General features: G+C 44.9%; 4 protein-coding genes across 4 annotated transcripts in view; 2 read left to right on the top strand and 2 right to left on the bottom strand.

The window, feature by feature from the left end:
- stap2a (signal transducing adaptor family member 2a) overlaps positions 1-8,028 on the top strand; it is an 8,109-nt gene extending 81 nt beyond the window's left edge. The window contains exons 1-12 of the mRNA XM_036554798.1: positions 1-152; positions 3,070-3,141; positions 3,479-3,598; positions 3,769-3,825; positions 4,168-4,319; positions 4,445-4,576; positions 4,975-5,044; positions 6,587-6,689; positions 6,908-7,003; positions 7,158-7,235; positions 7,530-7,640; positions 7,893-8,028. The exon at positions 1-152 is cut by the window's left edge and continues 81 nt beyond it. Coding sequence (XP_036410691.1) covers positions 51-152; positions 3,070-3,141; positions 3,479-3,598; positions 3,769-3,825; positions 4,168-4,319; positions 4,445-4,576; positions 4,975-5,044; positions 6,587-6,689; positions 6,908-7,003; positions 7,158-7,235; positions 7,530-7,640; positions 7,893-7,948 — 1,149 coding nt within the window. The 5' untranslated portion in view covers positions 1-50 and the 3' untranslated portion in view covers positions 7,949-8,028. The remainder of the gene's footprint in view (positions 153-3,069; positions 3,142-3,478; positions 3,599-3,768; positions 3,826-4,167; positions 4,320-4,444; positions 4,577-4,974; positions 5,045-6,586; positions 6,690-6,907; positions 7,004-7,157; positions 7,236-7,529; positions 7,641-7,892) is intronic.
- Positions 8,029-8,862: 834 nt separating this feature from the next.
- LOC118795746 (fibronectin type III and SPRY domain-containing protein 1-like) lies at positions 8,863-19,051 on the bottom strand. The gene is made up of 13 exons (XM_036554452.1): positions 18,904-19,051; positions 17,420-17,515; positions 16,644-16,775; positions 16,062-16,163; positions 15,578-15,600; positions 14,556-14,677; positions 13,720-13,929; positions 13,354-13,452; positions 12,454-12,601; positions 11,540-11,622; positions 11,117-11,368; positions 10,281-10,369; positions 8,863-9,953 (listed from the first exon to the last, which is right to left on the bottom strand). The coding sequence occupies exons 1-13, from the start codon at positions 18,916-18,918 to the stop codon at positions 9,843-9,845; spliced, it is 1,482 nt and encodes a 493-aa protein (XP_036410345.1). The 5' UTR covers positions 18,919-19,051; the 3' UTR covers positions 8,863-9,842.
- Positions 19,052-31,337: 12,286 nt separating this feature from the next.
- Positions 31,338-44,094, top strand: LOC118795546 (semaphorin-4E-like). Its single transcript, XM_036554113.1, has 15 exons — positions 31,338-31,487; positions 36,148-36,503; positions 36,873-37,018; positions 37,545-37,607; positions 37,792-37,887; positions 38,121-38,220; positions 38,908-39,018; positions 39,393-39,544; positions 40,091-40,263; positions 40,641-40,797; positions 41,039-41,261; positions 41,564-41,679; positions 42,411-42,580; positions 43,149-43,207; positions 43,484-44,094. Exons 2-15 carry the CDS (start codon positions 36,398-36,400, stop codon positions 44,083-44,085), a joined length of 2,274 nt encoding a protein of 757 aa, XP_036410006.1. The 5' UTR covers positions 31,338-31,487; positions 36,148-36,397; the 3' UTR covers positions 44,086-44,094.
- A 1,816-nt stretch (positions 44,095-45,910) lies between these two features.
- cactin lies at positions 45,911-52,688 on the bottom strand. The gene is made up of 10 exons (XM_036554112.1): positions 52,341-52,688; positions 51,411-52,113; positions 51,173-51,268; positions 49,645-49,790; positions 49,281-49,443; positions 48,986-49,100; positions 48,281-48,473; positions 47,405-47,527; positions 46,686-47,041; positions 45,911-46,409 (listed from the first exon to the last, which is right to left on the bottom strand). Exons 1-10 carry the CDS (start codon positions 52,661-52,663, stop codon positions 45,919-45,921), a joined length of 2,709 nt encoding a protein of 902 aa, XP_036410005.1. The 5' UTR covers positions 52,664-52,688; the 3' UTR covers positions 45,911-45,918.
- Between the last annotated feature and the right edge of the window lie 1,735 nt (positions 52,689-54,423).

The following is a 54,423-nucleotide window of genomic DNA, read 5'->3' as shown; positions in this document are numbered from 1 at the left end:
GCATTTTCCGAAATACTCTACCAGAGATCCCCTTTGTCCCGCTGCCCCTCATGGCGGCTACAGCGACCACAAAACGAGCCGGTCGACCGAGGGCGCAGCTACCGCCCTGCTACTACGAGGGATATCTGGAGAAGAGAGCGCCGAAGGAAAAGGTATCCTGTGTGTTTCTCGGTTTTCTGCATCAATAACTTGTATGTTGCATTTTGTGAATCGTAAAGTGGCTTTGGTTATTGTAAATGGAACAGACCGGCACCGTGACAGCTCCACCGCCTCCTAATCTTGCGACTTGCACGGTGTGCTGGAGATCGTCGAGAATGAAAACCATGGCAGTAATTGCATTGATTTTAGTCACGGTGTCATAATGCATTAAATACGACTAATGCATTTGCATTAAATTGTGAATATTGGTAAGTGAACTGAAATATTTTGCATGGGTTGATTGCTGGCTGCCCTGCACCCAATAAATTCCTAAGGGGTGACAGTTTTCCGCAAGACAGAGACCTCAATTCCCTCTCCAGGTGATCTAGATTTCATTGTGAATATTGTTTTCATGTCTCTTTTCATTCTGATCTTTGTTAATGGTAACAATAGCTATCATACATATGGAATCATACATAAAAGTAAGTTAAAATATTTAATATTTTAAAATATTAAATATTTAATTAATGTCCAAACATTCTGAAAGAACTGAAATTGCTGAAAGAATTTTTTTTTTTTTTTTTTGGGAATAGGGGCATTCATGTGTTAAATTAGTGCCATGTTTGCCAGATTCACAATAACAAAACTGAGTTAAACCACTCACTGGGTCATCTCTAATAACACTAGACCCCTGAATACAGAAATGAACTGTTCAGGACCGTTCACACCTTGTTTCAACATTTAGTTCTGTCTGCACACTGAAGCCCCAGCTTCCTGTTCCTATGTGGAGAGCAATGAGAACATCAGGATGTGCATTTTAACATTTATGTGTAGGTGAGATATCTGTACTGAATGGCAGGGAGGTCTGTGAAGATGCTTGGAAACTGTATCCCTACCTCTCCCCAACTGTTGTGGACTGTTGTGGTGGGTCAGATCCCAGGTTACTGTGGAAAATGTCTCCAGCAGTATACATTAATACTGTGTGAAGTGCCTGAATAAGGCATAAGGGTATGTGTTCACATAAAATGTGACTTCATAATGTAAGAGCACCTGTCCCACCTCTGCCTATACCTGTTCTTACCTGTAACAATCCAAGCTTCTGCTCCAGGCCTGTGTGTATTGTAATGTAAATCACATGACCACATTTACATTCAGGTAGCAATGTTAGCAATGTCTCTCTCTCTCTCTCTCTCTATATATATATATATATATATATATATATATATATATATATATATATATATATATATATATATATATATATATAATGTATATGTGTGTGTGTGTGATATGTGTGTATGGTGGTGTTCATTCTGCTGTCTGTGGACACAGTGGTGCAGCCGTCTGTGAGGAGGAGGGGTGCATGTGGCATGTCAGGATCAGGGTGGGGGAAGGACCCCATATGGGAGGTGACAACAAAAAGAACAAAAAAAGGGGGGGGCAGCAGACACATTCACAAAATAAGGGGTGGGGGGCAGGTGCTCTTGGTAATGAGGGGTGACCCCACATCAGAGGCACAGCATCTGGGACCCAGAGGATCTCATTATGTTACCCCTGCTGTTAGAGTGTGCTACTCTGAGAGCTGAGGACGCTGTCATAAAGCAGTTACTGCAGGGAAGTTACAAAATACAAATGAATTCAGTATACAATGCTATAGCAAGGCGTATGCACCTTGCCATTGTAATCAGAGTTCAGGTAACTTTGTCCTTATTTATAGTTTATGCAGTGCTTTGCAAAGCGGTTATAAAACACCGCAAGCAAAAACAAGTCATTGAAGTGCACATCCTTCTGGCACTTGCTCTAAAGCCATTGTGTCGTTGTACTTATGCCCAGAGGTCTAGGTACAGAACCAGTCCCTCTTGTCCTTGTGCCACCCTTGGTGATTACTGCTGACTCTCTCAAGGTGCACCAGCCCGGTATAACCCAGACACAATGGAGGTGTCAAAGGTTTGGGCAGCAGTTACTGTAAACAGCCAGCTTTATCAGTTATACTTCCAGCTCCTGGAAAAGGGACAGTTCTTGTGAAATTCTCATTCTTGTCTTATTGAGATCAGACCTAGAACAGGTTTGGCAGCTTCTGTTCTAATTTGAAAATAAAGCTGTCTGAGTAGAGCTGCCATTGCCTTCGGTGGAGCTGCCAGGGGTACAGCTGATGTGTGAGGGCTTGTCATTGCATTACATTACATTATTGTCATTTAGCAAACTTTCCTGTCCAGAGTGACTTACAGTTTTATCCCTTTATACAGCTGGATATTTTCTGAGTTAAGTTCCTTGCCCAAGGGTACAGCAGCAGTGACCCAGCAAGCAATCAAACCGGCAACCTTTCAGTTACAAGCCCTGCTCCTTACCACAATGCCGCATTGCTGCCCATCCCTTGACAGCATGGCTTCTGTAAAAGGAACCAAACTTGTGAGCAGTCAGTAAATGTTGGTCCGTTTGAGTCATGTGACCCTGCGGATTAGGGTTAGTTGGGGGTCATTCACACCGCGGTGAGCAGGGAAAGTCGTGATGGGTGGTGTGTATGTCAGCACACGGTTAACCGTAGGGAGGAATTCTGGAAGAGAAACGGAGGAACAGACCTTCTCCTGATGATGAATTGTGGGACATTGCCGCGTTTGATGTTAAGTGCAGTTTGCACAGTGGCCATTCATCAGACGAGTCCCTCAGGCCCTGGGTAATAGTAACTCTCTGAGCACCGGCCATGGCAGAGCGTGGCTGCAGCTGGTCTCAGTCTCACCGTTAATCAGACCCTTTGTGCTGTCTGTACCTCTTTCTCTCAGCATCACTGCCTCCTCAAGGTTCAGAGTGCTGAAGAGTGTGGCATTCATTTATTCATTCATTCATTCATTCAGTTTCATGCAATATTTTTGCTTGACCTTTACTTTTATCTTTTGTTAACTGATATTAATCCATTAACCCCCGCCCTTGCAGGTGTTTCGGAGGCTGTGGACGTGTCTGTGTGGAAACACACTCTATTTCTTCAACAACAGCAAGGACAGTGATGTGAGTAGTGTGCTAGCACATTAAGGAGCAGGGGCAGAGAGAGCATGCTGGAGAACTTTGAAGTGGGCGGAGTGAGGCATTATTTTAGCTTTACCTTTTAGCCTCCGTACACATCTTTGTTCATATCCATTTGTGTATCCATGTGTACTCTTCTGTAGTTGCTCTTGCAGGTACAGTGAGGCACAGTTGATCTCAACAAAATTTAATTGTAATGAAGTGCTACAGTATTGACATATAGAAGCGTAGAAATTGTGACAGTTTGTGCGTGTGTGTGTGTGTGCGTGTGTGTGTGTGTGTGTGTGTGGATATGACCCTGTGCCTATGCCTGTGTCTGCAGTATATGGAGAGGCTGGAGCTCAGTGGTTTCATCTCCCTGGTGGATGATGGGAGCAGAGACAAGAACCTGGAGGCGGCACGACTCAGTCTTCGCCTCAAGGACGGGGAGGTCAAACTGACGGTAAGGTTAGCCAGCAGTATACTCCAGGACACAGTACTTTACTCCAACACATACTGCTGAACCCAAAAACTAACTACTGTACCCCAGACTACTTCATTCCAACACACACTTTTTTCAACTGCCCCTCTTTCTCTCCTTCCTGTCTCTCCCCCTCTGTCTGTCTGTCTCAGGCTCCCAGTCTAGAAACTCGCGAGCTGTGGAAAGGCTTCATCTACGCTGTGGTGGAGGTCAGTAACTGTATCTGAACGTCTGCTTCCCAGCCTGTCCATCTGTCTGTCTTTCTGCCTGCCTGTCTGTCTGACTATCAGACTGTCTATCTGACTGCTGTCTGTTTGTCAGTGACTTTGCTTGACTCTCTGTCTGTCTTTCTTGCCAAAAGTTTAGTGGCATGGCATAACGCTGCCTGTGTGAAGCTCGTACTAAAACCAAAATCCCATTATAAACTCTTGCTCTCTCGTGACATTGTGGCACTGCTACCCCCTTTTCCCTTTGATTTTCTGCTTATTTAGAATGCTGTCCTGATGCATGCATTAAGATAATCGCCTGTGTTAATATGCTTTCTCTCCCAGCTGTCTGTGCCCAGCTTCCTGAATCTGCTCCCAGGTCAGCTCCACCTTCTGGGGGAGGTGGTGGAGAAGGAGCGGAGGAGGCGCAGACCCGACCCCCCACCAGCTGCACCCACCACCCCCCTGCACCTCCCCCTACTTGGGGAAATACCAGCGTGAGTGTCCCCCACACATCTGCAATGAACAGTACCAAACATACTGTGGGTTTTTACAGGTGTGTACAGGTGTGTTCGGGTGTGTGGGTCTGTGTAGATGTGTTCAGGTGTGTGGCTGTTTACAGGTGTTTCCAGCCAGTTTCTCGGAGGGAGGCAGAGGTGCTGCTGGAGAGGTATCCCGACTGCGGGAACCTGCTGCTCCGCCCAGGCCGCGACGGCGCCTCATTGGCTGTCACCACCCGCCAGGACCTCAATGGGTAACACCACCTGCCAGATTCACACAAAACATTACACACGTCACAACATAATCCACGCCAATCAAGGTCAAACTGCCTGCTGTTGTGTACAATAAAGAACACTGCACTCTAATCTAAACTCTGCACTCTTGACTCATTATGTGGCTTTTTGCTTGTGTTGTACTCTGCCTCACTTGTAAGTCGCTTTAGATAAAAGTGTCTGCCAAATGAACAAATGTAAATGTAATCATCACCACCAATCACCACACTCTGTAACAGTAATAGTATGACACTGAGTAACCTTACAGCCCCTTTTCTCTACCTGCAGTCCTTTACCCTTTGGTCCTCCTTCTATCCAGGTGTCATCTCCAGGTAAACCAAGTGATAACGATAATAAAACTGCCTCCTTCTCTCCCCAGGTCAGTATTCAGACACTATCGTGTAACTCAGAGACAACATGGAGGATATGTGATTGATGTGGAGAACCCAGTAAGTGGAACCCGCACTAATTCTGTGTCCTCAAACACATACACATAGATACATGTACAAGCCAAATCATAGCTCTGCACATTCTACAGATCCCTTACTGTTTTGAGTGCATCTCTAGCTTCTCTTTGGGTATTTTTCCTGTTGTCTCCTTGTGTGGTGAATTTCATTGTCTACCTGAAAAGTGCTCTACAGGTGTGGACAGGTAAGAAAGAGAACAATGTGGTGGGAGCAAGAGAAGTGCAGTATTTCCATGTTTAAAACATGATACTCGGCGGTCTGCTTTTTTTTGTGTCAGTAGCCTACATTGTTTGTTGTTCATTGTGTCAGACGTGTGGAATTTATTTCATTGGTGTTTACACGCCAGGATGGTTGCGTGAGTGAGACTGTAGTGCTTCCCCTCATACAGCATTTATGATTCTGCACATGATTCCTGTAAGACTGTGACGCACATCTCGCTGATAAGGAGAAAAGAGGAAAGTCCATCTTCTCAACGCAGAATTACACTGGATTTATGATAAACAGCGTTTCCAGTAGTACTCTCTTCCTTGTATCTGAGCCAGTTTGCTTGTTTTCCACACAAAGGTTGTCCTCTTAGTCTGCAAGATTATTTTAATGAAACAGAAGGCAAGTGGTCTGTGAGAAACGGTCAGTTTGCATTGCAGTTGTCATTCAACAGCAGGTTGAAGCTTGAAGGATATTTTGTGTTCAAGTAGGCATTGACTTTTCACATGAGCTTTCATAAGCTTTGTGTTTTTTTACATAAGCTTTCAGTCATGCAAGAAGCATACACCAAATCACTTCCCCTGCATTGTCCTGTCTCATAGAGCAGATCCATGTGAATAATAATACAAGTCCAATTTTAAAATAGAAGTATCGTGGAAATGTTCATTTAAATCATCATTTTAAAAAAACTTCCTGATTAGTGTAGCACTGGTTCCTCCTGGCTCAGATCTAATGTTAATGCGTGTGTTGGTGTGTGTGTGTCCATGTGTGTCCTGCAGTGAATTCATTCTCATACAAGTACATAGATACACACATACACACACTCACACACTCACACACACATATATATCTACTCTAAAACATGGTTTGGCATAAACAGTAATATTACTTCAGTTATGGGCAAGCTCCATTTCTGCCCCCCAGCTGAGAGGACTGTAGTAGCTGCAGGTGGGTAAAGTTATGCTGCCTGTGATGTCTGTATTGCAATTCAAAGAGCCTTTGAATTGAACCTTCCTGTGGGGGAAAAAGGCACCCAGACTGAAGTGTCATGGCTGGCTTACTTCTTAAAATCGACCTGAGAAGATTTCATTTCACAAAGCAGTAGGGAGGCATGGAGGTGAAGTTAGTAACAGCTACGGATCCCTTGCTGGGACAAACTGAACTGCATTTAGCACAGAGATGGTACTGGAGCTCACTGCTCAGAGCAACACCACCACCAGCCAACTTCAGAACAGCACACCTGTATATAGAATAAACAAATTTATAAAACATTTTTGAACATTCTCGTTATCTCTCTCTGTCTCTCTCTCTATTGCACAGATTCCGTGTGCCACGCTTCATGACGTCATCAATTGCCTGCTGGAGAAAACGTCCGGAACCCTGCAGCCCTTCATACTGGAGGAGCCTTATGAGGAGAACATCAGTGAGTCACACACACATGCTCACATACACCAGCTGATGCTATAGTGAGTTTGGCTGTCAGTGGGACAAGAGTGATTTCAAAAGAATGGGAAATAAGTGTTTTATATTTGCATTGGAGTTACCTGAATGTTTTGAGAAGTATTTTAAAGTATTTTAGGGTAGGCCATCATTGATAACTCCATGTCAGTGTCACAGTGTAACGCCTCTGTCTCACCCCAGCGTTTGTGAAGTCCAATGATGAGAATGGAGAGAGGAGTCTACAGTGTGCCCCAAACAGTCCCTCCTACAGAGCCCCAGCATTACCCCCCAGACCAGGTAAGCACACACACGCGCACACACACACACACACACACACACACACAGACAGGGAGAGGAAAGCAGAGCAGTGCTGGAGGTGTGCTTGTACCGTGTCGGAGCGGGAGTCATGCATTATTATGGAGCGCTCACCCTCTGCTCTCATGCTCTGCAGGGAGGAGCACCCAGTCGCCCTGCAGATCCTCGCTGTCCCCGAAGCTCGGCTCGCAAAGGCAGTACAGCAGCTCACCTGGTGAGTGGGAATCCCGTTTTCCCATCATGCCACGCAGCTTGCGGGTGTTTGGTTCTCTGTCGTTCATTCCTCATTCAGTTCATGGATTCGGTTCAAGACACTCAAATGAGACAGGCAAAGACAGCAAAACAAAAAACATAAAATAATGCTCCACCTTTGGCTCTTATTCAGGGAGAATAATTAGACTTTCTCATCACCTCAAAACTTGGGCTAAACTCCTGACCATGAAATCTAGCTCTTCTCCGCTCCTCTTGACCCTTGACCCCTGAACTATGCTAACTGCTTCCACCACAGAAATTGACAGATGGACTGTGAAGCCTCTGCCGACGCCCCCAGCGTCCCACTTGGAGATGACCAGTGACACGCTGAAACGCCTCAACCTGTCACCATCCCCCCTGGCAGACAGTAAGTGACTTTGTCCTCCATTGACAGCTCTACCATAGTCCATCCACCATGACAACAGTCTATATCGGCGACCTCGTAGCGTTGCGGCCACAGAGTTTTCAGTTAACAGTCAGGCCCGGGTTTATTAAGGCTTGTTTCCAGTGCAGGATTAAGGAACAGAGGAGAGGGGAGGGGGGTGGAGAAAGTCAGATTGTCTGAGTGCAGTATTGAACAGCATTAATATATCCCATATCCATGTGCACATTTGTACAGCCATATCGGAGGAGCTTAAACTCAAGCTGGAGAAGAGACGAGCCAATCTGGAGTGACCTCTCCAGACCTGTCAGCCAATAAGCAGAAGAGTCTCTCAGAATCCATCCAGTCAGCGGTGACCTCCTTCTAGCTGTATTTCCGGCCTTCGTCAATGTTTCAGGACTGTGAGGACTGTCTTCTTTTCACAGCCAGACTGTAACCATGTCAACTGACAGAAGGCCAGGTGAATGACTATGTCTTTGCGCAGACTTCCATTCAGGGAGGGTGAGGGCTGATTCCTTTTGGAGGGATCTTTTTGCCCTTTGCTCCTGGATGCTGCAGATGTACAACACACTGGCCAGCTGCCCAGCCCTGCTGCTCCTCTTATTGGGCTGGCCGGACTCGCGACAGTACGCTGAGGAGATTGATGATGAATCGATGCTGATGAGGCCTACAGCGAGAAACTACAGCCATTAAGCAATTGTGGGCATGTAAGATGTGGCATTCTCTACGCTACAATGATTTGTGTACTTACACACTGAGTGGTGAGGATGTGTTTGTGTGTGTGTTCGTGCCTCCGCTCAGTTTGGTAGTTCCGTTTCTCTCTCCAAGTGCCACGAGAGAGAGGAGAGTTAATTAGAGTCAGACTGTAAGTGTCATGTCTGTTCTGTACTGTATGCTAATGTGATGCTGTTAATGTCAATGTGCTATTTATGAATGTACTCCTTAGATGAAATTAAAGGAATCATTTTGCATGTTGATCATTGTGGGAGAAAGAGTTGCCCATAATTAGACATCCTATGTTGGGGTAGAATGGTTTTATCTGGGCTGTATATGTTTTCCCCTGCAGTGTAACAAATGCTGCTAAAAGTCTCTACAGGAAAGCAAATGGGGCCTAAACACCCGTAAGTACCAATTACCATGGTTCTGAAGGGTAACATTTCCCTGTGGTGGGCAGAAGTATTGCAGCTCTGATAACGACAGGAAACCATTGAGGTCATGTCCTTTATTGACACGGAGGGATAGAGACAGAGTGGAAAATTAAAGCATTTACAAGGTTATACAAGTTTTTTTTTTCACCATAATACAAATTCAGTTTGAAATTCTCAGCTGGAAGCATTGTGAAATATATTATTAAAATACTGAATAATGCACTAACCCTCGCTGGCCATTCAACCCAGTTATGTGTGTAGCTCAACACAATGGCACGCTAACACTGAATTCTAAACGGATAGCAAAGCGGAACTGGTGTGCTCGCAGGTGAAAGCTTATGTGAACAAACAGATTTCGACCCCAGCCCCCGCCATCGGTGTGTTACAGTGTACTGAAGCTGTGACCTCGCCTTACAAGAGCAATACTCTAGCACCTCTAACACTGGACTTCTACTTTGCATGCAGTGCAGTGCAGAATCCTGCCCAGCTCCACCAAAACCATCGTGTCACAGCGGTATCCCCAGACTCAAACGGCTGATCTGAAATCAGTCTCCTGTGTAGTGTCACTGATGCTGACAATGCTATATGATGCACCATCTGTCAAAAGCGAAGCGCGGCTGCTGGTTCAGAGACTAATATACTTCTACTCTCTTAATTACTGTTTCCTCTGGATCTGGATAAAATTCAAGCAGGCTTTTGTGCTTAGCGTTTAATTTATGAAGTTTAAACATGTAAATCTGTAGTAACCAGTACAACAGCACCCTGGTATATAATTTGAACATGGAAACTGGTTCCTATTTACAGATGCATTAGCATTGTGAGGTTCTGATGAGGTTCTGATGGAGGTTCTTGGACTGCGGTCCGGGCAGAGGAGGGGGGAATGGAGACAGGGGTGTGTTAAAGTGTCCTGGATCAGTGGAAGACGTGGAGAGACTACAGCCCGGACCAGGTCGGGCTGAACTGGGATCAGCGCGTGCTTCTGACAGCACCAGGCCTAGTCAGGTATCGACGCTGCAGTGGCCCTGGCAGGGGCCCGGTTCTAAGTGAGGCTGGCGCTGGAGCTGCTGGTCCCACTGTTTCTCTTCTGGCCACACTGAACCAGGCTGGGAACCTGCAGACCCGTCTGCACTGAGAAGCTACCATTCCACACCTGCAGGGGGCGACAGAGAGCAGAGAGTTCTGAGAGCCAGAATGTGGTGAGTGTGGGAGTGAGTATATAAAAGAGACTGCTGAGGCGAATGTGTGTGTGTGTGTGTGTGTATACTGTTATATAAGTGTGCATGTATAAGTGTGCATGTGAGGGTGCATGCAAAAGATAAAAGCCACACTTGCGCTATGAACGACCAAATAAGGAAGTCAGTTTTCATCTGCAGGAGCCCACAGTCACTGACTCTGTGCATGTGAACCTGCGGGCTTTATGTGTTGGTTTTCTCTGCTGGTCCTGAGTGTCTCTCTGCCTCGATCTCTCCACTCTCACCATGAAAGCAGGCAGGACTGGCTGTGTAAACTTGGCCCTGAAGGTGTGGATCAGCTGCTTGGTTCTGGCGTTGTAGAAGGACAAAACTCCTGCGCAACCAACGAGGAAAGACAGACCCTCAATCAGACTCAGGGCATGCAGGAGAAGAGGACACTTCAACAAACATGCAGATATCGTATACATAAATAGTCATATGTATATCTATATCATATGCACACATAAGCGCACGCTACATTCTGCATATATACTCTTCTATATATACATACAGTATGTATATATATATTCTGTATATATGAAATCATTTTGGTTAACACATCAATATATACTGACTAACTGAAGAGGGATTTCTTAGAAATACATAAGAAGTGTCTGTCACTTCTTTAGAGAGCATTAGTCCAGGGATTGAGTACTTAATTAGTAAAGAGGCTTTGAAACAGATTGTATGGATGGCTCATCTGATGAGGAATCCTTTATTACACAAGAAAGTAGACACAGGGTCCCCCCAGCACCATGTCCTGCTGCCCTGTGTGGATTCCCCCGCCCTGTGCGGGTCTCTCTCCCCGCCCCTCGCCCTGTGCGGGTCTCTTTCCCCGCCTCTCGCCTCTCGCCCTGTGCGGGTCTCTCTCCCCGCCTCTCGCCCTGTGCGGGTCTCCTTCCCCGCCTCTCGCCCTGTGCGGGTCTCTCTCCCCGCCTCTCGCCCTGTGCGGGTCTCTCTCCCCGCCTCTCACCCTGTGCGGGTCTCCTTCCCCGCCTCTCGCCCTGTGCGGGTCTCCTTCCCCGCCTCTCGCCCTGTGCGGGTCTCTCTCCACGCCTCTCGCCCTGTGCGGGTGTCTCACCCTCCTCGTAGTTGCAGTACACCCCGATGCGGTCGGGGATGGCGCAGTCCAGCGAGCGGGCCTTGTTGTTGTGCTTGGCGCTGAAGCTCTGCTGTAGCCAGTTGTTCAGGTGGATGCACCAGGAGGAGGCGCTCTTCCCCAGCTGGTCGAAGCGGCCCAGGGAGCGCAGGGCCACGCCCGCCCCGAACGCTTTGCTCTCTTTGTCGAACCACACCTCCCAGTAGTGCTGACCCGCGTCGATCACCGTGTCACCTGGGTGGGGGGCAGACATGGTAAATACAGGGAAGACAGACGTGCATGGTGTCTACAACACTGTGTCTATTTGAGGTGCATTTCCCCACTGTGGCTCCCTTGATGGTGGCTATGACACAGAGTCCCGATGACCCTTCACTCCACCCCAACACCCTTCACTGCCTCGCTCACCCAGCACGGTGTAGGACTCGGCTGCAAAGCGGTCACGCCCAACTCGACCTGAGGGCATTCTCTTCGGGGACATCATTGCGCTTCTGAGGGAGATGGGAGGGAATAACACATGTCACAAAGAGGAAAAGTGTGGTCTCACAGGCACAAAGAGCAGGGAGAGCTGCCTTACAGGGCAGCATCATTAAGAATGTTTCCACAGGAGTACTGATGTCTGACGACTGCATAAATAAACAGGAAGTTATGACGTGATGAGGAACTGACAAATGACTTGCTACTTGCAAGGGTGTGGTCTTTCCCTCTGCAGCATCAGATTGGTTTGCTACACCGCAGACTAGCCTGGGTGTTGGCCTACCGCTGGATTAAATAACTGTGGTTTAACACTTATGGCAATGTGCTTTTTCCTGTCTTTATGGAACCTTTTTGGACGAGTCATTTCTATACTAGGCTCATCTCGCCATGACAACCACAGGGACACTGATGTAAGACGAATGCAGTCCTCTGGTTCACTCTCATACAGCCATTTGGTATATTTTGCACTACCACTAATGCACTACGCTCCACTGGGCACTCATGCTCCTCTAATGCCATCTAATGTCATCAAGTAACTCATGGGCATCAGACGAATCGTGCAATGCCTGAGAGCAGGGAGATAAGCAACTCCTGCTATCCCCAGCAGAACAAAGCCAATATCTTCCCTGGGCTCCCAGTCAGTGTTGGTTGATGACATGGTTAAGGATCAAATTGCCTAGAGCTCAGCTTGCTTTCAAGGTGAGCAACCAAATCGCTGAACTACTCGGGGAGCGTACTAAGCTATACGCTTTTTGATCTCCTGTTTTAACTGAGAACCAGGCCAAGGCAGATGAGGCCGCTGTCTGCGTGCCAGTGTGAAGTGTGCTTTATGTGTTGAACCGGACCTTGCTGGGGAGTGCAGGGGCGAGTTGGTTCTGTTCTTGTCCCTGCGAATTTCCTGCACCTTCCCCCCAGTGCCGTCCCACTCCACGCTGGTGTCCTCCACGCGCAAGTTCTGGTGGGCGGAACCCGAGTCCAGTTTGAAGACAAAGGCTGGGGAAGAGATGAGGGTGGGTGTGTTTGGCACCACGCTACAGCGTGACCGTTATCCATAATCACATTCACATCCTTATTATTATTTTAGGCGCTGAGTGGATTACAGGAGGGAATTAAGTATAATGCTCTGGTGATTTGTCTGACACGGGAAGAATTCAGGTGAACTGAAAGATTGTCTTTGAGTTCTAATAGTGTAAGTGTGGCAACAACAAATTTCTGTGTGTTTGAGCAAAAAACGTTTTGCTAATTCTATATTAAATTACTTTTAGTTTTTGAAAGTAATCAGAACAATTAAGCATTTGAAAAAGTGAAATAATACATTTTAAAATTCATATAATATCTAGATAGACAATGATACCTCCATTTGTTGAGCTAACTACCACGGCTGTATCTGAAGCAAATTACCAAGTGTAACTTTTGCGATAACATTTTATGTGATTATTGAGGTATTTCCTGATGTGTGCATTATTACTGTAAGCATTAAGGATTATACTGCTAGTTTCCCACTTCATGTCCACAAAATATTCTGCCTTGAGTGCTGTTTTAAAGCATAAAGCTGTTTTAAATTTTGGAAAAGTTTTTCCCTTCAAACTCCTGCAGAAGGAACTTGTATCTGATTGGCTGAGATGAAAGAAGGGGTGATTCGAACTGCTGACCTCAACATCCTGTTCAGGCAAAAATCTCCCTCAGTGGTGTGAAGGGTCTTGCACAAAGCTCATGCATCGCTGGCAACCTCCCACTGCACTCACCGTTTGTTTCCAGGGTTACGGGTTCAGAGAACTCTCCCGCCACAGCCTTGTTGCATGCCTTCACGCGAAACGTCATGTAGCGTGTGTCAAAGCGAAGCCCTGCGAACAATACCATGACAGTTACGAATGGCTGTACGCCCTGGACATCACCTCTCACAAGGCCAGCACAGCCACCGCACTATTTCACTCCACCAGCTCCATAAGCCTTTACCATCACCACTGTCCTGTATATATTGCACAGCAAAATCATCATTATGTTGGTGCAAAAGCTGAGGGGAAAACAGTTATGCATAACAGATTATTTTCAGTTAGTGTTGATGTCAGAGAGCAGAGACACTGTGTCTTACTGATCACAGGTGGTTTTACCTGTGAGAGTGTACTCCGTCTGGCGAACGCCTTCCACTACCATCCAGGGGTGCTCCTCCCGCACCCGGGGCGGGCCCTCGTGGTTCGAGCGGCGGTACTCCAGGATGTAGTGGTCGATTTTGCTGTCGGGTTCCAGCAGCGTCCACACCACTGTCACAGTGTTGTCACACACCTGGCATTCTGACTCCAGAATATCCGGAGTGGCAGGGACTAGGAAGAGATAGAGAGGAGGGGGTTTTAAAACAATGCCAGTGTTGTGTAGCTTTATCGGTACTTGGCCTCCCTTACTCCAGTTAAAGTGGTACAGTAGTGGTATTCATTCAAAAAAACATTCTTGTACGGTCATGCCCTCACCAATGAGCTGTTATTGGGGCAGAAATAATTTGAAAGAAATCACTTTTGACAACATGAATGACATCTCTGTGCAAGAAACAAAGCAATGTGTAACACTTGACTGCCAAAATTAAAGAGTGATGAAACTGTTACGTTTTATTTACAGGCAGACTACAGAAAAAAGGAAAACAGAAAGAGAGAGAAAAAGAGAGAGATGGAGGGGCAGAGGTAAGGCAAACAATTGTAGTACATTCTTTTAATTATTTCTTGGGTAAGGGAGAGACCGAGTTTCTGTTTTAAAGGGTAACAAGGGGGAGCTTTATATTTAAAGCTATTTAGAGGTAAACTAATGCACTATTACAGTTTGTAGAGTTTTATCACTTCTGTTTAGTGTTAATGTATTCTGTGTATGGATGTCTGTTCCCCTTTGGCAACATGGGTAAATATTTTTCATGCCAATTAAGAAATGCTGAACTGGACTGTTCAGCAGAACGCTGCCTGACCTGGCAGGAACTTGAGAGCCAGCAGCATGTTCCTCTCCTGGGTGAAGTCTACCATCATGTGACTCATGTTGTCGCTGACCTTGGCCTTGAGGGACAGGCGGAATGCGGGGGCCATCGTCACACTGTACACACACACACACACACACACACACGCACAGTTAGAGAAAACAGCAGCAGGACATTAGAATGTCACTAAGGTATGGTACTCATGTAACAAACTTGTATTTTACCACATAAACTGACATACATAGATGCAATCATCAGCCACAGTCAAACATACAGGCATACAGGCAAACTGTCAAAAGGCAAACATGCACACACGCGCATACACACATACACACGGAGAGGAAACAGGAGGGATGGAAGGATGAGGCGTGGTGAATGCAGGCAGAATTTCTGTTCTGTTCTGTTTCTATGCTCTTTCTAAAAAGACAGATTATGCATCATCTTGGCAGGCTGGCAAAAACACTAATCAGCAAACTCTAGAAGTATTCAGGTACTTCTTTAAAAATTATGTATAAACAAGTAGTTCTCTGCTTCACTACCAGTTTCAGAGGATCATGACTACATAAATGAACTTTGAAGTTTGCTCTTGCCATAACTACTAAGTTGACAATCAAAATCATTTGCAAGATATTTTTCCACAATGACTGTGCTTATGTGTGTGTGCATGTGTGTGCATGCTTATGGAGGTGAGATTATGGCGGAGATTGTGTGTATTGATACATGAGATCATAGGTGGAGATTGTGCGTGTTGATAGATGACATCATGGGTGGAGATTGTGTGCATTGATAGATGAGATCATGGGTGGAGATTGTGTGTGGTGATAGGTGAGATCAAGGGTGGAGACTGTGTGTGCTGATAGGTGAGATCAAGGGTGGAGATTGTGTGTGTTGGGAGATGAGGTTAGGGATGGAGATGATGTGTGTTGGGAGATGGGGTTATGGTGTCGATTGTGTGTTTGCAGATGAGGTTATGGATGGAGACTGAATGTTGGTAGATGATGTTAACACTACTGTACCTATGCTTTATCTCTTTGGCCGCCTGGGGGCAGGGAAGGGGAAGGAATGGAGAGAAGGGGGGGAAAAAGAGTGAGGGAGAGAGACAGAGAGATGCTGAGTGCTGTTCATCCACAGCACAAACAGTGACCATATTACAGAGATTCTGTCTCTGCATATTTCAACAAAAATGCAGGATGGACTGTATGCAGAGAGTGACAAAAACACTGCAACACTAACAATATCACATTCTTAACCTTTTTTACATATCAGCCAAGCTCACACTGATGGAACAGACCTGAACAGCACCGTTAAGAAAGAAAAGCTAACTTGGTTTGTTTCACTGGTATGGAGATACTAGCACTTAATGGGAACATTCAATTTTGAGCTTATCTTTTTCATAATTTGATCTCTTCTTCATGCTAATAAAAGTTTAATCGTGCATATATGGTCAGAGTTAACCGTGCCAAACATCTTTTGTGGAGGGAAAATGTGGAAGGGCCCTACTTGATTGAAGCCATCTGGCTCTGAGGAGCACAGCGTCTGATTGGCCAGCTCCAGCAGCTCTTCTGAACTCTCCAGGGCTTTGGTGCACGCGCTCAGTTGATTCTAAGAGGGTTTGAGCAGGAAGAGGAGCACTGTAAACATCCATGAGCTTAATATATAGTTATAGTCTTAAACTTTGAGTTGAACCTGAGACAGCCATTTTAGATTAACAGATGTGAGTGGCTGTGGGGGTGGAGACAAACACACGCATCTATACCTGTGCACATGCACATGCACACACACACACACACACACACACACACAAAGCTACACTACAGTCCAATCAGAGCACACAGCCGCATCCCAAAAACTCAACAACAAACCTCCCTAAAATTGTCTAAAAAATTCTGAGCTGCCTGACTCAGTCATACATATTTTAAAGTCCCATTTACACTCTTACAAATACATATATGGTTAGTATGTGTTACTTATTTTTTTAAACTACTCACTGTAGATGGAAGATAGTGAGCAGGCAGACAGACACAGATGTAGCAGGACAGACAGATGTGCAATAGGACAGACAGACGCTCAGGGCGGCCAGACCTGCAGCTCATATGTGCGGCTGGCTCTCTCCTGCTTGATCCGTGTGACCATGTCCTCCTTCAGCTCATCCAGCACTGAGTACAGAGAGCTAAACTCTGCCTCCAGATCCTCCAGCACACGGCTGGAGTTGGACTGCAGTACACAGGAGAAAGGCGGAGTCAGCCACCATGTGTAGAGGAAGCCACTGTGACTGTACATCAGGCAGTGTACAATTAGTGCTACTATGCCCACATGGGTTCAGTGTGACAGTTTGATTACAGCACACCCGAGTTGATTTACAAACCTAGCACAAGACAAAGCGGTGGTTTAGACATCTACCCACATTACATTACATTGCATTACGTGCATTAAGCAGATGTTCTTATCCAGAGCAACTTCCAGCACAACAGAACGTAAGTGCATCCATTCAAGTTATGTGAGCAACAGTATCAGACCAGGCTAACAACACTCCCAGAGCAGTGAGTGTGAGCATAACACCATTCAATCCCTATCGCAAGTAGCAATCTAAGCAACAGAAGCCAAGTATACTATGATACATCTCTCTAACACAGAATCCAGAATACATCACAATACTACATGTAAAATAAACAGCAAATACTAGAAGTAGCAGGTGGGTGGGGATTGAGGTGGAACTGAGATGCAGTCTGAAGAGATAGGTCTTCAGACCCATCAGATCCTGGCTGAGACTAAAAATTTTACACTGGACAGTTTGGGGTCAGGATTTGGGTCGGGGAGGCTGATCTCAGACCTGTGGGTGTCCTGCACTATCTCTGTACCTCCAGGTTTTGCAGGCTCTGTTTGAGGCAGCAGATAAAGTCCTGGATTTCCTCATTCTTCAGCGCCAGCGTGGTGCAGATCTTACGCAGAGACTCCTGAGACAGTGGCACCGGTCACACAGCAGAGGTCAGAGGTCAGTGACTGAGCGCAGTCCCACAGCCCTGAACAGACTGCCACCCTCAGCACCAAAAGCTCAACGTTCTTAATAACCCTGATTATTAATCGAACAAATCTAGAAGTTACAATATCCTAATTTACCATGTTTGCTGATGAGAAGAAATATACAAGAATTGTAGGAGACATTGTGTGTTTGTTTCTTTGTCTTACTGATAACTTTTATTCAGTTAAGATATTTAAGGTCAACACACAGTTTCATTCAAGAGGGCAGTTATATCAAAAAGCTTTTACCCTTGAACCATTAGTTTCAATTTATTCCCCAGTAATTATGACATCTGGACATGTTCCTTTGCATAAATTTTCATTTTATAAGTGCATACTTAATAAATATTTCATTTGTTCTGACTGGATGCTCTATTGAAACACACTTGCTACAAAACAGGGAGATCTGGTGGGTGTAGATATCTGATAGGGGATTAGTCCCTGCACACCTGGCGTTTATTTTGATAGTTTGAGAACTCGAGATAGCGCTTACATATAAGAGTTCTTATATGAACTGATTTCATTAATGGTTTCTGACGGTCTCAGTGGTCTCATGCTGGCAGCGTACCTGCACCGTGGCTCCGGTTGTTTGAGAGCCAGGATGCTTGGTCGGTTGTAAGCGGTACAGTACATTCATAATGCAATAACGGGTGTAATCTGCAGTGGAGCGTTTAACCCATCAGAGACCGGCAGTGTTTGGCGCACTAGTGTGTTAAATCAACTCGGCATAAGTCTGTACAAGACCGTTGTGATTTAAGGGACAAATGACCATGCAGTACTCTTGTCCTCTTTTCTGATAGCCACTATCACATGTAACCAGGGGATGTACTGCCAATGAGTAGTTTTCACATTGGCAGATTTGTTGGCCTAGAAATGGTACTACTGTAGTTGCCAAGGTCGTATGCATTGTTGCCGCGACATTGCGGACAGTTCGCTTCGTCTTTCTTCAGGAGAGTATTGCAGATGGATCAATGTCGCGCCCAAAAGCTTGCCAGTGTCAGGTGTGGTGTGTTGCCACACATAGTCATTGGAAATGCTCTGTGGTGGAAGAGGCAGTACCCGCAACATCAGAGCTAATTATCCGGAGATAGTAGCATACGTTCACAAACGAAAATGCATTAAAAATCCTGCAGTCGAATGAAACACTGTAGTGGCTAATTGCAAGCAGATTTACTCGCAGAACTGCATGCTACAAGATCGTTTGTGGTGACAAAATCTCAGCAACTAACACTGTCCTTTCTCAGTTCCTCTCTCCCTTTGTCTATGCTGTAACCAAGAAAACCAAGCGTCGCTTTATGCAGCTGCCCAAACAGCCCTAGCCTACCTTCTGATCCCCCATAACGCCGGACCGCAGATCCGGATGATCGAATGGGTTTTGTCGTTTCTTCCGTCCGCCCGGGCTATCCACCACACGATCAGGCCAACTGGTACTGATGCTGTCGCCGGCGAGAGCAGCATCCCTCCTGTAGAGATTCGGGCCGTTACACCCAGTGCACTGATGTTGTGTAGCATGCTGGGAAATGTAGTTCATGATTATGGATACGAACTAGACTAGAATTTCCCTGGTGCCCAGAGCAAAGGTGTCTCCTAAGGTGACAAGAATGAATATTTGACTGGGTTTGAAAGGTGGCTAAATGTTTTACATGGTGATGTGTTTTACTTTACCTGTTTTGCAACTGCCACATCACATGAAGAAATTAAATTACTCGCAACTTGTAACAATTGCAAACATCGGCTTTTGACTGTTTCATGTGACATCGGGTGCGGTCAAATTCAGCGCAAATCTAAAAGCAAATTTTAAATATAATGGCTTCTACTTTCCTCCGAGTCCATTACAATATCAACAGTGTGCTTGAGGCATAAAGAAAAGAGACCCAACTACAAATACAGTGCAGCTGATTTCCTGTAATGTCTTATTTGCGTTGAGTTGTTCTCTTGTTTTTAGCGGCCCTGCTTTTGCTTCCGTTAGGTCTACCGAAAAACTAGGGCACTGAATACCCGTCGTATCTACTAGTCAACATGGGTTAAACCAGCAGACTAGCTTTATTTTTATTTTAGAAGACATCTGTACCTTATATACACCTCTTTGTCACCATGGTTACAGTAAAATGCAGGTGCCAGTAACAACCAAAATGTGTAGAGTTTTACATGCGATCTATGGATTAGAACTGAATTACAGAGCGTGATTGCAGTTTACTGAAACTTGTGGTAATTTCGCTAAATACTTTTTTGATTGCCTTTAGGTCAAAGTGTGTGATCGTAAAATCCGCATATGATAACACAGTGTACAATCTATTAAGTTTTTTTTAATATGTGTCATTTTTAATGTGTGTAAATTGCATCCTGAAACATGAGCTCACACATTAATAGACACACTGATGGAAGAGGAGGTCCCATTACAAACTAGGTTCACAGAAAGTCTGTTTTATGGATCAGCTCAAATCATTATTAAAGTTGTCCTTATAATACCTAGACCCCAACTATTTCTGCATTGTGTGCGTTTCTACATGTACACCTCCCCCGTCACAGTCTCTTAAGATCTCTACCAAAGCCACATCCTTTGAAGAAACACACTTGCAGGCTGAAACCACATCGGCCATGTAAGATATCTGTGCTAGTCTTGTTCAACTGGATGAATGTGGTTTGACACTTTGACAGCTTTTCAGCTGATCTCAAACCTTGAATGTGTTATGTGGGAGGTTTTAGTTAGTTTTTTTTTGGTTTGTTTTTTTTGTTTGTTTTTTGTTTTTTTTGAAGGATGCTGTCAGTATCTCTCTTACTGTGCCTATGTATGTCTTTATTATCTTACCACTTTACCACCCCCTCCCCTGGTGCTCCTCCTCATTGTCTACCTGTCACTTACAGGAAGGAACTGCATTCAAGTCACCGTCTGCCTTGAAGGCTGCTGCGATGGACTGCTAGCATAGAACAGCCAACCTGCTGCTGCTAACAGGTAGACGGTCTGAAATTTTAGAGATTTTTTCATTTAATACCACAGCTACTACAAGGCCTACATGCAAAACAAGTTACATACTTTGAAGTTTTTTCAAGCAAATAAGTTGAAACCAACTAAGTGCCATGTAGCCGTGAAAATAATATTATGGTTGTATGACTCAATATACTCTTTTTTTATATGTTTGTGTTATTCTTAGGGTGCTTTGCATAAATTTTTCATTGGTCTATGAGAAATTGAATGAGTCTTCTAGATAAAGGTTGAAAAGTTCTTGTCCTCTCCATTTTTTTGCTCTCTTGTCATTTAATTTTTGGTTATGTCTTCATTTTTCTCCCCTCCGACTTCCCCTTCTCCCTTTATTCTCCTCTTCAATGTTCAATACAGTGTGGGCATGTGTGAGCGTCACTCCAACTCCAGCAGCTGTGATTCAGTCCCCGGGCTCCCTGATAGCCACCGTGGGGTCCTCTCTGACCCTCACATGCAGCTTCCAGACTCCAGCAGAAGGGAAGAGGGTTCGGGTGAGCTGGAGTCACTTCAGCAAACTGCAAAACGCTTCCAAACCAGACTGCGCGCTCAGCTATATCTCCTCCAATGTGGTGTCAGCCAATGAAACGACGCCCAACCTGGACGCCAATGTCCGAGTCAGGCAGGTGACCAGGAACAACTGCTCTGAGCTGACGCTGACGAAGGTCAGCTTGGAAGACAGCGGTTGGTATGTCTGCTGTGTCACTTTAGAGCTCCCAGTCCTCCAAAAGACACAGTATGGCAATGGAACTGATGTCATTGTCGGTGAGTACCCAGATCCCAGCCTCTGATTTTAAGGCTGATTATTATCCATAAAAAATGTAGTAACTTAACTTTACTAATAGTCCATTTTTTTCATGAAGTGATGATATATTCTCTAATTACAGCTTCTGATGTCTATGGTATGTGAGTACAATATGTATGTGTATGAACCACAGAGAGAGAGAGAGGTGATAAAGAGCTACTAATCATAGAAGTATGAAGGATGTCATCCTTTTTTCACTGTGCACCAATAGAATACCACTGAACCAACAGGTGGAAAACAAGGACAAAGTCCTTTCACCGTTTTTCAATTTGGAAGTATAATTATGGCAACAGAAAAGTCACTTTACATTTTGCAAATGGTGTCACATGTCCATTTATGGTTATTATCTTGAGCCACCACTCTCTGCCCACAGACCCCTCTGTGCCTTTCCGATACAGGAAACAGGCTGCAGAGATGGGCCCCAAACTCTGCTCACCTTATATGATGATGTCACAGAACCATGTGACCAGCACTGTAGCAGACGAGTAGGGTCTCTGTGAGGAAGCAGCAAAAAGAATTTTACCCATGTTGCTCTACGTCCCAGTTACTGCACAACAGCATGTGTCAGCATTTTTAATTGATGCAGATAAAAATATCACCATTATCATCTCAATTAATATTACGAATTAATATTGTTACTGGTAGTAATACTCTCCTTCTTCCCTATTCCTCTCTCCATTAGTACATCTTTCCCCCACTCTGCCCCCTGCAGGCATCGGGCAACCCTGGTGGGTGTGGGTGGTGGTGGGGGTTGGGTGTGCACTCCTGGCCGCAGGGACAGTGGGGCTTGGCATCATGTGCAAGATAATGAGACACAGGAAGATGGGTAAAGAGACCATTTCCGCCACTGCCTCACCTTCCTTCTTTGCTTTGTTGTCTTTTCTGTTCAACAGTTTATTCAACAGTTCAACACTTTAACTAGTTTTTTATGTGTTTAACTCCCTTTTGCAAAGCTGCTTAGTGTCAGAATTTAGGAGTATAATGTAAAACAGAATATAAAGAACCAAGTGTAAGTGTGCAGGGAATCACATTAATGCACAAGCACCAGCTGTCACCTAACCATCCTCCCATGACACAGACCATAAATCAGCAGATGTTTTTAATGGTACACAACGGTATGCAAGTCCCAACATGACAACTTCAGGAAAGGCAGAAATAAGGAATGTGTTAAAAGTGTTAAATGTGTTAATGGAAAAGAGAGAGATGGCACTGCTGAAGGGGAGGTCACCATTCAACTTGGAGTGTCTCTCCGCTGCTGTCTCCTGCAGTCAGGGGATCATTTTCCGGCTTTGGGTTTTTCGGCTTTGCGCTTCCTTTGTCTGGCCCTGCATTGTAACAAATACATATTGATTGACTGATTGATTGATTGAAGTCAAAGGGATGCAGGAGTGTGGCTGATGAGAGGAATGAAGGTGCAGGCAATAGTTAAACAGAGACACTGATAGTGTCGTCTTCCTCCATCCAAACTGCAAGAACCAGCACTGCAGCACCTTGCTAAATATCAGCAAGTAATCTGATACTCTCCTGAGTTACATTGCTCCCTAGTGCCCACTACTGACAGCCATTGGTAAGTTCAAGTGGAGTGTGAGAGGGAGCTGATTCTGAAGTGAGGTCAGAGCTGCAGAAACGATGCTGTAGCATCTGACTGAGTGGATTAGAAGACACTTGAATGTGAACATGAGTTAAAAGGCCAGCTGGAATGCTTCTCTGAAAGACAAAAACCCCAGGGAAAGTGTGTAGTTGGACGTACCAAGCAACCTTACAATGGGCCTTTCACTGTGCCTAGGTTTAGTTTTCAATTTATCAAGATAAAAGACAATTAATCGATAAATTAATCAATCAATCAAATTGTATTTGTTACAGCAGAGTTTTACAATTGCATTGTCACAAAGCACTGTCATTGTCTTACTGTCTTTTTACATTTTTACAGAGACTGAAATTGCTAGTAAGCCCCAACATATAGTATGTTAAACAACAACATTAACATTGAGCATTGTTAGTATCTCTGAGAATGTGCAGATAAGTCACTGACTGTGGATGAGAAGGTCAGCCAGGATTGTTGTGTGCCCCACAGAGAATGTCATCTACACCAACACGATCCAACGTTCTAAGGCTGTGCCCACTCCTCGGCATGCCCGCTGCCCAGGAAACCACATGAAGCCTGCCTGCTCTTCACCACCTCCCCCTGTTCTCCCAAGGGTACCTAGGAGACCCCATACCCCCATCACAACATCAAGTGGGAAACGGCTAATGTGAACATGAACCCTTATACCCCTCCTCACAATCTGATGGACTGCTTACACTACCCCACAGACAGAAGGCTTGGGTTCCAATCTATACAGCAAGTTATTGGTTGGTTTCCCTCTCTGGATTGTGCCATTTGCCAAGCCTAAAACCGAAGCTGTAACTCATCTTGCCACAACGTTGACTCAATATTACCTGAGCAGAGTCTGCTAAAGTGTCCCACGCTCAAGTTCCGGATCAATCTTCTGCTGTATGGAGATTCAGTATCACCCTTCAAAATCTGAACCATCAGTGGTGACTGCTGGGAAAGAATGTGGCGCAATAAGCTGAAAAATCTTATTCAGTGCAATTCCTTCTGTAGGAACATGTTCTGTATGCATAAACAGCATTTGCATGGAATCATAGGAGAGGGGTATATTACCCTCTGCTTTGCCTATCTCCTGGATGATGGCTGTGGGATTCCATGAAGAGCTCCTGGGTCAGATGTCTGACCACCTGGATGATGCTGGGTGCACCTGATGGTGTTAAATCACTGCTTCCACAAAGACATCTGAGATTAGAGTGTCTTGGTGAACACAAACTATCTGTACAGGGGCTTGAAGAAGCTGAACTGTTCCCTATATATTCTGCAGGTTGGGTCAGGTAGTGCCAGTTTTATCTGTGTATCCACTGTTCACTCAGGTGTTCAATCCATTCTCTAATGTCAGCCATATTGGTTATGTCTTGTGTTTGTGATGTTAAGTTCAGTATTTATATGGCAGTACAAATGAACAAATATTTCAATAGATCTCTTAAGCTTTCTAATGAGGAATAACACTTGTAAGACAAACAGAATTTGGTTTAATTTCAGTTCAAATAAAAAATTGCTGAATTTGGCTTTAGTTTAGTACCAAGTCAAATCATGGTACTCATTTTTGTTGCTCATTGGGTCCACATTCTATGAATAAACATGTGAAATGTTTTTTCTTGTGTATTTCAATGGATTTTTATCTTTAAATGAGGGGTGTTGTGTCATATTTGAAGTGGTATTGTTGGTGTTGAAAGGCGTGGACTGACATACTATCATGTGAAATCAAATTTTTGGAATCTGTTCAGGTATCACAGACAGGGCCTAAATTAACTTTTCATAGGTCAAGTTAGCCAATGAGAAGAGGTTTTCAAAAATACCAAATTACCTAGATCTGAGCAGGTTTTCCATGACCTCGAGTCATTTCAACTCAGCCCAGGGTGAAAACGGATGGATCTTTGCAAAAATATGAGGTGTCAAAAAATTTGCTAGACCTTTGAAAATGGGCAAAACAAAACCTAATAAAACACGACCACCTAGATATGAAAGTAACCTTGGTCATCGTGTTTTTAGATTTAGAATTTATGTGATTCTGCATGGTCTAACAAGTTTTGGCGTGTGTAGTAGGAAGGTGATTCAGGATAAATGTGTGACAGGATAAATGTGATTTTTTTTGCATGACTTTGCTTCAGTGTCACCTACTTGGGGTATACATATCGTTTTGAAAAGATGCGTAGGCAAAAATGACACGTGAAATTGTGAGACTTTGAGGTTTCCTGTTTTAAACATAGCATGTCAATCCACCCCGCTTCAGTAGACTGCGAACCCGAAGTTCACCTTTGCTTCGACTGGCACCTAACACTTGCTGGAGATCAGCACCGAAACAAGAGTGTACTGTTTACAAGAGTGTGCTGTTTTAGATACAATCTGGAATAGCCATAAAGAAAGAAGTGCAAATTAGTTTTTGTGGTTCTCGAACTGTTGTTTGGAATTCCTCGCGACTACAAACTATAACTTTTGTTCATTTCATACTGAAAAATAGAAGTACACAATTTCTGAGCAAATATGGTTCCCAGAGCAACATTTCAACGTATCCGATCCATGAATGGATAACCTATGTTGACATTCTTACATGACTGAGGGAATTTTGTGACATGATTTTGTTGTTCAAAGTTTGTGTACTTGTTGTTACACCACATCAACCATTTAAAATATCACTACCTTTAAGTTTCTGTCGCCCTAGAAGCGTGGCATTTCTGAGCTGTTCAGTTCTTCGTTGAAGCTGCAAAGTTACAAGTGTCTTGTCCCGGTTCTGAGGCCGCTGATATCAGGTGAAAATCCAGTTTCCTAATTTGTGGTGATGGTAACTTTCATGGATAAAAACAGAATACTGTGAGTTAATATACGTTGCACTGCTGCACTGTGAAGCCACTGCAGTGCACCCCCAGTTGTCTCCTTACATCCCGATGTCTACATAGTATTCGTGACTTTTGTGCACCCCCGTGGATTGCAACTGCAGCCCTCTGTATTTCCTCCTGGCGCTGAAACTATTGAAAGGTCAAAATTTCAGACTGTTCAAGATGTAGGCCACCACAATATTAACATGTAGTAGGTGGAGCGATTCACAGAGTCTGCTCTGAGCGGGTCATTTTGTAAATCAACGTTTTCCTGTTGGTGGCCTTGCTTGGAAATGAGGGTCAGCTCTGGAGAAACAGATCCAGGGATGAATGTGGTTTGACACTTTGACAGTTTCTCAGCTGATCTCAAACCTTGAATGTGTTATGTGGGGCGTTTTAGTCTTTTTTTTTTTTGAAAGATGTTGTTAGTATCTCTCTTACTGTGCCTATGTATGTCTTTATAATCTTACCAATTTACCACCCCCTCCCCTGGTGCTCCTCCTCATTGTCTAGCTGCCACTCACAGGAAGGAACTGCATTCAAGTCACCGTCTGCCTTGAAGGCTGCTGCGATGGACTGCTGGCATATAACAGCCAACCTGCTGCTGCTAACAGGTAGACGGTCTGATATTTTAGAGATTTTTTCATTACTACCACAGCTACCATGAGGCCTACATGCAAAACAAGTTACATTTAATTTTTTTTCAAACAAACAAATTCAAACCTCAAACCAACTAAGTGCCATGTGGCTGTGAAAAAAATATTATGGTAGTATGAATCAATATACTCTTTTTATATGTTTGTGTTATGCTGAGGGTGCTTTGCATAATTTTTAACTGGTCTTTAAGACATTGTATAAGAGTCTGATAAATATCTGTGCCACTGCTTTAAACAAATGGTTGAAAAGTTCTTGTCCTCTCCATTTTTTTGCTCTCTTGTCATTTAATTTTTGGTTATGTCTTCATTTTTCTCCCCTCCCTTTATTCTCCTCTTCAATGTTCAATACAGTGTGGGCATGTGTGAGCGTCACTCCAACTCCAGCAGCTGTGATTCAGTCCCCGGGCTCCCTGATAGCCACCGTGGGGTCCTCTCTGACCCTCACATGCAGCTTCCAGACTCCAGCAGAAGGGAAGAGGGTTCGGGTGAGCTGGAGTCACTTCAGCAAACTGCAAAACGCTTCCAAACCAGACTGCGCGCTCAGCTATATCTCCTCCAACGTGGTTTCAGCCAATGAAACGACGCCCAACCTGGACGCCAATGTCCGAATGAGGCAGGTGACCAGGAACAACTGCTCTGAGCTGACGCTGGCGAAGGTCAGCTTGGAAGACAGCGGTTGGTATGTCTGCTGTGTCACTTTAGAGCTCCCAGTCCTCCAAAAGACACAGTATGGTAATGGAACTGATGTCATCGTCGGTGAGTACCAGATCCCAGCCTCTGATTTTAGGGCTGATTATTATCCATAAAAATGTAGTAACTTAACTTTACTAATAGTCCATTTTTTCATGAAGTGATGATATATTCTCTAATTACAGCTTCTGATGTCTATGGTATGTGAGTATAATATGTATGTGTATGAACCACAGAGAGAGAGAGAGGTGATAAAGAGCTACTAATCATAGAAGTATGAAGGATGTCATCCTGTTTTCACTGTGCACCAATAGAATACCACTGAACCAACAGGTGGAAAACAAGGACACAGTTGTCACCTTTTTCAATTTGCAATTCTCATTACAGCAACAGATTTACAGCAACATTTCATGTTCAATCTTGCACGTGGTGTCCCAATTATGGTTATTATCTCGAACCATCGCTGTCTGCCCACAGACCCCTCTGTGCCTTTCCGATACAGGAAACAGGCTGCAGAGATGGGCCACAAGCTCTGCTCAGCTTATACGATGATTTCACAGAACCATGTGACCAGCATGCTAGTAGAGAAGTAGGGTTTCTGTGAGGGAGCAGCAAAGTGCATTTTCCCATGTTGCTGTAGGACCCAGTCACTATGCAACAGGGGTGGTGTCAGCATTTTTAATTGATGCAGATAAAGATATCTGGGGCGGGAGTTTAGCATAGTGGTAGTGCGCAGGAGTTGTAAACAAAAGGTTGCCAGTTACATTCCCTGCTGGGGAACTGTATCCTAGGGCAAGTTTCTTAACCTAGAATTTCCTCAGTAAATATCCAGCTGTATAAATGGATAACATGTAAAATGGTAACCTATATAAGTTGCTCTGGATAAGAGTATCTGCTAAATTTCATCATCATCATCTCAGCAGGTTTTCTATTGTAAGTTGTATTGGAGGTAGACCAATGTCCTGAATTAATATTGTTACTGGCAGTAATACCTTCCTTCTTCCCTGTTCCTCTCTCCATTAGTACATCTTTCCCCCGCTCTGCCCCCTGCAGGCATCGGGCAACCCTGGTGTGTGTGGGTGGTAGTGGGGGTTGGGTGTGCACTCCTGGATGCAGGGATGGTGGGGCTTGGCATCATGTACAAGAGAATGAGACGCAGGAAGATGGGTAAAGAGACCATTTCTGCCACTGCCTCACCTTCCCTCTTTTCTTTGCTTTCTTTTCTGTTCAACAGTTTACACTTTATTTAACTATTTGTGTATTTATTTCACTCCCTTTTCCAAAGCTGCTTAGTGTCAGAATTTATGAGTATAATGTAAAGCAGAATGTAAAGAACCAAGTGTAAGTGTGCAGGGAATCACATTAATGCACAAGTATCCAGCTGTCACCTAACCATCCTCCCACAACACAAGACTGTAAATCAGCAGATGTTTTTAATCGTACACAACGGTATGCAAGTCCCAACATGACAACTTCAGGAAAGGCAGAAATGAGGGATGGCAGAAAAGGAATGTGTTAAAAGTGTTAAATGTGTTAATGGAAAAGAGAGAGATGGCACTGCTGAGGGAGAGACCACCATTCAGCTTGGAGTGTCTCTCCACTGCTGTCTCCTGCAGTCAGGGGATCATTTTCTGGCTTTGGGTTTTTGGGCTTTGCAGTTCCTTTGTCTGGCCCTTTGTGAAAACACCATCGTAAGAACGCATTGTAACAAATACATATTGATTGACTGATTGATTGATTGAAGTCAAAGGGATGCAGGAGTGTGGCTGATGAGAGGAATGAAGGTGCAGGCAATGGTTAAACAGAGACACTGATAGTGTCGTCTTCCTCCATCCAAACTGCAAGAATCAGCACTGCAGCACCTTGCTAAATGTCAGCAAGTAATCTCATACTCTCATGAGTTACTTTGCTTTGCCCCCTACTGACAGCCATTGGTAAGTTCAAGTGGGGTGTGAGGGTGTGCTAATTCTGAAGTGAGGTCAGAGCTGCAGAAACGATGCTGTAGCATCCGACTGAGTGGATTAGAAGACACTTGTGAACGTGAGTTAAAAGGCCAGCTGGAAGACAAAGACCCAGGGAAAGTGTGTAGTTGGACGTATCAAGCAGCCTTACAATGGGCCTTTCACTGTGCCTAGGTTTAGTTTTCAATTTATCAAAATAGAAGACAATCAGTCAATCAATTAATCAATCAATCAATCAAATAAATTGTATTTGTTATAGTAGAGTTTTACAATTGCATTGTCACAAAGCACTGTCATTGTCTTACTGTCTTTTTACATTTTTACAGAGACTGAAATTGCTATTAAGCCCCAACATATAGTATGTTAAACAACAACATTAACATTGAGCATTGTTAGTATCTCTGAGAATGTGCAGATAAGTCACTGACTGTGGATGGTCAGCCAGGATTGTTGTGTGCCCCACAGAGAATGTCATCTACACCAACGCAATCCAACGTTCTAAGGCTGTGCCCACTCCTCGGCATGCCCGCTGCCCAGGAAACCACATGAAGCCTGCCTGCTCTTCACTGCCTCCCCTACCTAGGAGACCCCATACCTCCACCATAACATCAAGTGGGAAACCGCCAATGTGACCATGAAGTCTTATACCCCTCCTCACAATCTGATGGACTGCTTACACTACCTCACAGACATAAGGCTTATCTGTATATCTACCATCTGCTCAGGTGTCCAATCCATTCTCTAATGTCAGTCATATTGGTTATGGCTTGTGTTTGTGACATTAAGTACAGTATTTATATGGCAGTACAAATGAACAAATATTTCTATAGATCTCTTAAGCTCTCTAATGAGGAATAACACTTGTAAGACAAACAGAATTTGAATTAACTTCAGCAAAAAAAAAAAAAAATTAAATGCTGAATTTTCCTGTAGTTTTGTAAAGTTGAATCATGTTAAACATTGGCTCCACATTCTATGAATAAACGTGATTTTTTTTTTCTTGTGTATTTCAATGGGCTTTTTTCTTTAAATAAGGGATCTCATGTCAGATTTACTATTGTTGGTGCTAGAAGGCTTGGACTGATGCCGTGTGAAGTCAAATTTCTTAGAACCTGTACAGTTATCAAAGACAGGGCCCAAATTAACTTTTCATAGGTCAAATATTAAACTATCTAGATCTGAGCAGGTTTTCCATGACCTAGAGTAATTTGAACTCAGCCCAGGGTGAAAACAGATGGATCTTAACAGCATATGAGATGTCAAAACAATTTGCTATAACTTTGAAAATGAGCAAAATAAAGCAAATAATAAAAAACATGTCCACCTAGATATGAAAGTAATCTTGGTCATCATGTGTTTAGATTTAGAATTTATGTATGTGGTAGAATTTATGAGGTGGCAGCGTAGCATAGCGGTTAAGGAGCAGGGCTTGTAGCCAAAAGGTTGCCTGTTTGATTGGGGCACTGCTGTTGTACCCTTGGGCAAGGTTCTTAATCCACAATTGCTTCAGTAAATATCCAGCTGTAGAAATGGATAATGTTGTAAAAAAAACAGTAAGCAATGTAAGTTGCTCTGGATAAGAGTGTCTGCTAAATGCCAATAATGTAATGTAATATTTTGGAGTCTAACAAGTTTGGTGTGTATAGCAGGAGCAGGATTTGGACAGATGAGTCTGTTGAGTAAGAAATAATTGTTTGCATTTTATATTTTCACTTCTTATTAACATAATATAGGGATAATCCCAGATCTTTGTACCAAATGCATGTTCTTTTACTACGTTTAGTACCTTCGTTTTAGTATATTTCTAGTGCTGAGACGAGTGTGGCAAAAACAGATCCCCCCACTCACAGACTGAAAAAGTTGAGCAGAACAATAGGGGGCAGCAAAAACTTACAAACTTGCTAACAATATAAAGTCGCTTTAGGCAGAATTTCATGGGTGGGGCTGGGAAAAAATGGAAAATGAATTTTTTGAATGATTTTGCTTCAGTATCACCTACTTGGATTATACTTGGAGTATACATATCGTTCTAGAAAGGTGCATAGGCAAAAATGGCACTTGAAATTTTGAGACTTTGAAGGTTCCTGTTTTAAACCTAAGGTGTCAATCCACCCCGCTTCTTCAGTAGATTGCGAACCGAACTACCTTCGCTCCGACTGGCACCTAACGCGCAAGAGAAATAAGCTTCAATGTGTCACGTGATATCCTCACACGCCCACCTGTGAGTTTCAGGTAGCTCACTAGAGGCCAGCACCAAAATAAGAGCATACGTTCTGTTTTAGATCTAGTCTGAAATAGCCAATAAAGAAAGAAGTGCAGCCTGTCAACGACATGCTTTGAGTGTATTTCAGGTCCAGTTCACGCCAGAGGAAACGAATGCAACTGTAAGAGGTAAGCGCCAAATTTGATCAAAGTAGCCAAACTATGTTTAGTTTCCAAGAAATGCATTTCTGGCAACGGTCGTATAGTTGTGTTCTTGACATACCGCACTGTAGGTTAGTTTAAATTCAATTCATTTACATCTCCCACTGCTTAAAATCAGTTTTTCCTAATTAGTTTTTGTAGTTCTCGAACTGTTGTTTGCAATTTCTAAAAGAAACTATAAGATGTAACGTTTGTTAATTTTATACTGAAAAACAGACGTACACAATCCGAGAAAACATGGTTCCCAGAGCAATATTTCAACATATCCGATACATGAACGGATAGCCTATGTTGAAATTCTTACACGACTGAGGGAATTTTGTGACATGATCTTGTTGTACGAAGTTTGTGTAATTGTTGTTACACCACATCGACCATTTAAAATATCACTACCTTTAAGTTTCTGTCGCCCTACAAGCGTGGCATTTTTAAGCTGTTCAGTTCCTCGTTGAAGCTGCAAGTGTCTCGTCCCGGTTCTGAGGCCGCTGATATCAGGTGAAAATACAGTTTTCTGATTTGAGGTAATGATAACTTGTATGGATAAAAAACGGACTGCTGTGAGTTAATGCTTGGTCACAGCGAAGCCCAATGTGAGAACATATCTGATTTTTTGGCACTTTTATAGACAGCAACGTGGTGTAGGTATAAGAAGCACAGGGTTCCATAGGCAAGGAACTTAACCCGAACTGCTTTAGAAAATGTCCAGCTATGTAAATGGATAAAAATGGTAAACTTTGTTAAGTCATACTGGGCAAGAGCGTCTGCTAGGCAATGTAGTGTAATGCTTTGGCTGGAATTCCGGAGGGTTAGGTGATCACCTTAGGCGTATCAGCGGGACATCCCCGGGCTTTGTTCTCATATCATTACAAACTGCCCAGAGGTGTTTTGCATGTATTAGGTGTTGTGTGCAGGTATTTTGTATATGTGTGTGTATGCATGCTGATTGCATTTGATCTCGGCCGACAGCTCTGGCGTGTAGGTGAGTAAAATTATTCGAACGCTTTTATTAATTCAGTTTAAGTTGTTGGCTAAAGATAAAAGGGATTTTCCCTCACCCGTATCTGTGTCATCGGAAAGCAGACGACAAGACGACGAGAATGCTGTGTTTATGTTAAACTGTGTACTATAACAAGAAATTGACATTTGTACCAGAGAATAAATTTCGTCATCGCTGGAAGGTGGCCAGGTGATTTAAAGCTCATCCGTGACTGCGCAACCAAATGTAAAGTGTACAGAGAAGGAATTTGTATGTACAGTGATTACTTTATTCAGACTGGAAGATGAAGGACCCTGTCATTGTTAGAATGTGTCCTGTGGTGTTGCTTTCCATAAATGTCCTTAATTTGCAGACATCTGTCTTTGATTTTTTTTTTTTAATTTGTCACAACAATCATTTCATTACAGAGTGAAAGATGCATGATTGCTCCTTTTTAAATAAAACGTTAGACTGTGCAGCCAATATTGAATACAGGGTCAGAGTTTCAGTGTGGTCAACATTACCTTATACAGATGTTAGGTGTAGAATACCGTAATATTAGCATGTAGTAGGTGGAGCGATTCACAGAGTCTGCTCTGATTGGGTCGTTTTGTAAATCAACATTTTCCTGTTTGTGGCCTTGCTTGGAAATGAGGGTCAGCTCTGGAGAAACTGATCTGGGCTGCAGGAGTTCGTTTTGAAGGGGACCTGGGGCTGTAGATTACATCACCATATGCACTCATAATATGGTTAATTGGAACCTGAAAATAATAGTACATTCTCTGAAAACAGACCCCACATACTGAACACAAGTGTACCCAGGTACATACCCACAAACCACATCAGTGTGGATCTGTACATGCTGGGTATGTCCAGATGCTTTCCCTTTGTTTCTGTTTTCTTACCGTCTCCTCAGGGTGCTTTAAAAATGGCTGTGCCTTTCCTGATGGGAGTGGCTCCTCGGGGGAGGGGGATGCCATTCCTGTCCTGTCCTGTCCTGCTAGAATTCGCTGGCCCGTGTGGAGTGAGTCTGCGCACATTCTGTGCTCAGACTGGAATTTTTAGGGGCGGGGTCACACTGGGATTGCTTTCCTGCCCCTACACTATTTGCATACCTTTACCTGTGTTTCCCTGTTAGCACAATAGATTGCTGCTGTCTACAACAGAGTAGACAGCAGTAATCCATGGATTTCCACAGGCCTGCTGCGTCATCTTACGTTGAAAATGGATTAATATGTTAGTCATTACAATGACTAATTAAGACAGTTTCGAGGTACGTCTGAATGTGTCATATGTTAATCATAGGATTTTTTTTCCCCTACACTGAAATGCACAAATTATTGTGTTACTGCTGAGCTGTTCTGCCCTCCCCCGTCCCTTATATATTGTCAGATGAGCTCATCTTGCTCGCTTTGCTCTTGTTTCCTGTTGAGGTGCTTCAGTTTTCGAATGTCAAACGACCTATTATTTGGAAACTGTGGTACGGTTATGTGCTCTGGCTAAACCGATCCTCTACTGTAGGCTCAATGGGTGATACAGCTGTCCTAAGCTGTGGGTACAGTGGTCCTCATTTATCAACATGTTTTAGAAACAAGATTATTTTGCTGCTGGGAAAAGTGTTGGATTCATGAAAGTTGCAGAAATACACAATTAGAAAGTATGTGGCGACATTGTTGATGTAATCTATATGTGAAAAGGTGAACCATTACATGCAAGTCCTCATGAATCCTTTTACATGTAATACCTTCTCTCAAAGATGCGCAGTGAATTCCGTGCAACCTCAAGTTGTAGCCTTATTCTATGGAGCGGGCGATGGGTGATCAAGCATAGGGTCTCCTCATTGCTATTCATCCGGTGGTGAAGGAATGCCAAGTTTCATTGCCGCATTGTGTAGGACACAGCACGCCATTGCAACCTAGCACAACTTCTCAGGTGTGTACAAAAATGTGCTTCTGCCTTGTCAAACTCATCCACTTACCTTCAACACAGATAGTGCATTCTGTTGAATATCAACTAATCTGTCTAATTAGTTGATATTCAGTGTTTATCTGATTGTATACATCCTCCCATAGTGTCTGCGGGCTGGCCAGCAGTGTCGTCAGCAGTGTTTTGTCGTCAGCACGTAACCCCTATCATCTACTACCAGAAGCACTGTTACAATTTGGCATATAAGTTCATTATAAGCTGGTTGATTTGATTTGTTACCTGTGTAGCATATGCCTTTTTTTCATTGCAAATTGAATTGTGTATTTGTCTTAATTCAGCTGTGAAATGTTGTTTTGCTCACATAAACGCGATTGTGCAAATTTATTCGATCGGTAAGAAAAAACAAATCGTCTTGCTGAGACATGTATTCTTGCGTACTTGGTACGTGTAGTCTGGAGGTGTTGTAATTCATTCGTACCGTTGAGGAAATTCCAACTAAGAGCAAATTGATGGATGCCAACGTGTGCATCAGGTTGTTTGCAGCCCAGCCACATGCATGAATTGCGAAACTGGCCTAATGATGTGCAGGTGTCACTTCCTCTGCGTTGTGTGTTCCAAAGGAAGCTCGGAGGCCCAGATCTCACTGACTCATTTCTATCGGTTCCTCGCTCAGAGAATGCGAGTGTGGTAGCAGCCCCCTGTCCTTTCTATAGAACCATGTACCGTGTGGCTTTAGCAGCCCTGGTTCTGAAACAGTGGCCTTCCTTCTTAAAGGGAAGTAGGTGAAAAAATAATCCCCGATGTGGTCAAAGAGCAGCAGTCTTGGTGACCTTATCAGGCTTATTTTCTCCTATCTTTAAAGATGTCACAGTCAGTGGGAGGCCATTGAGCATATCAGTCCGATGGGCTGTGATTGTCTGACATCACCAAATGGCCCTTTGGCCAGGTGTGATACAGAGGAGAGACGTGGTGATGGTGGTGGTGATGATGCTTCATAGATGGACAAGTGGCAGTTGGCATTTGTCTAACTGGTACAATGACAGGAGTGTTCAGTTTGAAAGTTAGTCCGTGTTGGCATGACACTACAATCATAAAAAGCACATCTGACTGAGTTGTCGTGCCAGCAAGGACCCCTGGGTGCTTGCGTGTTCTCACTGATGCCTTATCGTGCTTCAAAAGAAGACGTTTTCATGCCCTTATAAAAAGGAAGTGGAAAACCGCTGAGGGGGAGGGCAATGCCGTTATTCACGCACAGAGAGCAGCTCTCAGTTTCGCAGCTTCCATCTGTCAGCTTTTGAAAAGCAAAAGAATATGCAAACAGGTGCCAGTCTCTAAGCAAGGGAGAGAGGCACAGCACCAAGCACTATTATCTGCACCGCAGTGGAGTCTCGTGTGAAAGGTGCTTGTTTGTAGACAGAGATATGTATGTTGGCATGTCTACAGAGGGTAAGTAAAAACACTGCCCAGTGAATTGATTGTTGGCATGGAAACTGCATTGTGCAATGTATGTTTGCATGTAAAAACTGCAGTGTGTTGAAGTATATGTGCACTAATGAGTCAACAAGCGTAGGGATTTTGGCACGCCTCTCAGCAGCATATTGCCAATATTGTGGCAGAGACGGTGCCTCCCGTCTATAACACCCAATGTGCTTTATGTAAGGCACTAAAGACCCCTGTTCAGTCTGTTATAGGTTCCTCTTAATGCTCACTGTCTCCCTCTCGCAGATGATCTGACACCGCGCCTCAGTGAAGGCCGAAGCTGTCGTCCCACAGAGGTAAACCCACAGACGCGTCATGGACTCTCTGCTAGGCTGTCGAAGCATCAGCATCACGGGGACACGCTGGAGACAGACGCTTACGTAGCCACTGGTTTAAAGACAGAGACTCCGCCTTTTGAGTCTGGAGTGTGACTGGCAGCCCTGTAGCTGGTCGGTGTTTCTTTGGTAGAGGCTGAGCCACATTCAGCAGATCAGAGATGTACACCATGCCTCCACCCTCCATGTTCTGCTTGCTCCTCTTTTGGACCCTCAGCAACATCGCCGCCCGCGAACGGATTCCGCGGCACACCATACCCTACCAAAGTAAGCCGCTCAATTTGAGTTTCACCCTTTATCTGTCTGACCTCTTGTTGAGTATTGAACTCTAGGTGACTTTCACCCATGCGCTTGTTAATTCTTTTCAAAGTGTTTTCAAAGCACAACAGGTATGCATTCTTAATTATAATTAACTTGTAATAGCGCTTGACTGGTGTTATGCTCACACTTACTGGTCTGAGAGTGTTAGCCTGGTGTGACACTGTTGCTCATTATACACTTCTATTCTATTGTGCTGGAAGTCACTCTGGATAAGAGCATCTGCTAAATGTGTGTAATGTAATGATCTATTTAATAATAATAATAATAATAATGACGGAGTCCTTGATCGGTTGCGGTTCGGGTTTCTGCTGCCAGGTGACCTCATAAAGCTGTTCAGAGAGGAAGGCAGGGGAAACTACTCCACCATGCTGCTGCAGGAGGACAGAGATGTGCTGTTGCTGGGGGGGCGGGAGGCAGTCTACGCCCTGGACATCAATGACATCACCAACAGGAAGGCTGCGGTAAGTGGATGCAGGACTGGAAGATGAGCTGGGGTTTACCCTCACTTCATATGGAGCTCTTACCAGAGTTCTTCCTCAAAGTTAAATTTAGTGCTGAATTCAGTTTAAACATTTTATGGAAAATGTGGACGTTTCAAAACAAAACTTCTGGGTAGCTGTTTAGTTAGAAGTACTTGGCAGGCACCCATAAATTTGAGCCACCATTATAAGAGGAGTATTTTTCATCTTTTGATGTATATCCAGATGCTTTCACTGGGATTTGTTTTGTGTGGGAACCAGTCTGGGTGACAGATAATCCAACATGAGGCGCTGTGCTCTGAGGGGAAGGAAACAGGCAGGAAACGACAGGGCTTCTTAACCACCCAAGCAGGGGCAACATTGTGGGCACCTGTAAGGTCACTTCCTGTCTGAGATTCTGACATATGGCATGTGTGTTTCACGGAAGTAATGCAATGCAAAATCTTTTGTTTTGGAGTCCTTATCCAAGAGTTTTTTTTTTTTTTCATTAGTGTCTCTGGTGTTGCAGGTGACATGGCAAGCAACAGAGAAGGGAAAGAAGGAATGTACAAACAAAGGCAAACATGCTGAAGTGAGTTTGTATGTTACCATTTGCTAGTATATTTATTATGAAGTAAGTCTGAATTTTACTTTTGGTACATACATTTATAAATTTATTGTTTTTTGCAAAGTTTGCAGTGAGCATGTGTCTGCTTTATCTCACGCATGAACTGTTCACCCGTTAGCCTGTTAACTTTGCATGCTCCTCCCCTCAGGAATGCCAGAACTACATCCGTGTTCTGCATGAGATGAGCGACGGCAGGATCTATGTGTGTGGCACCAATGCCTTCGACCCGGCGTGTGGCTACATAGTAAGTGTGGTTGATATAGCACAGCTGCAATGAGTGAACATCTATATACCAGCACAGCTCACTAAATGTGCCTAGGCTCCTATTTACCTAGTACCTATTCACTACTCAACAGAAATGTTGTCATCTTGTAACCCTGTCCCATACAATCACTCATTATGTTTATATTTGGTTTATATTTGGTTTATGGCTTGTGCCCTTTGACGGTGAATGTTTACGTTGTCTTATTTTAACAGAAGTACACGGAGGGACAGCTGAGCATGGGGGCCAGGCATGAGGATGGAAAGGGGAAGTGTCCCTTTGATCCACTCCAGAGGTACTCCTCGGTCATGGTCGGTATGTATCGGCTTTGCGTCACGGTCCGTCCCTGCTGAACAGCAGCGGAGACAGGAGTGCTTCCTCTGAATAAGGATGTATCGCATTTTTCTCAGAGGAGTTTGCTCGCTGGAATGTGTGAGCAGCAGTTTTAGTTTACATTCTGTGCAGCTCATGAGGTTTCATCACTTACCTCCCTTGGTCTGAGACTCTCGTTTATCCAGCAGACAATCCAGCAATGCCCTGCAGCTCACCTCAGAGAAAATGGGTGTGTGTGTGTGTGTGTGTGTGTGCGTGTGTGGATGTACAGCGCGTTTATAAATCCATTTTGGAAAGGCAGTTAACTTAAATAATTCCCTTTAACAATTTCACTGGACTTTTCTAATACGTACTGAATTTGTTCAGAAATTGTGATATTATTCAGTTTATTTATTTAGTTATTCATTTCATTCATTCTGTGATTATTTAGTTTGTATCTATGCACATAAATGTAAATGTGTATTTGTATGAGTATGTCTGTGATTTATAGACAGTGATTTGCACTTGCATAGCTAGTTACCTTTCATATTGTAAACAATTGCTTTGATTCATCTGCCAGTGAAACGCCATTGAAATGTGTACATCCGGTGAGTTATGCATTGTAAATGTTAACTGGGGTGGCTGGAGGTGTTGTTTGCTCAGTGCTGACTCTTGGTTCCGATATCTCAGGTGGAGACCTGTACTCTGCCACCTCCAACAACTTCCTGGGCTCCGAGCCAGTGATAGCACGCAGCTCAGCCACTCCAGTACGCAGTGAATTCAAGACCTCCTGGCTCAACGGTTAGACACATTCGCACATCTCTGTATCTCAGTCTCTCTTTCTCTTTGACTATTTTCCTCTCTCTCCCTCTTTCTCTCTCTCTGCCTCTCTCCCTGCAGCAATGTGGCTCAACAGACCTGAATAGTTAATGAAATTGTGGATTAATTACTTTTTAATATTTGATATATATTGTTTCTGGAAATGGCACAATCACCCTTTTAAACGTATGAATTGTAAGTTAAATACTTCCTGGAGAATGTGTCACAGTGTTTATGCAGAAGCCAAGCGGTTAGCAAAGATTGGCACTCCCCTTGTAATGGGATATCCACAGTAGTGTGTGTCTGTGACTGGCATAAAATGTGGGTCAGCAGGTTGTGGTGCTCTCTGATTTCAGAGCCCAGCTTTATCTACATGGACCAGGTCCCAGAGAGCGAGGGCAGCCCTGAGCAGGATGACGATAAGGTTTACCTGTTCTTCAGCGAGACCGCGGTGGAGTACGATTTCTACAACAAGCTGACGGTTTCACGTGTCGCGCGTGTCTGCAAGGTGCGGTAGCAGGACTGCAGACCCCCCCCCTTCAGTACTGCTGCCTTGTGGGCTTGTCCTCAGCTCTGCCACATTTAAGAAGGTGTTAGAAAGTTTTGATTTTAGTGAGCTCAGAGGTCCAAAAGTGAAGGTTTCTCTTTTTGAAATTTATGAAAAGTGAAAGCCCGTGTTAACAGCAGACTGCAAAGTGAGAGGACTGAACTGCTATCCCATCATGTCTTGCTGATCAGGTATTTTAGGATATCTTTTTTTATTGTACGCATACAACATGTGTATGTGGTTTCTCCAAAGCTGGTTCAACTGGTTGGCATAAAATGTGGTATAGCACTATAGATATGTGCATACAGGGCTCCTCCACTCATCATAGTGGTGGAACAGAAACAAGACATATTCACTGTGTCTGATTATAAATTTCACTCTGTGTGTGGTGTAAATTTTACTTTGTTTCTGGTGTAAATTTCGCTCTGTGGTGTAAATTTCACTCTGTGTCTGGTGTAAATTTCGCTCTGTGATGTAAATTTCACCCTGTGTGTGGTGTCCCCGCAGGGGGACGTGGGCGGCCAGCGCACCCTGCAGAGGAAGTGGACGTCCTTCCTGAAGGCGCGGCTGGACTGTCCCGTCCCGGAGTCCAGGCTTCCTCACGTGGTCCAGGACGTCTTCCTGCTGCGGGGCAGCGACTGGAGGAATAGCGTCTTCTACGCCGTCTTCACCTCCCAGCCGTGAGTCCACCGTCCCCACGACCTCGTTCTGTCTCTCTGCCTCAGTTGTCTTATGAGTGACCCTGTTATGAAAAGATTGCACTCATCACTCATCACATCAATCAGGTGGGGGGGAAAAACATTACAGCAAATTTGTGTTCACTGAAAGAAACTCTTACCTTTACCTGGTCAAAGAGAGTGTTTTTTAGGGTATATATAAAGTAGAAGTAGTCGGGTTTTGATGTGTTTATCATTAAAACCTTCACTCCTTTAAGGTTTTCGTTTGTGAGTGGTGTTGTTATGATGATGAGTTGTGTGTGTCTCTGTGTGTTGTTTATTGTGTGGGGTCTATGCTGTATGTGTTTCCTGTGGCAGTGAGATGTGTGTGTGCTTTGCAGGGGCTCGGTGGACCTCTCCACAGTGTGTGCGTACAGTGTGACGGACATCGGGGACGTGTTCTCCAAGGGGAGGTTCAAGACCCCGGTCACAGTGGCGTCCTCTCATGTTAAGTGGGTCATGTACAGCGAGGATCTGCCTGAACCAAGGCCAGGAGCGGTGAGTCACAATAGCTACCATTGGGTGGAATGACCTTCGGCCTGCTTTTCTGTTTTTACATGCCTGTGTCTACCAGGCCTTGGCAGCTGGCATCTCTGTGGATTTAATTTAGATTTAATATTGAACTGGGTTTGTCACCTGACATTTATCTGCTTTAAGAACTTGAAGAGAAAAATTGTTGTCAGAGATCCCCTGTAAAATGGAGCGCAGTTGCTCACGGTGGTTTATCCTGTACCGTTAGTGCATTAACAAGGAGGCGAGGGCCCTGGGCATAGAGCGCTCTCTGGACCTACCGGACAAGACCCTGCGCTTTGTCCAGGACCAACCGCTCATGGATCAGGCGGTCATGCCCCGGGGCGGAGAGCCGGAGCTGGTGGAGAGGGGGGTCGTGTTCACGCGCATCGTCGTGGACCGCGTGAAGGCGCTGGATGGGAGCGTCTATGAGGCCATGTTCATCGGCACAGGTTGCATATCCTGCCCTTTCCCTTTTTCCTTTTCAGCATAACACGCTTTCTCCTGGGTTACGGCGGCTGTAATATCTATTGGCTGTAGTACAGATTTACTTTTACTGAAACTACTGCAGCAGCACGGCCCAGTCTGGGATTCAGCGGGAGCCCAGCTGTATGTAACACACAGCGAACAGTTAAACAGCAGAGAACAGGGTTGGGGAGGAGGAGAAGGGGGGACGGGGAGGAGGAGGAGGAGGAAAGAGGAGGAGCAGAAGGAGGATGAGCAAGACTAACAGCGTGTTCTATTTTCCTCACAGATAAAGGCTTTGTGCAGAAGGCTGTGAACTACGACGGAGAGATGGTTGTCATCGAGGAGATGCAGCTGTTCCAGACTCCACAGCCAATCCAGATCCTGCGCCTGTCCTCCAAGAGGGTAGCTGTGCACTGCCTGTTCTGATAAAAAAAAATTAATTTGTCAAATCATGATTAACGTATTGTTAACAGTTTCGACTGATAACAAAATGCGTCGTAGTTATTTGCCACCTCATTAATGACTTAAACATCAGCCGTCTGTGTTCCTCCTTACTGTGTCTGGAGTTACTTTATTCCGGGGAAAAAAGTTCTTGAAGTTTATGGCACTCTGAGCTTGGAGAATCACATCATTATTGCCTCAGATTCCATATTCCATAAGGTTATTTGTTTAGATTTGATCACACAGGAAGGTATAGATTTCCTGGTTGATGCTGATTGATAAAATCAGAGATTTATGAGTAAGTAATATTCTGTAATTTATTCTGTGACGTTTTGGGTGTGTTTTTAAAAATTGATTATTCAAAAATAAACTTTTATTAGGGTCAGTTTGGTAAATAATGCCACTGTCTTTAACTGTGGTTCCTGTCCCTCCTGTAAACATGCAACTGTTGTCACTATGGTTGCCTGCCCCTCCCCACCTTCGTATACAGCATCATTTTGCTATGTGACTTGTCACATATGAGTCATGCTGAGTTCTGAGTACTTTTCTTGTGTGTGGGTTTTTGCAATTGTGTGAAAAGGAAGTCCGTCTCACACCACATCCCCAATATGTGTGTGTGTGTGTGTGTGTGTGTGTGTGTGTGTGTGTGTGTGTGTGTGTGTGTGTGTGTGTGTGTGTGTGTGTTTCCCCAGGGCCTGCTCTATGCTGGTTCAGACGTTGGCGCTGTTCAGGTGTCTGTGGGGCAGTGTGGCCGTCATGCCTCATGTCTGGACTGTGTCCTGGCCAGAGACCCCTACTGCGCCTGGGACCCATCTGCGTCTCGCTGCATAATGCTATCTCTCCAGGACAATGCCTCCAAAGGGTACACCACACCCCAGAAATTCCACACACACCTCCTGATCCCTCACCAACGCCTGCTCTCCAATAATAACTAACCCAGGACATGTTTTTTTTGGGGTTGTTGATAACATGCTGTTATAATTTAGCACTTATTATTGTCTACTTGCTCTGTGCCTGGCACGTCCAACCAAACATGATTGCTTCCACAAGGAAACAAATTTATTTCAGCCTTCTTTTAGTTGTCATTTTCCTATAACATATCAGTGGTCAAGTTCTGATAATGTTTCAGACAATTACATGGAAGTGGCTTTTTTTTTTAACACAAATTGGATTGTATCAAGATGATGCAACTTATCTTTAATTGACTGGTTTTACTCTTAATGTTTATCAGAGCATAAAATTGCATAAAAAAGTGCTTGGTTTTTACCATTCATTTTATGCATTGATTATATGCTGACCAGAAGTTTACATCTGCATACATTCTGTGTATTTAACAGTTTAAATCTGAGAGTATCTTTACAGAGAAGGCTTAAAATATGATTCACTCGTTTTCACAATTCATTAACATGGGTTTCTCCTTTGTCCCACAGAACGCTGATTCAGGACGTGAAAAATGCGAAAGGCTCCACCTGTCCTGATCCAGGCAAACGTATGTTCTTTACCTCAGTGATAAATAGCATTCATTACGTTACATCACATTACTTCATTTATCAGACGCTCTTACCCAGAGCGACTTATTTGTAAGTGCATCAAAATGCTAAGAGTAGTTATCGCAAAGTATTACAAGAGGTCAGTAAGATACAAAGTTAAATGCTAGGCTAGTGTACAGTGGCTTTTTTTTTTAGCATTCACAATAAATAAATAGTTTGGGTAAATATAGAGTGGATGTCCTCAAACTTATTTTTCCATTGTGTCTGTGCTGCAGTGGATCCGAAGCCAACGAACGTCACGTTGATCCTGGGCAGCAATATCCAGCTGAAGTGCCGGCCGGACTCCAACCTGGCGCAGGTGCAGTGGCGCTTTGCCAGCCGGCCTCTGCCCACATCGGAGAAGTTCTACCTGTACAGCGAGGGCCTGCTGATCCAGAACGCCTCGGCGGCCGACGCGGGGCTGTACGCCTGCGTTTCGGAGGAGGAGGTGAAGGGCCGGCGGTACGGCAGGACCGAGGCGCTGTATGAGCTGGTGCCTGCCCCAGGCCCGGAGTACATCGCACCCCGCACTGATAAGCGGGTGCAGGGACAGTCGCTGGTGACCCTGCAGGTGTTGGTGGCCCTGCTGGCCGTACTGCTGGCCGCCCTGCTGGCCTGGAACGTGTGGCGGGGACACATCCCGCTGCCGTGCTGGGGGGCGGCCCCCGCTGAGACGCCGGCGCCCCAAAGCCCCTCCCCATCCCCGGCCGTCACCCCAGAAACCATCAATCTGATGCTCCCAGCCAACTGCAACACCAACAATAACCACCCCAGCAATGGAGAGGGCAGCCATAATCTGGACAACCTGAAGTACATTGATGAAGAGTCTGAGATCTGAGGCTCAGGAAGAGCCTTCACCTCCTTGGGAAAATTACTGAATTACTGGGAAACTTACAGGCAACAGGAAAAAAAGGGAAAAAACGATGTAATCCTGACTGATCATGTGATCCCGAGCCAGCTGACCTGCATGGGTCATTTTTCATAACATTTTGCTCATTTTCCTGCAAATAAAAATACTGAAAACTCGCTCCGGCAGAAAAACTTGTTTGAACAATGGAAACAGATGTGTGACTGGAGCCTGTAAAGACAGTCCTCCTTGGAAGTGTGACTGGAAGTGCATTATTCTCTGGAGGGTACACGTGTTAATACTTTCTCTACTACTGTAAGCTGAAGCATGTGTAATTTTTTACTTTTTTATTTACAGGATTTTATTTTTTTAAATCAAAAGTGTTTATTTTTGGAACCATCCTAGTGAGACTGTGTAAACCATAAGAGAAATGATTCCTGTTTGATCTGAGCCATAAGGCACATTCTTATTTCTAGCTTCTAATGGATATTTTCTCTCAGCTTTGTGGCAGAAAAAATTAAGGACAGGCTTCGTTTTTCAAGAAAATCCTCAGTATCTCACCCTCTGTGAACTGAATCTTATTCTGGTTCTTATAATAGCAAGAAATAATAGATTATGTCAAAATTCTAGAGGGGTACCATAGATATTTCTTACAGTTCCTGAAGGGCACCATAGAGTATATCAAGGCTTTAGGGGGGTACCATAGCTGTTGTTACTGTTCTAGTGGTTCCATCACACAGTATCTGATGGAAAGAAAGCAGCCTTTCTGTCCTCCCGTGATGACTGTAGGAAAGAGTTTACTGTGCTTTTAAAAGAGGAACTATTTACTGTTCATATTGCCACCTCCTACAGGCTGAACAGGTTGCTCAATCTGTGAGCAAGACCAAACAGGCTGAGAATGTTGCACAGCCTCTACTGTTGCAAAAGTTGAAACAGTCAATGAGTGCAATGGAGTTACTGCCAGCCTTGTGTGCAAAAGATGTTTGTGAAAGGAAGACTTTGTCCTTATCTGCAATCTGAGTTTATAGATCTAGATCACTGCTCCTAAGCAAAAGTTTATTCTTGTTCTAAGCTCTAGTAAGTATGATCTTTTTTCAGATCACTTTTCTGAAGCCACTCCCAGCTCCACCTTTGTGAGTCTGTTGTGCATTGTTTTTGCAGGTATGTTACTTTAGATGATGGTCGGTTCCTCCGCAGCAAGATGAAGACTCACAAAAGGATTTTTATTTTAAGAATTTAAATGCCATGGGACTCATTAATTTATTTTTAAGATTCTGTTGTGCATTTCTGTTGGTATATTGTGTGAACTTCTTGTATGTTACTGCCTTTTTTTATGAATGTAAAAGGTGATATTTTTGTCAGACATCAGATTGGATTTATTTTGAGCACAAAATAAAACCACCCAGTCACCAGAGACTGCAGTTATAACATTATAATGATTTCTCATGATACACTTGTAAAAACAACAATGTTATGCAGTAATTTTGAAGTACTTCCAAAAACAATCCACACTGAGAACATTCCTGAACTCAATACAGGGAAACCACATCTGTTTTGGAAAAAAGGTCCTTTAATTTTGTCATTTGAGAAAAAGGGACATTAAAAAGCGAGACAAACTAAAGGCGCAAGCAGGACATTTACAACGTAGCAGAAAAGCCAAAGGGGACACAACAGGGTTTAGGTTTAAAAAGTACACACGCTTGTGCTGCAATTTATTTCCAGAACATCAAAGGATGAAAAGAGACCTTTACTGGACGCTGGTCTGAATTTGAGCCCTGGATACTAAAAGCTGAAGGGCTTGCCCACATTCCTCTGCCCGTGAGTCTACCGCCTGTACCGGTAGCGCTTGAAGTGGAACCACAGCTGGAAGATGCCGTTGGCGAACTGGCAGCGGAAACCGTGGCGATGGGAGTACTCCCACTCGCGGTTGACGATCTTGAAGGCGATGTCCTCGTAGGGCGGGCCCGCGTGGAAGCGGAGCACGCCGAAGTCCTTGTTGTCGGGGCTGGGCTCCAGGAAATACTGCGGCGTGGAGCGCTTGTCGATCAGGTCCGGGTAGAAGATGTTGAACTTGTAGCCCTGCACGATCTTGGGCGGCGGGTTGTCGAAGTCGTAGTGCGTCTGGTTGTATTTGTTCCACTCGAAGCCAGTGTGCACGCGGTTGAAGAAGCGGGGCTTGCGCGGCCGGTATTTGTCAGCCCACAGGTACATCTTGCCCGTCAGCGGCAGCTCCACGCTGAACTGGGCCTCGTCTCCGCCCATGCCCTCCCGCGCACGCCGCACGAACGCGTCCTCCGCGCTTTCGCTGGCGTCACCTAGGACACAGACAGTGCCACTGTTACAACTCCTTTCACCCATGTGCACTCAACAGGTGGCATACACCTGCCTAGCTCCCGTTGCTTATTCACTACAGAGGTGTGCTCTGGGTGCTTAAGTGCAAACTATACTACCTCCAAGTGTGTGCGTGTCCTGTTCTTCTGTAAAAGTGTATGTACATTTGTCCCAAATGAATGTATGTTTGTGTCTATGTACAGGTGTGTGTGTGCGTGTGTGTGCGTGTGTATGGAGGAAAGCGCGCAGTGCTGACTCACCTGTCACCTGCAGCTGTCTGCGGGCCAGGTGCAGCCGCTGCAGGTCCTCCTCGGGCTCGATGGTGTGGGTGTCCAGCGGCAGGTCAGAGGGCTGCAGGAGGCGGGGACTGTAGCGGCCAGAGTCGTACTCCGCCTGACTCTGCTGGATCAGGTCCTCCTCCGTCAGCACCGCCTCCGCCCCGCCGGCCCCACCCTCCTCTCCCTCTCCCTCTTCCTCTTCCTCTCCCTCTCCATCTCCATCTCCATCTCCCTCTCCCTTCTGCCCCGGGCCCTCTCCCTCCCCCTCCTGGCCCTGATTGGCTGCAGACGGAGAGGAAGAGGAGGGTGCCGGCTCGCCATCCCCCTCTGCAGAGGTCCTACAGAGGAAGAGCACAGGTTTAATCTCACACCACCAACAGGAACGGCCTTAGCACACATCACATCAATATCATCATTCAGTGAGTGTATCTGTACCTCATCCAGCAACACAACCTGTTAATCTGCCCTAACCCGTCACCACCATGTTACCAGTCAACAGCTAAAAACTGCTGCTGTGTGTTCACGCTAACATGACCTGACTTTGTAACGTGCTTGCGACGCTAAAGGACCGACGTCTGTTGACATATTTGAACACGTCTGCTGAACTGATGGCTCAGTTTACACACTGGGAGGAGAGGAGGATGTGAGGAGGGGGTGCGGAGGGGGCGGGGCGGGGTGAGCGGGATGGGGCGGTGACTCACACAGGCCTCTCTGCGGGTGGCTCCTCCTTGATGATGGGGAAGAGGGGCTCGCTCTCCACGCCCTGCTCCTGTTTCAGCTTGTACAGCTTCTGCCTCAGCACGGCCTGGTGCCTCTCTCTCAGCCTGCAGGATGGGGATCACACAGCGGATCAGCGCTTTCTGCGTCAGCGAGCTGAGTCCGGTCTGCAGACCCTGTAACCCAGCTCCACCTGTGCTGATTCAGCATGTATCATCGGGTGGTTTCCCAGCCTCAGGAGAGAAACAGCGCCCCCGCATGGAGACTCTTCTTTATAGCACCTGTCATCGCTGCTGGGGAGGTGTGTGAAATGTAACGCACTGCTAGTTTGGGTGTGCAGAGGGCAGGAGTGTACAGAGAGTGGGGGTGTAGAGTGGGGTTCGTGCAGAGAGTTGGGCTTTGTGTGAAGTGTAACAAAGTGCTAGTTTAGGGTTGTAGAGGCTGGGTGTTTGTGTAGAGGGTTCAAGTGTACAGAGTGGGGTCTGTAAAGAGGGATTTGTGTGACGTGGAGATGTGTGCGGATGGTAGGAGTGTGCAGAATGAGGGGGTGTACAGGGGGGTGTGCGTAGCCAGCTGAGGCGTGTGAGAGGTGGTAACCCAAAGCTAGTTTCAGTCTGTAGAAAGTGGGTGTGTCTGTGAGGTGTAATGCAGTAATGCAGTGCCAGGTTCAGTTTGTAGCATGTGTGTGTGTGTGTGTGTGTGTGTGTGTGTGTGTGTGTGTGTGTGTGTGTGTGTGTGTGTGTGTGTGTGTGTGTGTGTGTGTGTGTGTGTGTGTGTGTGTGTGTGTGTGTGTGTGGGGGGGGGGGGTATAACACCGTGCTAGTTGCGGTGCATGGGGGATGCAGCGTGGGGGTACTGACCGTGCCCGGGCCATGTAAACGCGGACCTGCTGCAGCAGGCTCTCCCAGTAGCCGATGTCCAGGTTGGAGCCCCCGGCGCGGATCTTGCTCTCGATGTTGAGGTGCAGGGCCTGCAGCTGGCTGTAGGTTTTTCCCTTGAACACGGTCTGGACATCCGTGCTGACCGAGGTGTTGATCCCCTCGCGCCGGTCGCCTGCCAGGGCAGAGATACCGTGAGGTGGACACAGAACAACAAGGCAAGGCATGCATCTGGCCAGAGCGCAGGACTCCTAGAAGCACTGTAAGGCTGGCTCATACACCTGAGCAAGTGTCATGACAGTATGTTTTATTTAAAGGATTTATTCACATTACATATATCACTATAAGCTGAATATTAGATAATTGCATACTGTTTTACAACAATATACAGCTGGTCCCACTTTAATCTCACAGACTCCTATGAATGAAGACTTGCGCAAACAAACAGATACCACTCAACCAGCGTGTTAAACCAGTACATAAGCACTTACAGGATTCTGTGTTAAACCGAGCATTCCTGCAACCAAAATAAATGCGTTTCTCCTCCTGTGCATTTGAAGAGTCCCATCATTCTAAACCACCTCCATTCCCAGCTCTCTGGCTGATACGGTGCCACTCTGCAGGGTTCAGACTGGGAAGACATGCTGTGGCTCATACAGCAGCTACACAGCAGTGTGGTAGCCTCACCTGGCCCTTTTCCCGACGCCTCCAGCTTGCGAAGCTTGCTAATCTCATCCTCAGTGATGGTGGTCATATCCCTCCAGAAATCCACATTTTTCCCCTGTTCCAGCTCCATGTACACCTGGGCAGAGAAAGCGTAACTCAGGCGGTGCACAAACACCTGCACACACATTAACACATTAACACACACAAACACGCAATGCTCACAGGCACAAGGCCACACACACACACACACACACACACACACACACACACACACACACACACACACACACACACACACACACACACACACACACACCTTGATGTCCTCCAGCAGATCGTCCATGTCTGTGACAGTGAGGCCGTTCAGGAAGGTGTAGGGCTCGTGCATCTCCACAGCCAGGTCGTCGTCCTCAGCGCTGATGTACTTGGCCAGCAAGTCGATGGGCTTGGCTCTCCCATCCCTGATTCTGATTTTAGACCTGTGCAGAAAACCAACAACCCCAAACAGCATGATGTTTCTCATTCTGTTACAGCACGCTGTTTCACAGCCTGTTACTGCACAACAGGCAGTTTTACAGTTGCAACAGTCAATTTATCCGTCAATGACGGCATCAACATGATTATCCTGATATGACAGTTTGTGTGTGTGTATGTGTGTGTGTGTGTGGGGGCACGCTCACCGCAGTTTGGCCTGGTGCAGGTGAAAGTTGTCCTCCTGCTCCGCCCAGGTTTTGAAATGCTCCGCCTCCTTCTCCCTCTGCAGCATCTCCAGCTCCTGCTCCCTCAGGGCCTTCTCCCGCTCGCGTTCCAGCCGAAGCTGCTTCACCTAAGACACAAACCACCGCACAGCACTCCACATCATACACTGCGCAATATAACCTGTGCTGCAAACCCCCAATGAGCCCTGGAGCTGGAGGATTTCCAGCTCTCTGGAACAGAGGTCTGTGGACCATCCAGGACCGAAGTCAGATGCCAGCGGAATTTTATACCTTTTTTATCAAAATATCTGAACTGTGTTTATCTGGAGGCAATATACCTGGAGGTTCTTTACAATGAATTACTAGGGATGTAACGTTATATCGAATTTCACGATATCGCCATAAAAAAATGTCTCGATACTGTTGTGGGACTGTGACGAAAACTACCAGGATATTACATAGTTATTTCGCTAGTATAGCTACGTTCTACTGTCTCTCCTTGTCGAAAATTGTATTGTTTTTGTTTTGCAATTGTATACATAGTTCAATCATTCATTGCCAAAGACAATTCATGCCAATTTTTGCACATGCTTAGGTCATGGCTGACTACTTTTATTTTATTTTATTAAAGAAGGAAAGCAGAAGCACTTTAAGTTAAAAGGAAAACCAAAAACAAATTTTATACAAATAAAAAATTATGATTTATTATTAAATAAAGGACATTTTTTCAAGTCATTTTTCTTCGTTTTTTTTTATATAGCGATGAATATCGTATTGTGGACTTTTGATCGTAGTATTATCGTACCATGAGTTTTTGGTATCGTTACATCCCTATAAATTACTATATTATAGATCAAAAACTCATCTTTTCGATCTTTCCCCTATCCCTAGCAGAAGCAGAAGCACATTTGTGATGCTAATGTGGGCTCCTGGTCATAGCTGGCAGATGACACAGCTTGTTTGGACCCTGGGATGTAGGGCTCAGTCTGCATTTTGACTCATTTGGGTGCCTCTACTGTAACATTTATTTAATGAGGGAGTAAGATTGATGAGTCTTTGACCTGGAATACTGGTAATAAAACTACAATGACTTGTACTACACAATATGCATAGCAACTGGCTTTCAACATACACAATAGCTAAAAGAAACAAACAAACTACATGCACAAGCTGCACTAAATATTAAAAAAAATTAAATACCGAAATCACAAAAACACTGCTGATTAGTCAGCTATGAGAGGAAACGTCAGAGTTCAAATTTTAGCCATTGATGGCAAGCCACGGAGCTCCAGTGGAAACACTTGAAAACTGCTTTTCATCGTCATTTCAAACGGTGATTCAGCTTAAAATGTGGACATTTCACTGGAGCCACTCTTTAAAACTGTGACCTGTGATATACACAGATCACACTGAAAGCTCCATACTGATCTGAGGTCATGGTCATAGCCAGGACACTGAGAGCTCCACATTGACTGACACGCTGCGGTTGCGGTAACAGTGACAGGCATACCTTCTGCAGCTCACGCCGGTTCTCCTCCTGGATGCGTTTGTTCCTCTCCTTCAGGTCCTTCTCCCCCAGGTGCCCAATGCCCTTCTTCTCCAGCGCCTGTTCACACCAAACACGCACACATGCTCAGAATCAGGGTGAGTGACGGAGTGAGTGAGTGAATGGGTAAGATAGTGACTGACTGTCTGACTGACACTGCTGGTTCTAGAGCTGCATTCTGGTCCAGTCTCACTGCTCCTACCTTCTGCCACTTGAAGGTGCCCAGTAGGTTGTTGTCTCCAAACGGATTGTCAGCATTGGTGTAGCCCATATACTCCTCACTCCAGCCCATCTTCTCCCTCTTTTTCCTCTCCTTTGCCTCTTTCTTGGCCAGTCGCCTCGCCCTCTTTTCCTCCGGTGTCTCCAGAGCCTTCATCATGTCCTTCCTCCTTTTCTTCTCCTCCTTTGCTGAAAGCTGGGCCTCTCCCCCTGGGGAGCCCTGCCTGGCCTCGCCCCCCGAGTCTGTGGACTGCGATGTTACTGAGGAGCGTGAGCTGGAACGCTTCCGGCTTCTCTCTCTCTCTCTCTCTCTTCCTCTGTGCTCCCTCTCTCTACTTCTGTGCCTTTTCTTTTCCTTGCTCCCTCCTTCCCTCTCTTGGCTTCTCCTGTCCCTGCCCCTTTCCTGACTTCTCCTCGAGCCCCCCTCTCTTTCTCTTTCTCTCTCTCTCCTCCATCTCTCCCTACTGATGCTCCTGCTCGTGCGGTCCACACTATTCTTCCTCTCGCTGCTCTTCCCGTCCCTCCCTCGCGACCTCCTATGACCCCGTTCCACGCTGGAGTCTGACGTCGGGGGCGAGGGGCTTCTGCTCGCCTTCTTCCTCTTCTTTTCCCCTTTATCATCTCTTCGGCTCTTCTTTCCCTTCTTCTTTTTCTTCTTCTTGGCGCTTTCATCCTCTGATTCAGAGCTGTAACAACACATATTTACAATGAAGGCTGATTCAGTGACAGTGATCAGACGAACCGTAAAAAGTAAAGTAAAAAGAGTCACATACGTGGGTGCAGTATTTAACTGCATTATGTAAGAAAAATATTGTTATATTTAAACAACTATCTAGACTAACTAGTTAGTCTAGTTACGTAGCTGTGTACAGCTGGGTAATTAGCTATATGAAGCACTGGTCATGTTAACTACCTGGTCCTGTCCTTTGAAGAGCCACGGCTGCTCACTCGCTGTCCTCTCCCTGTCCGTGAATTCTTGGTGGTGCCATCAGAATCGCTTTTCGAATGGTCTCTTCCTTTGGACCGATACCGCTCCTCGGAACCTGAACTGTTTTGCGTGCTGCTGCTCCCGGATCGCGCTCGTCTCGTCGATTTCTTGTTATCTTTCTTCCCCCTCGAGCGACTTCTGGCTCTCCTTCCTTCGGGAGAATGACTTCTACTACGACTGGACTTTGGCCGGTCCCGGTACCGAGAACGGGAACCCGACCTAGATCTACGATGTTTCTTCGCATCCATGTCGAACCTACCAACTTTGGGGTCCTTTCTCTCTTCAGTCGCCTAAATATGATGATGACGAGATTTTTGGCCTGACTAACGCATAAATACTACGGAAATAACAGCATGATAATGAAAAACATTTCAAATAAAAATACCTAATCTTACCATAAAGAGGGCGAGTTTAATGGATTATCGTCAATTCAATTAATTTGCTCGTCCATAAATTGCGCTTTTTCAGGCTTATTCCCAGGGCAACCCTTCACCACAAAGCGGGCCTTAGCATTCTAGATCGCATCCAATGAACTATGAGTTCGTTGCTACAGTGCAAGCTTTTGTGTGAGTATCTGGATCTGGTAAGAAGTCAAATGTAAAAGTATCTGTCGAGTGTAATGTTTATTGTTATTGTTACTCAAAAGATCTGAGGTAAAATAATAAGTGAATTTTTCTTTTTTAAAAATATAAATTTGTCGTTTATTGTCACCATAAACTCGTGTTCTGAGGGGAAGATGCTCAATGTTTCTTCTGTAGTGAATCTGTCAGTACGGTACTGACTCTGAACAAAGTATGAATTAAACTACAATTAGACTACAATTCTCACTGTTATCCACTTATACAGCTGGACAATTACTGAGACCATTGGGGCCAGTGCTGAGCCAGTAACCTTTAGGAACATCAGCGTCATTGATTCTAAAGGCCAAATTCAGGCTGAACCCAACCTGGATAGTATTTCAGTTCACCACTTAACCATACTGCATGTTAATGTTGACAAGAACAACATTTTAATTCAGCAGTCCACGCAGTGCACCGCAGCAAGTGCCGAGGAACCCCACCCAGATGGTTAAGGTCAGGCCTGGAGCTATGGGGGTGCTTAGGGATGCATTGCAACCTCAGACGGACCTTGCACCCCAGTTGTGTCCTTACATTCCGATGTCTACATAGTATTTACGACTTTTTGTGCACCCCCCTGGATTGTAATTGCACCCCTCTGTATTTTCTCCTGGCGCCGAGCCTGGTTAAGATGAGGTTAGAAATTTATTTGTTAAATAGTTTGCACATCATTTTTGAATATCCCCAATATTTTAATGAGCAGGGGAGATACCGCTAAAATGACAGTTTTTACAATGTTTGAAACTATGTAACTCCTGAATATCTGTCAAAGCGTTAACAGTGATTTTTCTCTACGTTTCAGCATCCTCACCATTAAACACAATATTACTACATAAACTAACAGCTGTCAACGAAATAATCCGGACATGGCAAGTTGCTGCTCCAAAGGGAAATGAATACAATAATCAGTAAATTGCAGATACAAGACATTACCATTGAATTGTTGTTCTTTTTCGGATAATCACACATTTATCAACTAGCTAAACGTTCAGTCTTAAAATGTGGTATGCGTGTGTCCGGATCTGCGTAGTTTAGCAGCTGACTGGCGTTCAGTTTGGTTAGCTCGCCAGCCCACGTAACTAGTTGTCATACACATTCTTACTGTGTATGACAACTTCTAAAACTGCATAACAAGCATGGTGGTAACCCCATAGCCCAGGGCGACCCCCACTGTTGGCCTATTGTCACTGACTTATGTACTGTCGAGTACCGTTGCTACTTTACTGGAATAGGGCAGAGTTGTAGGACTTTAATGAGCTTCTGTGTCATGTCCTTATTGAATTCGGGAATGCACCCCCATTAATAGACAGCAAACCATTTATTGGCTCATATGGTTTCATATGCTGATCGTTTTGCATTATGGCTCTAACTAGTGTTCATTGCGATGAAAA

The sequence above is a fragment of the Megalops cyprinoides genome, chromosome 20 (assembly GCF_013368585.1).
Source record: "Megalops cyprinoides isolate fMegCyp1 chromosome 20, fMegCyp1.pri, whole genome shotgun sequence".
NCBI classification, from domain to species: domain Eukaryota; kingdom Metazoa; phylum Chordata; class Actinopteri; order Elopiformes; family Megalopidae; genus Megalops; species Megalops cyprinoides.
The sequence above is the reverse complement of the archived record's forward strand: the minus strand, read 5'-3'. Positions and strand labels throughout refer to the sequence as shown.

Excerpts from the sequence above, each read along its gene's own strand:
- LOC118795746 (XM_036554452.1), bottom strand. Across the intron at positions 16,776-17,419 it reads AGAGCCTGCAAAACCTGGAG|TCCAACTCCAGCCGTGTGCT; the intron begins GTACAGAGATAG and ends TGTGTACTGCAG. Across the intron at positions 16,164-16,643 it reads GCCGCACATATGAGCTGCAG|AATCAACTGAGCGCGTGCAC; the intron begins GTCTGGCCGCCC and ends AAACCCTCTTAG.
- LOC118795546 (XM_036554113.1), top strand. The coding sequence starts at position 36,398 with ATGTACACCATGCCTCCACCCTCCATGTTCTGCTTGCTCCTCTTTTGG. Across the intron at positions 39,545-40,090 it reads GTGTCGCGCGTGTCTGCAAG|GGGGACGTGGGCGGCCAGCG; the intron begins GTGCGGTAGCAG and ends GTGTCCCCGCAG. Across the intron at positions 41,680-42,410 it reads TGCGCCTGTCCTCCAAGAGG|GGCCTGCTCTATGCTGGTTC; the intron begins GTAGCTGTGCAC and ends GTGTTTCCCCAG.
- cactin (XM_036554112.1), bottom strand. The coding sequence starts at position 52,663 with ATGGATGCGAAGAAACATCGTAGATCTAGGTCGGGTTCCCGTTCTCGG. Across the intron at positions 52,114-52,340 it reads TCTTCAAAGGACAGGACCAG|CTCTGAATCAGAGGATGAAA; the intron begins GTAGTTAACATG and ends GTGTTGTTACAG. Across the intron at positions 49,791-51,172 it reads ACCGGCGTGAGCTGCAGAAG|GTGAAGCAGCTTCGGCTGGA; the intron begins GTATGCCTGTCA and ends TTTGTGTCTTAG.